A 70,327-nucleotide genomic window follows, 5' to 3' on the forward strand; every position below is an offset into this window, starting at 1 on the left:
AAAAAGACAGGCAAAGTATGTGCGATAATCAAAGAAACAGCGAAGATGCCAAAGCCATCATCATCACTGTCCCCACCTCTCCTCATTTTTCTTTATTTCCTCCTCATTTTCTTTTACATATATAAATATATATATATATATATATAATATTAAAAAAAAAAACGAAGACAGACGAGAGACAGAGAAGATGCCAAAATCATCATCGTCACTGTCCCCACCTCTCCTCATGTTTCTTCGTTTCCTCCTCATTTTCTTTACATATATAAATATATATATATATATATAATATAAAAAAAACGAAGACAGACGAGAGACAGAGAAGATGCCAAAATCGTCATCATCACTGTCCCCACCTCTCCTCGTTTTTCTTCATTTCCTCCGCATTTGTCTTCGTCGGCCAGGCCTTCTTTCATAAAGTCCAACCACGAAACAATAAAAAAATAAAAAAATCAACCCAAAACCCCCCAATAAAAAAAACCATTCAAGCACCTTCTTCTGGTCGCCAACCCTCTGGAGACAGAAGAGAAAAAAAAAAAGAAGAAACGAGAGTAGAAGAAAAACCAGAGGGGAGAGAGAGATCTGCAGAGAAAGAGAGAGAAAGGGAGAGAGAGAGAGAGAGATCTGTAGAGAGAGAGGTAGAGAGATAGAGAGGGAGAGAGAGAGGGAGATCTGCAGAGAGAGGGAGAGAGAGACAGAGATCTGCAGAGAGAGAGAGGAAGGGTCTTCTCCTCCGGCAACCCAACCGGATTCCGGCCACCTTCTCCGGCATCCTCCCAACCAACCACCGGAGCTCCACCGGCATCCCCATCTCCTCCACCCCACCTCCAGCGGGCCCCACATCAGCGGGCCCCACACAAGCACGACTCTGTCAACACCTTCCTGGATCTTTTGTGGCGTAAGTTCATTTTTTTTATTTTTTAATTATTCATTCTTTGCACTACACGGGTCCCACAGCGGGTCCCACATCAGTAGGACCTACAGCGGGTCCCATATCAGTGGGTCCCACAGCGGGTCCCACATCAGCGGGTCCCACATCCGCGGGTCCCACATCAGCGGGTCCCACAGCGGGTCCCACAAGCGGGTCCCACATCAGCGGGTCCCACATCAGTAGGTCCCACAGCGGGTCCCACAGCGGGTCCCACAACAGCGGGTCCCACAACAGCGGGTCCCACAGTGGGTCCCACATCAGTGGGTCCCACAGCGGGTCCCACATCAATGGGTCCCACATCGGCGGGTCCCACAGCGGGTCCCACATCGGCGGGTCCCACAGCAGGTCCCACAACAGCGGGTCCCACATCAGCGGGTCCTACTATGAATAGTAGTTTTTGAATAGTACTTATAAATAGTAATTATGAATAGTAGTTTTGAATAGTACTTATAAATAGTAATTATGAATAGTAGTTTTGAATAGTACCTATAAATAGTAATTATGAATAGTATTTTTGAATAGTAATCTTGTATAGTAATTATAAATAGTAATTATAACAGTCTTCAGCACAGGAGTCAGTCCTTCAGTCAGTCCAGGAATTTTTCCTGTCATCATAGGGGTTAGGATTCTGTCCATCCTCCCATCAAGTTGTGATCTTTACCCGCTCCTGCAAGGTATAGGATGCTGTCCAACCCTTGCCGAGTTATTTTCCTGTTCGTTCCCCCGCAAAGTATAGGATGATGTCCAACCTTTGCGGGATTCCAGAAGTCTCCCTACCCTTATGATGATAGGATTTTATTCTCTGGTGTCAAAAAACAATAAAAACATTTCAAAAACACTTGAAAACAACAAAAACATTCCAAAAAACACTTGAAAATTCAAAAACATCTCAAAAACAATTCAAAATCCAAAAACATTTTAAAAATCAAAATTTCAAAAAATCTTGAGTCATTTGCAGAGTAGTTAGGGATTCAGTCCGAACTACGGATGGCTTGATCCCTAGCTGAGGGGTACGTAGGCAGCTCAGGCGTGCTGCTGGCATCCTGAGTGCAGTCACCATTTTTAAATATTTCCACAATTTCCAAAAATTTCCAATATCCAAAAATATCTTTCAAGCTTTTCCCAAAAATACAAAAAAACAAAAAAAATGGGCAAGGATGGTGATTGCCAGGTCACTCGGAGCCCTCTTTTCATTCCATTTTCGGTTTTCATCGTGATTTTCCGGGTTTCCATCGGTTTTCTGACGTTTTATCGGGTTTTGGGACGGGCGATGACGTAGCGCGGCCCCTTTACAGGGATTGTCCTCGCTGAGCCCAACCATAGGTCATGACGATCGCGAGACTTATCCGATCTTCAGCAGATTAGGATCGCTGGGCTTGATTCCTTTGAATCGCCCTCTGAGCCTATCGTATGTCTCATTTTCTTTTACCTGGCATTTTGGGTTTGCGCATACCGTCTATTTTTCGATCCCTTCTTTCCTTGCATCTTTTAGTTTATCGTGTGTTTGTATTTGGTTCCTTGTGTGTTTATTTTCAGCTTGCTTATTCTTTGTGCGCTATTTACTGCTTTTTTTGCTTACCATATCTGATATTGCTTGTTTAGTTGTAGTTGTGCATGCGGATGTTACTGCTTTCCTAGATGTGATGGGTTAGGAGTAGATGCGGTGAGTTAGGATTTGGACGTCTATTTTCTTTTGCTCATCCCCGGGTCATGCATGCTTAGATAGACGTTTTCTCGGGGATGCTCGTTCCCATTTCACATGATTTTCGCCCAAAATTCTTCAAAGTTAATAATAAATGGCATAAGAGACCAGGTGCTCGCACTTGGGCGAATTGGGGGCGCCTAACCCCTTCCCCATTCGTCATCAGGCACGAACCCTTCGTATCTCTGGTTATCTGTTGCGACAGAGCACAGCATGGGATCCAGGGCCCACTTCCTTGGATGGCGACTCTTTCTTTGCTTAGGGTGCGTCTCGAATCCGGGCTAGTCCCCGAATCGAGAGGTATCTCACTTTACATCGCCGCTCATGCTGTGAGGGGCACTCTTTCGAGAGTTCCTTGGTGGGGCTCTCCTTCACGTGGACGATCTAGAGACTCGCGCGGGGGCCCGTCCCCTCACGCCCGTCCCGGATCTGGTTCCACAGACTGGCGACTCTGCTGGGGATTTCTTGAAACATTGCCTAACTCTGTAAAAATGCCATTGTTACTAATTTTGAGGAAATTTGGGCCAAAATCGAGTTAAATGGGAACTTTATCGTTAGAAATCCAGGGGCACCAAGTAGGTGCGTAAATAAAACAAGGGATTCACACACTGCACATCATGCATTGTCATATTCTTTATTTCTTTCATTATTTTCCTTATTGGCCTCAGGGAATAGATATGACGCGCACCAGATGGGAGCCGTTGTATCTATTTCCTAGCTATGCGCCGGAGCTGCAGCCGTAGACACTGGGTGTGCTGGTGTTCTACAGCAGCCGATGAGCAATGAACATACTCTGTATAATGCTGGGTGTGCTGGCGTTATACATCAAGGGTATGGTCATAGGCATAGTACCCTGCAGAAATGCCTGGGCCCTACTTTCATTTCATTATATTATGTATATATATTAGTTGCTCCCTTTAGAACCAAAATTAGGGAACCCTTGCTAGGACACTATATATATGTACTCATATAGGACGAACATATGTTGCTTACACATGTGAAGCCTAGAGTTAGGAGCCTTGTCCAATTTGTAGACTAGGGTAGCTCACCTTGCGTGGCTACAGCGCGGTCCTAGTACACTCATCAGTCTGTCACGAGTCGAGACCTCCTTGGCTCCGCTAGATTAGACTAGGGTTGGTGCCCCTGGTTAGGATGTATATATATATATATGTATATATATATATGTACATATTTGTTATTAGATTAGGGTTTACTTCCTAGTTAAGTTTTCCTTCATAATCTAATCAATTATTCCTCTCTCTCCATTCTATGGATTATCATCAGATGCTTGGCTCTTTTAGCCATGATCTATCTCCCATGTGCTTGATCATTTGATTGATCCTGATCAGATGTACTCCGCATGTCGATTGTGAGTCTATCTTGCCATTATCATTATCGGAGTGTGTGTTCTTGCTGAGAACCCTGCTTTATCTTGACCATGACGGCATACTCTTCATGTTTAGTTGCTGAGACCCTCCTAGTATAGCCGTCATGCTGCCAATTTTTTTTAGAACCCTTGAGCGTAATCATTATCCTTTTGGGTTCATTGACAAACCATGTGCTTACCTTACCACATCTCCTGGTATAGCCGTTATGCTGCCGAATTTTCTCTAAATACCTTGAGTGTGGTCATCATCCTTTTAGGCTTGTTGACAAACCATGTACTTGTCGTACTACATCTTCATGTACAACCGTTAAGCTGTCAGATTTTACCCAACGGAAGGATGTATTTGTGCTACCTTTTGTCTCAACTTGCGCATTGCATTGCCATGTGATTAATTCTCATTGAGCTTAGTGTTTGTGGTGTCCATGAAAGGAGTCTTAGTCACTCGTCTACCATCAACCCCAAAAAGCTTTCATCTCTAAACTCGCTTGGTCTAGCCCGCTATACCTTTTTCCTCTCACATTGCCCAGATGGCTGAGTATGCTGAAAGTCTCGTCTTGAGAGAAATGAGAGAGATGGTGATGACATCCATGACCTGATAGACGGCCAGGTTTGGCTGAACCAGCGTAAACTTTGGGGCACTTCTCTACTCAATCTCTCTTATTATTTACTTTGTGCATTAAGTTTATTTTCCTTGTTCTTAAATTCTTAACCTGTTCTCATTCTCTATTTTTTAAATGAAGGGTTCTGTTCTCATTCTTAATTAAAATATTTTTAAAGAGAACAGAAGTTTTCAAAATCCCAATTCCAACCACATGGGAACCATTCAACTCATTCAACCCTTCACAGATCTTACCACCTCTACCTATACCACCTCTGGGCTGGAAAATGATTAGGAAGGGAAAAGAAAAATGTCAGAGCTTGAACTCCTTGAAAACATTATACCAGAGAAAGCCTTGCCATTGTCAGGTGCTAAAGGACAATTTGAGCTGGATCAACAGAAACCAAAGAGGCCCTCTCTTCTGAGATTCTAACTCCAGGATTGCTCTCTCCAATCATTATCAATGAAAGCACGTTGTCCTTGAACTTTCAGCGCCAATCCGTTGCCTCCGATGAAGTGTCTCATCTTTGAAATTTGTTTGGAAGAGTGTATACCAACCCTCCTGTCAAAGTTGGTAAGCCTAACCATGTCAATATCAATTCTACGTACGTTGTGTTTATTGGTCTCTCTCATTGTGAACCAATGTCCAATCTTTTGTTGAATTTGATGGAAAGCCTATCGTGGCGCGTCAAAAATCAATGTATGTACTTCAAACATTCAATGCAACGAACATTTGATTCCAGTGTCGTCATTATTCTTATATATGTTCACTCTTGGATCTAATGTTAATAAACAAATTAAGACACCCTCCTCAGACGAGGATGCCGATGAAATTCTCCTCGAGATTTGAAAGCTGATCAAACGAGGGGAAGAGCGTCGAGCAAAGCCACTCGAAGATGAAATCGATACCGTGGATAGTGGTATCCAAATCCGAAACTCGGGAAATAAGGATTGGCAAAATCTCCCGAAGAGCGCAAAGAATCGATAAACCTATTTAGAGGGTTCAAATAAGTGTTGCTTGGTCCTATGAGGATAAACCAGAAGCGTGCCTTGGCATTGTTCAACGTAAGTCACCCTCAGCTTCAGACATCGGGTCGAAAAAGCAAAAATTTCAAACGAAGAATACCAGATATCAAGTGAAGTTAATGAAAAATTGAGAGAAGACTTTCGGACAACAAAGTCATGAGCATAGAACATGAACCCCAAAAAGAATACTTGGGCTATACATTACGATGGAATTCTAAGTCAAAGTAATCAAAGGGTAAGGGCATTCCCGCATTTCAAATGAACAAAAAAAGAAAGATAGAATCCAGAGACGAAAGGAGAAGGGAGCATGCCCCACGTCAACTCCTTAGAAATATCAGAATCCCGAGAATTTGAGTCGGTTTTAAAGCATCTTCAGCATATAGAGAAGACCCTGAGTCTTAGAATACTGAGCATCAGTGCAAGATCCCAAAGACAAAGTGGGAATTCAATCAGTCAAGTTTGCGCAGTACAGATGAAGTCTTGCCAGGAAATGCCGCCAGACTCCTAAAAAAAAAAAGAGAAAAAAGTTCAAAGCCATTGAACCTTAGCCATTCAAAAAGCTTGTATGCCAAAACACCAGAAGGCCATCCTTGGACGCCTGCGCTTTAAACGCCAAAAATCCCAAGTTTGAAAAATCCTTTTGCAAACACCTTTGAGCCTCAACAAAATCAAACATTCTTTTCAAACACCCACAAACCAGGGGTAGTTCGTTTCGAACTACGTCTGACCTGATCCCTTTCTATAGGGTACGTAGGCAACCTGATCAATTCAGGTTCGGTCAACCTTTGGAATAAAAGTCAAATTATTCCCTTTCAACCTTGGGAATAAAAGTCAAATTATTCCCTTTCAACCTTTGGAATAAAAGTCACATTATTCCCTTTCAACCTTTGAGCTTAAAGCCAAATCATTGTGTTCCAAACCCCAGCGAACTACGCGGACCTGATCCTCCATTTTTGGGATACTTTAGGCAACCTGGCCGATCAAGGTTCGGTCGAAACTTTGAAATCCAAAAGAAATACCCAACCCTTTTGAATCCAAGCCTACCTAGAAAAGTCCTTCTGGTGAACAAGCAGAGGTTCAAAGTCAAGAAGAAAAAGAGACGGAGTCTGAAGACCCGCTAGGCTGAAAACCCGAGAGGGCGGTCTAGGCAAAATTTAGGGTCATTCACCCGCTAAGTTGACAACTGAAAAGTCAGCTTAGGCAAAAGTTAGGGTATCAAGCCCGCTGGATTGAAAACCCGAAAGGGCGAACCAGGCAAAAGTTAGGGCAAGCGGTCCGTCAGATTGAAAACCTGAAAAGGCAATCTGGTCAATGGCAATGACTTCCAACGAAAAAGCGAATCATCGAGATGGAGAAACAGTCTTCAACCAGGGCAAAATCTCGGAGTCCAAGTAGTGCCAGCAAGATTACTTTAACATTCCTCTAAACTAGGGGCATTGAAACCGAGCAATTCGAAAGGGATAATAACCATGACGGAAACACCGAAAGAGGAGAGTAGTGCCTCTTGACATGGTCTTCGAAATACTCTAAGAGTGGCTAAGCCATACCCTTGAAAAATAACACATCAGATCCAAGAGTGAGTCGAAAGCGAGTCGAGTCCTTAAAGCAAAAAGAGTCTTCTTTGATTGAGTCCTTGGAAATCTGTTCCTCCATATTTGTGTTCCCTCTCCTTGCAAAGTCCAAACTGTCGGGTGCTGGAAGAATGGGAGCGTGTCCTCCAAAATGCAAAGAAAATTCAGAGTAAATCCTGGTTTAGGTATCAGAAGGGGCGAGAGACATCTTATTCAAACCTACCAGAGACCTTAAGCCTCCAAAAGTGAGCAATGCAAAAAAAAGGGATTCTCAGACCCAGCCATCATGGTGATTGTCCTACTCTCTCCATACAAAAAAAAACTGTGCAACCTCAAGCCTTCATGAAATGAAACATCTTTTCTTCAACCATCATTGTCCTGCCTCCTTAAAACTCCTGTCATGGAAACACAATATACTAGGGGCATCTTTTATGACTCGCGTCATAAAAGATGTCAAGCACACAAAGGCAATCAGTAATAAGGCCTCCAGCAAGTTAAGATAAGAGGGGTACGAGCACATCTCAAGCCAAACCTCTAAACTCCTCAGTTGATTCCACTCTTCAGAAGAGTCAATTCTCCAAGAAAATCAGTTTCCCTAGCGAAGTCTAGAATTTGCTCACGCAGCCTTCAATCTCCAGCAAAATTCAGTTCTCTCAGAAGAAATGATCAATACTCAGAACCTCAGCAGATCATGTGAGTCTGGTCCTCAGCAAAGAACTCGCAATCCCATTTTCTCGGCAAGAGACAAAGCAATTTTCAAATGAATCAATCTGAATCAATAAATCAATCAATCAAAATCAAAAGAAATATCCATCCCTTCTGTGTAAGACCCCTGAGGCATCCCATCCGTGTAAGACCCCTGAGGCATCCCATCTGTGTAAGACCCCTGAGGCATCATCTGTGTAAGACCCCTGAGGCATCCCATCCGTGTAAGACCCCTGAGGCATCCCATCTGTGTAAGACCCCTGAGGCATCATCTGTGTAAGACCCCTGAGACATCCTATCCGTGTAAGACCCCTGAGGCATCCCATCTGTGTAAGACCCCTGAGGCATCATCTATGTAAGACCCCTGAGGCATCCTATCTGTGTAAGACCCCTGAGGCATCCCATCTATGTAAGACCCCTGAGGCATCCCATCTATGTAAGACCCCTGAGGCATCATCCGTGTAAGTCTCCCTGAGAGCACCCAACCAAAGTCTCCCTGAGAGCACCCGCACTAAAGTCTCCCTGAGAGCACCTCACCAAAGTCTCCCTGAGAGCTCCTCACTAAAGTCTCCCTGAGAGCACCCACCCAAAGTCTCCCTGAGAGCATTCAACCAAAGTCTCCCTGAGAGCACCTCACTAAAGTCTCCCTGAGAGCACCCGCACTAAAGTCTCCCTGAGAGCACCCGCACTAAAGTCTCCCTGAGAGCACCTCACCAAAGTCTCCCTGAGAGCACCTCACTAAAGTCTCCCTGAGAGCACCCACCCAAAGTCTCCCTGAGAGCACCCCACCAAAGTCTCCCTGAGAGCACCTCACTAAAGTCTCCCTGAGAGCACCCAACCAAAGTCTCCCTGAGAGCACCCAACTAAAGTCTCCCTGAGAGCACCCAACCAAAGTCTCCCTGAGAGCACCCAACTAAAGTCTCCCTGAGAGCACCGCACTAAAGTCTCCCTGAGAGCATCCAACCAAAGTCTCCCTGAGAGCACCTCACTAAAGTCTCCCTGAGAGCACCTCACTAAAGTCTCCCTGAGAGCACCTCACCAAAGTCTCCCTGAGAGCACCTCACCAAAGTCTCCCTGAGAGCACCCAACCAAAGTCTCCCTGAGAGCACCTCACTAAAGTCTCCCTGAGAGCACCTCACTAAAGTCTCCCTGAGAGCACCTCACCAAAGTCTCCCTGAGAGCACCCAACCAAAGTCTCCCTGAGAGCACCCGCACTAAAGTCTCCCTGAGAGCACCTCACCAAAGTCTCCCTGAGAGCACCTCACTAAAGTCTCCCTGAGAGCACCCACCCAAAGTCTCCCTGAGAGCACCCACCCAAAGTCTCCCTGAGAGCATTCAACCAAAGTCTCCCTGAGAGCACCTCACTAAAGTCTCCCTGAGAGCACCTCACCAAAGTCTCCCTGAGAGCACCCAACCAAAGTCTCCCTGAGAGCACCTCACTAAAGTCTCCCTTAGAGCACCCATTCCGCTGTTGTCAATCTGTCAAGATGCTGTCTTTTCAGATCCCGATTCAGGTTTGATCATGATGCTGTCTAATCATTCCGCTGTGTTCATCTGTCAAGATGCTGTCTTTTCAGATCCCGATTCAGGTTTGATCATGATGCTGTCTAATCATTCCGCTATATTCATCTGTCAAGATGCTGTCTTCTCAGATCCCAATTCAGGTTTGATCATGATAACTGTCTAATCATTCCGCAACGTTCGTCTGTCAAGATGCTGTCTTCTCAGATCTCAATCCAGGTTTGATCATGATAACTGTCTAATCATTCCGCTTCGTTCATCTGTCGAGATGCTGTCTTCTCAGATCTCAATCCAGGTTTGATCATGATAACTGTCTAATCATTCCGCTGTGTTCATCTGTCAAGATGCTGTCTTCTCAGATCCCAATTTAGGTTTGATCATGATAACTGTCTAATCATTCCGCTGTGTTGATCTGTCAAGATGCTGTCTTCCCAGATCCCAATTTGGGTTTGATCATGATAACTGTCTAATCATTCCGCTTCGTTCATCTGTCAAGATGCTGTCTTCCCAGATCCCAATTTAGGTTTGATCATGATAACTGTCTAATCATTCCGCCATGTTGATCTGTCAAGATGCTATCTTCCCAGATCCCAATTTAGGTTTGATCATGATAACTGTCTAATCATTCCGCCCTGTTCATCTGTCAAGATGCTGTCTTCCCAGATCCCAATTTAGGTTTGATCATGATAACTGTCTAATCATTCCGCCATGTTGATCTGTCAAGATGCTATCTTCCCAGATCCCAATTTAGGTTTGATCATGATAACTGTCTAATCATTCCGCCATGTTGATCTGTCAAGATGCTGTCTTCCCAGATCCCAATTTAGGTTTGATCATGATAACTGTCTAATCATTCTGCCGTGTTGATCTGTCAAGATGCTATCTTCCCAGATCCCAATTTAGGTTTGATCATGATAACTGTCTAATCATTCCGCCCTGTTCATCTGTCAAGATGCCGTCTTCTCAGATTCCAATTCCGGTTTGATCATGATGCTGTCTAATCATTCCGCTGTGTTGATCTGTCAAGATGCCGTCTTCTCAGATCCCAATTTAGGTTTGATCATGATAACTGTCTAATCATTCCGCTTCGTTCATCTGTCAAGATGCTGTCTTCTCAGATCCCAATCCAGGTTTGATCATGATAACTGTCTAATCATTCCGCTTCGTTCATCTGTCAAGATGCTGTCTTCTCAGATCCCGATCCAGGTTTGATCATGATGCTGTCTAATCAATTCGCTGCGTTCATTTGTCAAGATGCCGTCTTCTCGGATCCCGAATCAGGTTTGATCATGATGCTGTCCAATCATTCCGCTTTACAATCTCCAAATCCCTGAGTGGCTTAATTAGATGTTGTCTAATCATTCCATTCTGCAATTGGTGAGAGTCTGTCTCTGTCTCACTATCCCTTGAGAGGCCATCTCATCCATATATCCATAATTGAGTTACGAGTTCAAGAGAGGCTATCTCACCAGCGTTTGTAGAGTCAGCGTCCGGGGAAAGGCTATTTCACCATGTTATCTTTGTGAGTATCATTTTCAAAAATCCAAAAAAAAAAAACAAAAAACAAAAAATCCAAAAAAAAAAAAAAAAAAAAAAAAAAAAAAAAAACCTCTGATTTTGGGCCAGTCAAAATGTGTTGTCTGTTCAGCTTTGACATTCGCGCGACAAGCACGCTCTGCCAAAGAGGGGCATCTGTAGACACCCCATTTTGACAAGGCCCTAAAGTCCCCAAAATTGAATATCCAATAAAATTCCCAAATTTCGAGTCCCAAGACATCCCAAAATTAATCTCCGCAAATTCCTGGGGACTGAGCCCAAAATGAGAAGAAGGTTTGAGTCTTGGAGCATCTTATTGTGCGTATTTGTGAGTACAAACTCCCCAAGAGGTTGTTAGTATTCTCGAGAGTCCCCCGGCAAAATTTCAGGGCAATCGGGCGAAAAATGAAGAAAAAGACAGGCAAAGTATGTGCGATAATCAAAGAAACAGCGAAGATGCCAAAGCCATCATCATCACTGTCCCCACCTCTCCTCATTTTTCTTTATTTCCTCCTCATTTTCTTTTACATATATAAATATATATATATATATATATATAATATTAAAAAAAAAAACGAAGACAGACGAGAGACAGAGAAGATGCCAAAATCATCATCGTCACTGTCCCCACCTCTCCTCATGTTTCTTCGTTTCCTCCTCATTTTCTTTACATATATAAATATATATATATATATATAATATAAAAAAAACGAAGACAGACGAGAGACAGAGAAGATGCCAAAATCGTCATCATCACTGTCCCCACCTCTCCTCGTTTTTCTTCATTTCCTCCGCATTTGTCTTCGTCGGCCAGGCCTTCTTTCATAAAGTCCAACCACGAAACAATAAAAAAATAAAAAAATCAACCCAAAACCCCCCAATAAAAAAAACCATTCAAGCACCTTCTTCTGGTCGCCAACCCTCTGGAGACAGAAGAGAAAAAAAAAAAGAAGAAACGAGAGTAGAAGAAAAACCAGAGGGGAGAGAGAGATCTGCAGAGAAAGAGAGAGAAAGGGAGAGAGAGAGAGAGAGATCTGTAGAGAGAGAGGTAGAGAGATAGAGAGGGAGAGAGAGAGGGAGATCTGCAGAGAGAGGGAGAGAGAGACAGAGATCTGCAGAGAGAGAGAGGAAGGGTCTTCTCCTCCGGCAACCCAACCGGATTCCGGCCACCTTCTCCGGCATCCTCCCAACCAACCACCGGAGCTCCACCGGCATCCCCATCTCCTCCACCCCACCTCCAGCGGGCCCCACATCAGCGGGCCCCACACAAGCACGACTCTGTCAACACCTTCCTGGATCTTTTGTGGCGTAAGTTCATTTTTTTTATTTTTTAATTATTCATTCTTTGCACTACACGGGTCCCACAGCGGGTCCCACATCAGTAGGACCTACAGCGGGTCCCATATCAGTGGGTCCCACAGCGGGTCCCACATCAGCGGGTCCCACATCCGCGGGTCCCACATCAGCGGGTCCCACAGCGGGTCCCACAAGCGGGTCCCACATCAGCGGGTCCCACATCAGTAGGTCCCACAGCGGGTCCCACAGCGGGTCCCACAACAGCGGGTCCCACAACAGCGGGTCCCACAGCGGGTCCCACAGCGGGTCCCACATCAATGGGTCCCACATCGGCGGGTCCCACAGCGGGTCCCACATCGGCGGGTCCCACAGCAGGTCCCACATCAGCGGGTCCCACAACAGCGGGTCCCACATCAGCGGGTCCTACTATGAATAGTAGTTTTTGAATAGTACTTATAAATAGTAATTATGAATAGTAGTTTTGAATAGTACTTATAAATAGTAATTATGAATAGTAGTTTTGAATAGTACCTATAAATAGTAATTATGAATAGTATTTTTGAATAGTAATCTTGTATAGTAATTATAAATAGTAATTATAACAGTCTTCAGCACAGGAGTCAGTCCTTCAGTCAGTCCAGGAATTTTTCCTGTCATCATAGGGGTTAGGATTCTGTCCATCCTCCCATCAAGTTGTGATCTTTACCCGCTCCTGCAAGGTATAGGATGCTGTCCAACCCTTGCCGAGTTATTTTCCTGTTCGTTCCCCCGCAAAGTATAGGATGATGTCCAACCTTTGCGGGATTCCAGAAGTCTCCCTACCCTTATGATGATAGGATTTTATTCTCTGGTGTCAAAAAACAATAAAAACATTTCAAAAACACTTGAAAACAACAAAAACATTCCAAAAAACACTTGAAAATTCAAAAACATCTCAAAAACAATTCAAAATCCAAAAACATTTTAAAAATCAAAATTTCAAAAAATCTTGAGTCATTTGCAGAGTAGTTAGGGATTCAGTCCGAACTACGGATGGCTTGATCCCTAGCTGAGGGGTACGTAGGCAGCTCAGGCGTGCTGCTGGCATCCTGAGTGCAGTCACCATTTTTAAATATTTCCACAATTTCCAAAAATTTCCAATATCCAAAAATATCTTTCAAGCTTTTCCCAAAAATACAAAAAAACAAAAAAAATGGGCAAGGATGGTGATTGCCAGGTCACTCGGAGCCCTCTTTTCATTCCATTTTCGGTTTTCATCGTGATTTTCCGGGTTTCCATCGGTTTTCTGACGTTTTATCGGGTTTTGGGACGGGCGATGACGTAGCGCGGCCCCTTTACAGGGATTGTCCTCGCTGAGCCCAACCATAGGTCATGACGATCGCGAGACTTATCCGATCTTCAGCAGATTAGGATCGCTGGGCTTGATTCCTTTGAATCGCCCTCTGAGCCTATCGTATGTCTCATTTTCTTTTACCTGGCATTTTGGGTTTGCGCATACCGTCTATTTTTCGATCCCTTCTTTCCTTGCATCTTTTAGTTTATCGTGTGTTTGTATTTGGTTCCTTGTGTGTTTATTTTCAGCTTGCTTATTCTTTGTGCGCTATTTACTGCTTTTTTTGCTTACCATATCTGATATTGCTTGTTTAGTTGTAGTTGTGCATGCGGATGTTACTGCTTTCCTAGATGTGATGGGTTAGGAGTAGATGCGGTGAGTTAGGATTTGGACGTCTATTTTCTTTTGCTCATCCCCGGGTCATGCATGCTTAGATAGACGTTTTCTCGGGGATGCTCGTTCCCATTTCACATGATTTTCGCCCAAAATTCTTCAAAGTTAATAATAAATGGCATAAGAGACCAGGTGCTCGCACTTGGGCGAATTGGGGGCGCCTAACCCCTTCCCCATTCGTCATCAGGCACGAACCCTTCGTATCTCTGGTTATCTGTTGCGACAGAGCACAGCATGGGATCCAGGGCCCACTTCCTTGGATGGCGACTCTTTCTTTGCTTAGGGTGCGTCTCGAATCCGGGCTAGTCCCCGAATCGAGAGGTATCTCACTTTACATCGCCGCTCATGCTGTGAGGGGCACTCTTTCGAGAGTTCCTTGGTGGGGCTCTCCTTCACGTGGACGATCTAGAGACTCGCGCGGGGGCCCGTCCCCTCACGCCCGTCCCGGATCTGGTTCCACAGGAGGGTGCCCAAGTCTTTGTAAGACCTACCACATCGCTTTACTTTCCTGGATTGTTGCTTTCACGTGGAACCCCCTAGGCTTTGTTTGGATGCTTAAGCATTTTTTGGGCAAGTAAAGTCCATGGAGGGGGCAGGAATTTAAAACCATGGTAAAGCCAAGTAAAGTCCAAGTAAAGTCCCTATTTGGATGAAAAGCTAGGCGGAAGAGGGAGAGAGATAGGAGGGGAGTATTACCGATGAATTTTTTTCCTTTTTGCAGATATTTAATATGTAAAGATGTGTGATAATCATGTCACTAGACGTGCAATTTGTCACACGCCGATCCCAATGTGGAAATATTGTCTGGTTCTAGGTCTACTACCCCTCTCCGATTTTGTTTTTCAGCGGCACTAACAGTGCCCCACCCACCCCGCAGGGCCCACCCTTTGAGACGCTGAAAATGCATCCACACTGGAAGAAGGAGAGTTCACGTAATATAGCCCAGGACCTTTCTTTCCCTTTCCGATACGGTATTTTACACAATTATTACACCCGTCTTGTCTACTAGATTTTAGGGATTTACACAATTGTTACATAAAGTTGTTGAAAAGTGATTTTCTTGCTTGGAAATTGCCTGAGAATGCCTTGCACGTGGCATCCAAACATAGCTACGTGGCATCATCTGCCAAGTGCACGGCCCAGAATCTTAGAAGAGAGGAAATGGGCCCCCCTTTTAAAAATCTAGAAAATGCAATCTTTCCAGATATTTAATATTTAAAGATGTGTGATAATCATGTCACTAGACGTGCAATTTGTCATGCGCCGATCCCAATGTGTAAATATTGTCTGGTTCTAAGTCTTCTACCCCTCTCTGATTTTGCTTTTCAGCCGCACTAACAGTGCCTCCACCCACGCCGCAGGGCCCACCCCTTTGAGTTGCTGAAAATGCATCCACACTAGGAGAAGGAGAGTTCACGTAATATAGCCCAGGACCTTTCTTTTCCTTTCCGATACGGCATTTTACACAATAATTACACCCGTCTTGTCTACTTAGATTTTAGGGATTTACGCAATTATTGCATAAAGTTGTTGAAATTGCCTGAGAATGCCTTGCATGTGGGCATCCAAACATAGCTACGTTAAAAGAAAATAAAAAATAAAAAATAAAAAAAAATCCTTGACCATTTAATCTAGCTTTAGAAAACTTCATAAAAAGTAGTTTTTGACCGTTCATTTCTCCTATCCTTGATCGAGCTGATACGATCCAATTTGGCCCGGAACAAAGATTCACTGTATGGATTGATGGCGGATTAGCAGATCAATGGCTCCAAATCAATGCATAAATGTGTCATCTGCCAAGTGCACGGCCCAGAATCTTAGAAGAGAGGAAATGGGCCCCCCTTTAAAAATCTAGAAAATGGAATCTTTCCAGATATTATTGCAACCCATGAAAGCTCCAGCACTTGCCTCCACTGTCAACACCACATGTGTAAGCAGCAACCCCCACTATCCTCACTCCCAACAAAATTTCAAAACCAGTAGAACTCTCAAACCCCAGAAATGGAAAACCCAGGTAAAGAAAAAAGAAACTCAGATCAATTCATCCTCCACTTACCCGAAACCCCTGAGAATTCACCCGATCGCATCGACGAAGTAAAACCCGTCAACTTACCAAGACACCGCCCCCTCCGTCAACCCACCTTCAAACCCAAATCTCGATTCCTCGAACTCAATTTCCCCCTCCCCCTAAAACCCACCTCAGACCACCCCTCAGATAGCTCAAAAGACAACAACACCAAATTCTCCGACGATGAAGCCGAAGAAGAGCTCTTCAAAGAAGGAAAAGAAAAAGAAGAAGAAGAAGAAGAAGATAAGCAATCCAAAAACCAGAGGAATAAAAAGAAAATTGGATGGAGAGGCATGTTTGAATGGATAGCATTTTTATCTATCATGGCATGTTTGGTCTGGAGCCTTGCTGTGGCCTCCGTAAAGGAAAGAAGGTTATGGGGGCTGGAACTTTGGAAATGGTGTCTAATGATTCTAGTAATTTTTTGTGGGCGACTCGTATCGGGTTCGGTCGTATGGTTTTTGGTTTTTCTAATCGAACGTAATTTCACACTCCGTGAGAAGGTCGTTTATTTCGTGTACGGTCTCCGTCGGAGCGTACAAAAATGCGTGTGGTTAGCATTGGTTTTAATGGTTTGGACCCTAATGTTCAAATCTGAGATCGAACAGTCGACTTTAAAGCACAAACGGCTGCTTTCTATGTTCTCGCGCGCGCTCCTCGCGATCTTGATCGGGGCCATTATTTGGCTCGTTAAGATTTTAATGGTCAAGATTCTCTCATCGTCCTTCCATGTGGCAACCTTCTTTGATCGGATGAAGGAGAGTGTTTTTCATCATTACATTCTCGAGGCGCTGTCGGGTCCGGCTCTGGGCGAGTTGACTCGGTCTCCGAGTGAGTGGAAGCGGTCTGCGTCGATGGCTGCGAGGCCACCGTTGGATTGGAGGCTGTCGATGAAGGAAGGGAGTACTAGTGGGGGGGCCGGGTCGAGGCGGATTGACGTGGCAAGGTTGAAGAGACTGAGTCAGGCTAGCGCGTCGGCCTTGGGTGTGAAGAAGCTGGTGAGTCATGTTATGAAATCGGGGCTTTCCACAATAACGCACACGGTGGACAATACGATGGAGCGATTCAAGGAGACCGAGTCGGAGATCACGAACGAGTTCGAAGCTAGGCTTGCGGCTCAGCGCATCTTCAAGAACGTTGCCAAACCCGGTGTGAAGTGAGTTTTCTTGGTTTTCTCAATTCGGTAAAAAGTAAGGCCCATGATCCAAACCGTCCATTTGTTCGGCCAAAATGTAAATAGGGAAAATCATTTCCACAGGATGATCGTAACCCTCCAATCGATCTATAGAATTTTCCATAACGTGCAGTCCTTCTACAGATCGGAGGAGAAGGATCGTTCTATGGAAATGATTTTTAGTGCTATTTACGTTGTGGCCCCACAAACGAACAAGTTTGATCATCTTATGATGGGGGGCCGTACCATACATTTTTAATTTAATCTTTTTTGAAACCCAACCCAACCCGACCCGGGTTGGACCCCTACTAGTGGTGTTGCCGACAGTATTTTTAAGGGGTTTTTGCAAAAGAAGTCTTCTACTTCCCTTTATTGCAAGAAGAGTCTTCTAGTTTGACAATTTGCAAATAGGGTCATCACATTTGAGTGAATTTCCCAAAAAAGGTAATGCCATAAATTTCTGACCCAATTACTCATGGTAGATTTTTTTACTGGTTAAAATATCTGCAGAATTGTCTGTTTTTTTATTGCCGTGTGCAGAATTGTCTGACCCAAGTCAACCTAGGCATTCTGTTTCTGGTATTAAAAATCTAAATCTAGAAAAGCTATTGATATTGGCACTTGTTATGATAATGGGAAGAACTCACTTTGTCTTTTATGAGATCTAATATGCTGTGTGTGTGAGAAGTCCAGTATTTTCAAAAAGTACAGTGGGGCCCACTATAGATTGGAGGGTTAGGATCATCCTACGTAGATGATAAATTTACGGGATTAACCTATTTAGCTGTGGCCCCACACATCATATATTCCATGCCAAACATGCCCAAAGTATACTATAATTGAAGGAGCATGTTTTGTTATATATAGTTGTTGATTTTCTAGTTTTGAAGTAGTTATAATGTGTGATATTTATCATGTAGGTACATTGAAGATGACGACCTGTTGAGGTTCTTAAATAAGGACGAGGTTAACACCATATTCCCTCTCTTTGAAGGAGCTGTTGAGACTGCCAAAATCAGAAAGTCCTCTTTGAGGAACTGGGTGGTAAGCTATTACATAAAACTCTTATACATACTTCAAGGAACAAGGGCAGTAACAGAGTGCCGGCCATAATAACGAAATGAGTCAACTCAGAACTCAATTAAGTCAAGTTAACTGGACAATTATTTGAGTCCCTTGGGTTGATGTCTTGTATTCTGGCAGTGATCTATCACCTGGTCGGATTAATGTGTGAGGCACAAACACTGATCGAGATATTAAAACACTCTTATTCCGCGGGCATAAGCACACTACTGAACCATGTTTTTTTGTTGTGTGTTTGTGTTTCTTGCATCTCATCTTGTCAGTGGTTTGGATAGACATCGGCTTTGATTCTATTTTTGAGACTAGATAGGTAATTAATTTTCTAAAAAAAAAATTGGAAAATATACTTTGAAAAAATATAATGAAAATACTTGTCATGGGGCTTTACTTCTTGCAGGTGAGAGCTTATATTGAGCGAAAAGCTCTTGCTCACGCCTTGAATGACACAAAGACGGCAGTGCAACAGCTTCATAAACTGGCGGGCACAATCGTATTTGTCATTATAATATTTGTATCACTTATGGTAATGGGATTAGCCACAAGCAAAGTCCTAGTTGTTATCACTTCCCAATCACTGCTCCTTGGATTCATGTTCCAAAACACTTGCAAGACCCTCTTCGAATCCGTCATCTTTGTCTTTGTCATGCACCCTTTCGATGTTGGTGATCGTTGCGTCATTGATGGTGTCCATGTAAGTTTTCATATGAGTCAAGCTTCTCTATTATCACATAGGAATGAAAAAAGAAAATGTTTTCAAAGAAAATGTTTTCCATTTTGTTTCCTACTCCTTTGATTTGAACTGAGATTGCTGATTTTGTGTAGATGATTGTGGAGGAGATGAATATTTTGACAACGGTATTTCTTAGATATGACAATGAGAAGATTTACTACCCCAACTCGAATCTGAGCACAAAGCCCATCAGTAATTTCTATAGAAGTCCAGAAATGGGAGACAATATTGACTTCTCGATAGACGTTTGGACTTCAGTCGAGACTATCACTGCCCTAAAGAAATCTATACAATCGTAAGCAATGCTCTCACACATCCTTTCCTTACAAGTTTTCAAGATTAATTGACTTGAGAGAAAATGGGGTTGATATTGACGCAATGACACCCATAAATTTGTGCACTTCCACCTATGTCTATTTGTCCTATTTGATATGCTTTTACTGTCTACAAGTAGGACAAACAACGTGACATTGATTGAAGTGTCTAAATTTATAAATTTATCCGTGATAATGCAAGCCCCTTATTGGTTGGATGGGATTGTTCAAAAGGAGAGGTTTTGGGGAGATGATCCATCCATTGTGGGTCCCATCAGATGAATAATTTGGATCATCAAACGATGTTCCCAATCTTTCATGAGCCCAAAACTTTTTTGCTTGGGTTGAGCCAAGTTTAATGCTCTTTATCATTTGTCCAACTAGGATATTAAATGAGGCATATGTGTGATGGAGGGAAAAAGAACAAGAGGTAAAAAAAACAAAGAACTTGAGGAAGAATGACCAAATAGGAGCAATGCTCCGCCACAAAAGAGTTTCTTTATTTCATCCCAATATTTTCTTCAATTGTTCCAACATACATTCATCACCTCTTTTAAGCAAATTTTTACACTACATAAACCATTTACTCATTGTTAACCTAAGAATTTGACCCAGCTTGGAAACTACAACAATAACAACTTTCAAAATATCTTGTAACTCTTAAATCCTATATTCCAAGATAACAACTTTAAAAAATGCCATAACTACATGCAAAACTTGAGTTCCAAAGCTTCCTAATACTTTTACCACCATTATAACACCAAAATCAAGCCCCGTCAAGCTAGGCACATATGTATGCCACCACATGTGCTCCATCAATGTGGCTTCAATTTCTTTACTTATTTCTTTTTCTGATTTTATTTTTCGGGTGGAACAAGATTAAATTTTTCCTCACAATATTAGTAGTCAATTTTAAATAATATCCATTTAGTACTTTGAATATATATTTTATTGATTAAACCAAACTAAAAAAAAAAAAAAAAAACTTCATTAGAAAAAAAAAAAAAATTCGTGTTGAAAACGAAATGGATATAGTCACCCTGATACCATGTGAAACAGCCAACTACTACAAAAGCTTAAGCTGTTAGAGTTGGTGTTATTAAATCTCTATTTTGAGTGGAGTTTTTCATTTTTCTTGTTTTTAAGCTACTTTGGACCCTCCCCTCACTCATGCCCTCTCAGTTCCCTTCCTCCCCCACTTGCGAGGCCCCTCTCCCACCACTTGATTAACTAGTATTCCGTGGAAAAAACTTTCATGGTTCCCAAACATGGCCTTAGTAAATTAACACAAACCCACACTATCATAAAAAAAAAGAAGGGAAAATGATAAAAAAAAAAAGCCTTTTCTTGCACGAATATTAAAAAGGTAGTGGTGTTTTGAAAAGGACAAAAAAAGAGTGCTTTATACTGTTCATATATTTGGGAGGACAAAAATGCCCCTCCTGCCCATTCCACTGACAGGTTTCTTGGCAGTCACAAATCCTAGGTTAAAAGTAAGACTTTATCATTTTTACCTTTGGGGAATGATATTTTCACCCCCTTTGACGGATAAAATCCTCCCTCCTCTTAATGTTTTCCAAGAGAATGGTTCACTACTTGAGGATAAATTCACCCCCTTTAACGTTTTCTTTCCTCTGAAAGTTAACAAATAACATTTAAAGGGGGATTTTATCTGTCAAGGGGGAGGGGTGAATATCATTTCCCTTACCTTTGTCTCCTCATTTTCAGCTTTCATGTTCAACCTTTTACCTCATACCTTTTTCAATAGTGGTTCAGGAGTGTTGGAATAGTGGTTAATAGTATTTGAATAGTGGTTCATGTGTTACATAGTGTTTCCTAAGTGTAAATAGTGGTTAAAACTATGAAAATAGTAGTTTAGAGGGTATAAATAGCGGTTCCAACTCTACCATCAGTGGTTCATGGGTGTACGTAGTGGTTAAAACAATATTAATAGTAGTTTAGGGTTGTAAAAAGTGATTCATTGGATCCGATTCCATCTAGTTTAAATTGGTTCATTGGATTTGATTCTATTTACTTGAATAGTGGTTCAGGAGTGTTGGAATAGTGGTTCATAGTGTTCGAATGGTGATTCATGTGTTTGTATAATATTTCCTAAGTGTAAATAGTGGTTCAGAGGGTACAAATAGTGGTTCCAACTCTACCATCAGTGGTTTATGGGTGTACATAGTGGTTAAAACAATATAAATAGTAGTTCAGGGTTGTAAAAAGTGTTTTATTGGATTCAATTCCTTCTAGTTTAAATTGGTTCATTGGATTGAATTTCACCTACTTGAATAGTGGTTCAGGAGTGTTGGAATAGTGGTTCATAGTGTTAGAATAGTGGTTCATGTGTTGGAATAGTATTTCCTAAGTGAAAATAGTGGTTTAGAGGGTATAAATAGTGGTTCCTACTCTAGCAATAGTAGTTTATGGGTGTAAGTAGTTGTTAAAAAAATAACAACCGAGAGTTGATTCAAGCTTTGACTTTGAAACTTCTGTTTTCTTTAAAAATTGAATAGAAATGTTGCAAAGCGCCTCAAGAGTCGACTTCAAAAGAAAATGAACATAAGTCAACTTTGAAACTACTGTTTTGCTTAAAATCGACTAAAGTCTGACTCCGAACCTTATGTTGCATATCATAATAAGCAGAAGCTTTTTGAGTCGTCCAAATCATGCAGAGCTTTATATTGACACGCCCAAATCTTGAACATATAAGAAAACAATGAACTTTTCTTTCTACGTATATTCAATTACAGAGAACAATTACAGAAATTAAAGTGGTCATTCATCTGTTCCTTCCATGTAGATTCAATTACAGAGAACAATTACAGAAATTAAAGTGGTCATTCATCTGTTCCTTCCATGTACATTCAATTACAGAAAACAATCAACGACATTCAAATTTTCCTTCCATGTACAATGTTGGCAAAATCGTATATATTGACACGCCCATACACATCCTCTTATAATTCATCGGGTAGAGTTTTTCTTATAGCAGTAATATCAGCGTGCACGAAGTTAAAACTTTCATATCTGCTCAGGCATTCCATTTCCTTAATAACAAATAGCCTACAATCAAACTACAAGAAATGAAGACTAAATGAAGTTAGAACTGAAGAGATTTCAAAGTTGTAGGGACCAATTGAAATCAATTTACATCACCGGTTTTTTTAAATGGGCTGTTGAGCAGGTCCATCCGCTTAAAATGCACTTATATCTACATCTTTCGCCTACCATACTTAACCCGAAAATTTGTGCTGCATCCCTAACTTCGAACCACTAGTATCACACTACCTATTCTAAACGCCCTAAGTTGTTTTTGCCAACACAGCACTAAAGCAATCATAAGTTTTTTGTGTAGTTCGACACCATATAGTTTGACCAAATATCCAAATGGGCTACTTTTTATTAAATCTTCATGCTCTTCCCAAAGTTTTAAGGACTGTATGCAGTCGTGAAAACCGGAAGGACAATATCTAGATGAAACATAAATAGCCTGCATAGAAATGCATTATCGTAAAAGCGTAAACACTTACAAAAAATCGCTAATGAATGAATAAATGTACTAGCTGAAGTCATAGTTACTCACCATAGTGTCAGCGTAGCCTTACTTACTCCGCCCTTCTCTGCAGAACAAAACCATTGTAGTATGTGAACAGATGTTATACCGGAATAGATGCATACTAAAGACAATAAAATATAGACACTTGCAACCACTAATTACATATTTCAACCAATAAACCACTACTACACCACTTTCAACCACTAATTACAGATTCCAACCACTAATTTCTCATTATATACAGTTTGCACAAGTATTTCGACACTTCGGACCACTACATTGACACTTTCAACAACTAATTACATATTTCAACTACTAATTTATCACTATAAACCACTATTACACCTATTTGGACCACTATAGTAACTCTTAGCTAATTACAAACAATAATTACAGAGTTCAACCACTAGTTGGACACTTTCGGCCACTAAATAGAAGATTTCAACCACTATTACACCTGGTTGTGAATTATCATCCACTATTTACAAACTATAGAAGCACTAAAAAGACACTTTTAACAAGTAATTATAGATTTCAACCATATTTCAAATAATAATTACAGAGTTCAACCACTATTTGGTCACTTTGAAGCACTAAAATATATTTCAACCACCTAATTTCACATTTTAACCACTATTTTACACACTATAGACAATTTGAATAACTAAAAAGACACTTTCAACTAATTATAGAATTCAACCAAATTTCAAACAATAATTACTGAGTTCAAGAACTATCTAAACACTTTCAACCACTAAACATACACTTTCAACTACTAAATACAGACTTTCAACCACTAAATATAGAGTTTCAACCACTATATAGACACTTGTAACCACTAACTTGTAACTGTTAACCACAATATTACACCTGCTTTCTCATTTTCAACCACTACTTGGACACTATAAATCTTTGAACCAGTAATTACATATTAGTGGTTCTAACAGACACTTACACCCACTAATCACATTTTCAACCACTAAATAGATACGTTCAACCACTAATTATATATTTCAACCAGTAATTTATCACTATTACACCTATTCCGACCACTATGGACACACACTTGAACCAATTTCAACCAATAATTCAAGATTTCAACCACTAACTCCTCACTGGAAACCACTATTTCAATACTATAAACCACTATTTTATAAATTGAACCACTATTTATGAACTTTCAACCTCTATTTGAACACTCTAAACTACTAGGGTTCTCAAACACAGAAAAACCCTAACAGAACCCTAAATAGTGGTTGAAATTGGTTTTGCAAAACCCTAACAAAATCCTAAATAGTGGTTCATATTTGCAAAACAATAACAAAACCCCCACATAGTTGTTGAAATTGGTTTTGCAAAACCCATAATAGCGGTTGAAATTTGTTTTGCAAAAAGTAATAATAAAATAATGGATGTGATTGAAAAGGAAGAGAGATGTAAAGGAGGAGAGGTAAGTTTCAAAAAGTAATAATAAAATAATAGATGTGATTGAAAAAAGATGAAGGGCATTTTCGTCCTCCAAAATTCATGAACAATGAAAAGCACTCTTCTTTGGTCCTTTTCAAATCACCCTGCTTTCATAATATTCGTGCAAAAGAGGGCTTTTTTTTTGTCACGTGGGAGCGCTTGAGTTTGCAAAGCGTTTCTAGTGCTTTGGTGGGACTTTGGATTTAAGCCCTCGGTCGCTCAAGGTCATTCAGTCACTCCAGTTTGGTGTCGCTGCGTTTGCCTTTAGGCAGTTGGATTTTCCAAAAAAAAAAAAGTTGACCATTTATTCCATATTCAAATTATTATTTTTAACGCATAATTTATCTAGGAACCCGAGGTCCCTATTCAAGTTATTTAATTTTCAGTACTGTATCCTTAAAACCGAGATGTTTGTTGTGAATGCAGATACATAGAGAGCAAGCCTAAGCATTGGCAATCAAAGCACTCAGTGGTGGTGAAAGAGATCGAGAAAATGAACAATATGAAAATGTCTCTCAACGTACTACACACCATCAACTATCAAAACTTCCCAGAGAGGAACAACCGTAGATCGGATCTTGTCTTTGAGTTGAAGAAGATATTTGAAAATCTTAGCATAAGATACCACCTTCTCCCTCAAGAGGTTCATCTCAAACATGTTAGTGGGATCAATTAATGCCATTGGAGGGGGTTATCGACTCTAATCCCGTTGTTGTAATGATGAGTTGGGTTAAATCATCACCCGTAATTAACATTTTATTTTTTGAATTGGACGAAGGGCTTGTAATTTGATGATGTTGGTGCTCTCAAGTTGAGAGAGGGAGAGAGGGAGAGAGGGAGAGAGAGTTGGTATTTTACATAGTTAAAAGGTAGTTTTATCATTTTAAATAATTTTTGAAACGGATATGATTTTAGCACTCAACTCTATTGATATGTGGCGAAAGCTTCTTGTCTTTTAGTGTTAAAAGGGCTGTCAAAGGGTTATTTGCAGTTCCCAAAAGCTGTGACAATACCAATTAAAAATAAAACGACGAGAAGCTTTCGCGACATATCAAATGAGTGGGTGGAAACAAACATTAATTTTTAGACGTGGATCTATTCAAGGACCCTTCTTTAGCCCTTGAGTAAAGAGGGCCCTTGCATCTATCATTCATCTTATAATTTTATAAAGCATTAATTTTTAGAGCCCCAACCATTTCCCCCCCACACCAATGGTTGTAAACAAACAGGCACCACTCGCATATCATATCGATCCATAGCGACAAATACGTGTGCATTTAACTTTTTTTTTTTATGGGTATACATGTGCATTTAACGAATCAATGGAAAATGGAGCATACCAACAACTTGAGGCTACATTTCACTTGTTGCATTCGAATTGTCCTTGTCTCTCAACATTCACTGAGTATAAATGCTTCTAATTCATTTTTCTTCTTCCCTTTCACACCTAAAAATTTTCAAGTGGTTGAGAGCTCCGACTTGGGTATTCAACCCGACTCCACACATCATTTCAAAATGTCCAAATTTCACACGAAACTTCAAGGCATCTTTACCATTCTAAAGGTTGTCATTTTAAATCTCAAGTGATTTGAGATTCGGATATAATAATAAAGAAATAATGCACGCTATGTGTGCAAACATGATTCATGCAATAGATGTGATTTTATGACTACTAGTTTATGGGGTAAAAAAAGTGTGGGAGCCAAAGGCTTATGTTTAATGGTCAAGCCATCATCGCTAAGTTATGGCCTACCAACGTACATGTTTGGTCGAGATTTTGCTAAAAAATAAATTGGAATCAAGTGGAACCTGTCTCGATTTTACGGTAAAAGATCAACTAAAAATCGTAAAAGTTAAATCAACCCAAGTTGCAACACCCCCCCCCCCCCCCCCCTAAATTTTTACCCACTTCTCACACTTTCCTCATCCACGCCTTCTCAAGTCTCTCCTTCTCCCACCCACCTTACCCTTCTCTCACCACTTGATAAGCTAATATTCCATGGAAAAAATTTCATGATTGCCAAACATGGCCTAAATGATTATAATGAATTTACTAGCTATTGGATCTGCATATCTGGATAGAATGGCTATAGGAAGATGAACTTAATCTCTCATATCTTGTTTACTAGCCAGTAATTAATGCTCAAAAAATGTAGAGTCTCTTATATCTTATTGCTAATACCAAGAAATAACATTGTTCTTATGGTGTTAGTTTATATTCTCTTATTTCTAATTGTTAATATAAAAATTCAATAATAAAGAGAGTACTTTTTTCTTAAGTGAAATGAGAGAGTGCTTTCTTAGGAAATGTTGTTCAAAGTACATGTAGGTAACATTTTAATGTTTCTCAAAAGTACATATTATATGTCAGTAAATATGAAACGTCCTTAAAGTGGCACCAACCGAATATGCATGCATGAGTCTTCATGCCTGGCAATAACAGTGGGAGGCTGTTGAGTTTTCTTCTTGTCAACTAGAAATACCAGCTCTAGGCAAGGATAGAGTTGGACCGAGGAAGCACCACATGACGAAAGATAAAGGACATGAGTAATGAACATTACCTAATATAAAATGCTACCACCAACAATATTAATTATTAGAGCTCCAATTGTAACATGAAATTGTTACTTGAGATAAACTGATTGGACCTCAACTTGTCTTTAAGCTTATCAATTCATTGACACATTATTAACTTCATATGTTCTTGGGATTGAGCCTTTTGACCTCATTGAGAGACATGCTCCCATACTATGTAATAGCACTCAAAAATTGCCTTTTATCATTTGCAGCTAAAGTGACATATTCTCTAGGTACATACATGATAAATGACTAGAATTTATACGGTGGATGGCCGTGCATTCACGTGGATCCCAAAAATATAAACAGGTGTGCCTAGGAAATCTTCATGGACATAGAAACCTCCATGGATCAAAGTGTTAGGATCATCCTATGGAGAAAATTTTTGAGCGCACCCTATTTATGTACAAATGAATGGTTTGGATCACCCAAACAATGTGGCCCCACTGCATGTTGGGGCTTCACGTGCATGCACGGCCGTCCACCATATAAATTTCTCAGGCAAAAGGATGGAGTGCCATTATTGAAAAAAGGAACGGGGATACTAATTCCCCATCACATTCACATATCCACTCATCGACCGTCTTCTCCCGGTTACAAGTAAAACAACAAATTCCTCGAATAGGTAGATGATTATTATTTCGCCCCTGTGGAGGATTATGCGCCCCACTGAATATCCAGATTCCTATGTTAGCCCTTCCGCCCCTTCATATTTATACCCACGCGCCTCGTTTTTCTTCTCTCCATCGTTTCGCATCTCGGTTTTGGTGGAGAGAGAGAGAGAGAGAGAGCTCTGGAGTTTTATCGAGGCGGGGGAGGTTATGCCGCAAGACCTACAGGTATTCTTTTATTCCCAATCTTTTTAGGTCTCTATATCGATTTTAGGGTTTTCTGATAAACCTAGGGTTCTGATTCGAGGTATTTGTGTCTGATTTGTAATATATGAAACGATTATTTCTTTATTCTTTGTTGTCTGTTGTTGCTTGTGTTTGAGGGATCTTTGTTATGTGGTGAGTGATTCTTTTTTGTACGGTAGCAGTGGGGTTTTTTTTTTTTTTTTTTTATTGAGGAATTTTTTTATCGTACCAATGAGTGATTTGTCTGTGACACGGAGAATTTTTGTGTCGTAAGGATTGTGTTTCTAGGTTTTTGGATTGGAGGAATCGTGTTCTTGTATATTGATGATTCGCCTATCGGTAGATAAGGTTTGAAGGTTCTGGTATTTTTTGCTGTGTAAGTCTCTGATTTCATTTTTGGTACTAAGGTTTTGGGAACACGAGGCTTTTGATACTGGGATGTGATTAATTTTTTAGAATATTGTTTTTGCATTTTTTAGGGTTCTGGTTTCACGATTTGTGCTCGTGTCGAGGGATGATTCTTGTTTATTTCCTGCAGTTTCATCTTTAGGGTTTCTTTCAGGGATATGTGATCCTTTTTCTGTATGATTTCTATGTCTTTGTTGATTCGAGGGTCTTTTTAACTGTTTAGGAGTATTTCTTGCATGGATACCAATGCTTGGGATTTCTTAGTGCTTGCATTATTCAATTTTGATTGTCTTTGTTTTTGTTTTATTGGATGGATCCTCTATAGATGCTGAACTTTGGGAGTTTTTTGCTGTTACGAGGCATATTTATGTTCCTCCCCTTATTGATCCCAGGGGACTGGCTCCCATTGGGTGCCAGGTGCTTGTCTAGATACCCATCAAGCATGCAGCAACAAAGGCATTTGGCCATTTTTCTGTTCATGAAAATCAATTTTATACATGGATGAAAAATTGAAAGAGTACATGCATGTTATTAGTCCTTGTATGGAAGGAAATTGATGCTTTTAACCTACTAGGGATCTACTTATCATCCCTAATTGAAGACAGCCACCCCACCGTCGCATAGCTAGTTGTCTGACACCTTGAAACATGGCTGGTCACCAATTTGATATTTTCCAACTGAAATGTGTTAAGTTGGGCATCTTGAATTCAACTCGGTTGGGGTCTGAAATATTGTGTATGACCCGGAAGCGGCCTGTTGTTTTGCCCGGCCCGTTTTAAGTCATTTCAGCCCTACTCGAGTAAGTTCTGGCCTGCTTTATTTGAAGGGATTTAGGGATTATTTTCATGAGCTCGTTCTTTCGAGAAGAGGGTTGAGAGTAAAAGGGGAAAAAGGGTGCACTAGGGTTTCTTGGTGGGTTGGTGAGAGACACTGATCTTCTCTTGTAATCTCCTGTTTCTATAGTGGATTTTCTGGTTGCCTCTGCCGTGGATGTAGGCTTTACGCCGAACCATGTAAATCTTTGTGTCTTCATGTGTTTGCTTGTGTGTCCTTGTTTCGTTTTGAATTGCCTTTGAAATTGCAGACTGCTATTGTGGTGGTTTTTCACAAGAAAATGGGATATTGCTTCCAAAATTGTATTGTACATCTAGGACAGATATTTTAAGCTCTTCTGTTCGTCTTTCTGATCTGGTGATGCAGTGTTATTAGTGTTAAGAGCTGGTTACTTGGCATCTGTCCTGATCATAGTGTGTTATTGTCTGCATTTTTTGCCAGATTGCGCCCTACTGTGTTCCCAAGTGCTTAGCTATCTTACTTAAGGTATGGAGCAGGCACGCCTTTGGTCAGATTGCTACCAGTACCGGGTGTTTTCATTCCAGGAGGTTCTCGACTGGCGGTTTTTCAACTTTGGAGAATCCCTTCTCATTTTGTTTGTCAACTGTACTTAGTGGCCTGCTACTCTTACATGACCATCACCGAAGGGCAGATGCCAATTTGTTCTGAAACCGGTGTTGGATCTATATTGCACCTTCACAAGTAAACCATTTATCAATGTCTTTACTTCAACAAGTATTTCTTACTTTCAACTTGGTGAAATATTATTTATATCCTTCCCCACAGTGCATTACCGACACAAATTTCACTGGAAATTGGTTTGAAGTATAACGAGCTTGACATTGTGGGAGTATCTTGTGGGGTATGGCTCAGATTATGGATTCCATGGAATGTTTGCATGTTCAAATATTATTATTCTCACAAAATATTAACTTTGCTTTCTTTCTCTGTTTCTTTATTTCCAGGGTTAAAGGCTGCAAGTCGGTAATGAAGGTTTTTTGCATTGCCTAGCTAGGAGTATTGTTTCCATTCAATGCAGTCTTAGAAGCTTTTGCCTCCTTTTTATCACTGTTCCTGGGTTATTATTATGAGTTTTCAGGGAACGTAAATTTCTGTCCTGAATTTCTATGTATGACAAATAGAATTGGTGCTTTTGAAATCCTGATCACTCGATTCAAGTGATCTTTGAGCGACATTCATTCCACTTGGCCAGATTAATCTTTCTATTTTGGCAACCGCAAAATTGGCGGAACAATGCATTGCAGTTTGACACCTTTTTTTAGCGCTTAAAGTGGATTGCGGTTCTGGAGCTGTTTTCGGAGAGTTGTTGGTAAATGAGGCCATGAAGACCATCGATCAGCAGAATATGGGTTTTGTGGTGAGGCATGTTGTGAGTTCAAATTAATACTGTATTTGACCATACAATTTGTCTATATTCTGTAGTGCATTCAGAAGCTTCTCCTTTGAAGCAAGGCATATCGTGTGAAATGTCAGATATTTCATTATTACATTTCACATTTTTTACTTGAATAAGTAAGAGCAACAAGCTTTCGGCAGCTGCTTTGGTTCCCCCTACCGCTCATGGATCGGTGAGTTCGTTTTCTATAAACCTATCTTATAGGTCACATTAATTGTGGGTATGAAATTTTCTGAGAGATATTTTGCTGTTACAGGTACAATATAATCAAGGAAGTTGGTGATGGAACTTTTGGAAGTGTCTGGCGAGCTATAAATAAGCATACTGGTGAAGTTGTAAGTGTCCTTTGTGTGGAGATTTAAGTGCTTGTTCACGTGTTTTAACTTATCCATATTGCCGTCAAGTTTTTGTTATGATCTATTTTCTATTTTTTTTTTCATTTGCTTGACGACAGGTTGCAATTAAGAAAATGAAGAGAAAGTATTATTCTTGGGAGGAGTGCATGAATCTTAGAGAAGTAAAGGTAGCTCTTATGATATTTTGTCATTGATTATTGAAATCTTTTCTCCATGCTCATCTCTGAATAAAGTTTATTATTTTGGCAGTCCTTGCGAAAAATGAACCATCCAAATATTGTGAAGCTCAAAGAGGTTATTAGGGAAAACAATGTCTTGTACTTCATATTTGAATATATGGTATGTTTATGAGGAACACAGATACTTTTCCTTGTTTCCTGATATGAATGTATTTTAATGTTAATTTTGAATCCTTACTTTGTGTGTTTATTTCAGGAATGCAACCTATTCCAGCTTATGAAAGACCGGGGGAAGCTTTTTTCAGAGGCGGAAGTTAGAAACTGGTGCTTTCAAGTCTTTCAAGCCCTTGCTTATATGCATCAGCGTGGATATTTCCATCGTGACCTTAAGCCTGGTGAGCAAATAGTGTTCTATATGCCACTTATTATCACCTTTGGGATGTTATTAACTTGGGAATTACTCTGTTGCTATCACTTTAAAATTAGATTTGACTGATTGATCAGTTGTCACGTGTCTCTCTGGTAACAATATGAAGTAATATTGTAATAGAATACAAAAGATGTTATCATGACATATGCTGATGTAGAAACAATAGCATATGGTAATGTATGCAAGGTTGCACATGGACATTTGATTGGCTCCACTATGCTGACATGCTTATACATCCATATCCTGAATGCTTATGTGCTAACTTGGATGTGCATCAGTTGGAGAGACATTTTCTTTCTTGATGTACCATCATTGTAATTGCTACTCTCGTTATTTTTCATAGATAGTTTTTGAAATACCAACTAGTGCCCCAAAATGGGGATACATCTCTTATGTCGTATAGAGTTGACTACTCTATAGTGGCCTTACTCTTACCCGGCAATGGTATCCATGCAAATATGAGTAATTCAGACATAAACAGATGGATTAATATTAGGTGCATCTCATACATTTTAAGGCTCATACCTAGGTGCCTGCTGCGTGCTCAATTACTTCTTTCAGGGCTTCAATTTTACAGTATATCTGAATGTTTTGTATCATCCTTAGGGAGAATCTAGAGCCGTCCTGTATTTGCACGTCATTAACTTGTTTTAGCTAATAACCTGTAGATCATTATAGTTGTATTTTGAATTGTTGAAGTGAATTTTGAGCATTTTTTGAAGTGAATTTTGAGTATATATTTCTCTTATATTGATTATTAATGTACTATGTCTCTTCTTGAAGAATAGTCCAAACAAATATATTTCTAGTACTGTGTACATGCTGCTGATAATAAAAGAACATAGCATGTTTTATTTAATAGCTACCAACCCACCAGAAAAATTTTGTATCCAATAAATTTATTTGCTATAAATATTTTATCGCACATCTTCTGTGATTATTATAATATTACTCCTTCAGGATTGTCAGTTATACCCGTTCATCTTTTTCAGAGAATCTACTGATTGCAAAAGACATCATCAAAGTCGCTGATTTTGGTCTTGCTCGAGAAGTTAGCTCCCAGCCGCCATACACAGAATATGTTTCAACTCGCTGGTAAGTGCCGACTTGTTCAGGTCATTCTACCCTTTGTACCTCTCATCAAGATCATCATTCTACATGTGAACTTTAAAAAAAAAGGACAATCATTATACATGTGGCTGTGGCAGGTACCGAGCACCGGAAGTTTTGCTCCAGTCATTCGTATATGATTCTGCAGTTGGTGAGTGGGCCTCAGAAAGGAATTGGGAAGCGTTTTTCATTAATATTGCATTGACCAATTTACACATTTCTCCATCGTTCTATTTCACCTTCAGATTTGTATGCAATGAGTTCCATCATGTCTGAGTTGTTTACCCTTCGTCCATTTTCCCTGCATTGACCAATTCAATTATTTTTGCATCTCTATTTTACATCCTGACATTTTTCATCAATATTGCATTGACCAATTCAGTCATTTCTGCATCTTTTTATTTCACCTCCAGATATGTGGGCAATGGGTGCCATCATGGCTGAGTTGTTTACTCTTCGTCCTCTTTTTCCTGGGTCAAGGTACTTGTCAAGCTATTTTCTGCAGTTACCCACACCTTTAAATAAATGTCCTATTATTTAGTGAACAGTTTAGAGGAACTTTCTTTTCAAATTGATCTCATGATACTTGTGAGTTGTCACAAGTTCTCAGTGATGAGAGAGATACGCAGAGCTAGTAATACTTCCGAAAAAAGTAGGGATGCCAACAGGGGGAACTAAGTAAAAAAATCTTGTGGTTAATACTTCTGAAGAATTTTCAACTTCTGATGACTATTTGATCTTGTTGTAGATGTACAGCTTTCCTACTTCGATATTTTATTATTTTTCTGGTATTGTCATTTGTTATTGAATTTATTGTTGCTTTTGTTTTCGCTCTAATAAAACTTATGTGGCTTATATATTTCCTTTCTGATGCAGTGAAGTAGATGAGATCTACAAAATCTGCAGTGTGATTGGGAGTCCCAATCATAATTCTTGGGCTGATGGACTGCAGCTTGCAAATGTGATTAAGTATCAATTTCCACAGGTTAGACAAGATTTCTTTGACTTTTATATACATTTTCTGTAGGCCTGTACATGAATGCAGACCTATAGGCAATGTTTTCAAGTTCGGTTTTGGGGGTAATTTCGGTCCTCGCCGAAATCCCGAAATTTGGTAGACGTGTTCGAAATGTCTGTATTTTGGGCTGAAATTACCGTAATTTTGTAAAGAAATTACCGAATTTCGGTAATTTCGGCTGAAATTTTGTAAAGAAATAAAAATTAATATTTTATAAAAAATTTCGCCGAAATTTCCAAAATTTCGGCAATTTTGGTTTCGGTCCTGACCAAAATCCGAAATTTCGGCCGAAATTTAAAACTATAGGTGCTTCAAAACCAAAAAATTGAGAAGGAATGATGACTTTTGGAGAAAGATTGTTTTATGAATTATGGTGATTTTATTTCAATTTTCGGAGTAATTTTGTTGGGTCCATGTTATGGAAGAAAATGGGGTTGTTTGAAGCTTCTAGAGTTTCTATTTCTAGTTGTGGAAGTTGAAGTGGTAAGGCCAAACTAGGACTAATTTATTATTAGAAATAGTTTAGGAAAAATTACCATTCCAAAAAAAAATAGAAATAGTTTAGGATGTATGGTTACATTGTTCAAGGTGACTCGGGTTAGGTTTCTTTGGGAAGTAACTATTTTAGTTACATTGTTCAAGGTGACTCGGGTTAGGTTTCTTTGGGAAGTAACTATTTTAGTTACATTGTTCAAGGTGACTCGGGTTAGGTTTCTTTGGGAAGTAACTATTTTAGTTCAAAAAGAATTCTAGCTTGTTTTAGAAGTGTTTTGAAGTTGGAAAGTGTCTAGGATTAGGAATCCTTGGAGTCATAGAGGCAAGCATATGTTATATATAAGGGATCTTTTAACTTGTTCTGTACCCATCAAGAGAACTTACGTTTATTAAATTACTTATCTATTCTTTGTTGTTTTCTATTTGAGGCGGCATCATATTCTGCTTTCTTCTCGTCTTTTATTGAAGTTTCGATGTCAGAGCAAGTATGATTTTATGACTTGCATTTAGTAACTTTTTTACAAGGAATCATTGCTGTGAAAATTTTAATGGGGGCCAGGGAATATCAATTATTGGTTTGAAACTGTTTATGTCATGAAGTAAATACTTTCGATGAGACAGATGGATCGGGTTATGTGCGAGATTTAACTTGACGATGGTCGACAACCACTTATTAGTTTGTGCCACTCTGACGATGGTCGACAGCCAGTTATAGAGTTTCATTAATCAATTGGAAGGTGTCCAAGGTAAAACTCAATCCCCAACTGAACTGGGAGTTAGAACCATGGTTCAGTTTGGTAGAAATCAGCATGGAATTGGGAAACCAATCTTTACATGCTGAAATAGAGTGTGAAGCCTAGGGTGAAGAAGAGCAGTTTGACTTCATCCATTTGTTCAAAATTGACGATATGGTAGAGGTGATTAACCTCCGAAGTAGAATTTTCTCCAACCGAGTCGTGGGAATTGATTTGTGCAAATTCATGGGTCCTTAAACCAGAAATTGGAAGGGATACCTTTTGAAGAAAGATATTTTTATGAATTCTGGCGATTTTATTTGAATTTTCAGAATCTTTTGTTGGGTTCTAGAAAGTCTTTTGGAGGGAAAGATGGGTATTTTGAAGCTTCTAGACTTCCTTTAAAAAAAAAAAAAGGAAGTCTAGAAGTGGTTGAGGCTGAAGTAGGAAGGTTGGATTTGGGCCATTGTATAATTAGAAATAGTTTTAGATATTAGTTATATTTTTAGAGATGATTTCGGTTAGGTTTCTTTGAAAATTTTCTATTTTTGCTCCAAAAGAATTCCAGTTTCGGAATGTGCTTCGGTCGGTACCGAAACCGAAATTTCGGCAATTTCCGTCGAAATTTCGGGATACTGTTAAATAATTAAAAAACGAGTTTTTGATAGATTTTCCTTAAATTTCGAAAGTTTTCGAGGAGATTTTTGGTAGATTTACCGTCTTGCACCTTCCCAACTCACGTGTCAAACCTCCCTCTCCAGTTTACCCACGCGTCTCTATTTTTTAGCAAAAGATGATTCTATTAAAAATAGAAAAGATCATTATTACCCACGTCTCTCTCTCTCTCTCTCTCTCTCTCACACACACACACACACACACACACACACACACACACACAAGGAGCCATTTTCATGTCGTCTTCAACCGGCGAAGCTCGAGGAGGCGTCGATCTTGACCATTCGTCTTCCAACACGAGATTTACGCTCTTCCAGCCCTCTCTCCAACTCTTCCTCTCTAATCTCAAACCAATTCTCCAACTTTCTTTTTCTTTCGGACAAAATTTTCGGTCCGAAATTTTGAAATTTTGGTCGAAATAATGTAACGTTTCAAGTATCCCCGATTTCGGTTTCGGGGTTGTCTAAAATTTCGAATTTCGGTCGAAATTAAAACCGCCTTGCCTATAATGCGCACATACGCTGACATAGCCACTTCCCACGCTCATCTCGATCGTGTCCTCTCAAATCTCTCTCCTTCTCCCACTGCCCTACCCCTATCTCACCACTTGGAGATACCAATTTATCATGAAAATAAATTCCTGGCCGGTAGACATGGACTAAATATTTTCTTTTGCATACCTCATGCAGAACCCAATTCACAAGTCTTGATAGAAGATATGTTTATCATATTATGAAATTAATGGAGAAGGTGCTCATTGAAATTAATGGAGAACATGCTCATTGGCTGACAAAGACGGGTGTTTTCCATTAAAGAATTTATAATGGCAATGAAATAAAAATCATTTGCTCATCATACATCTAGATAGACAGACTGGCTTTGTAGGCTATTTCCTCTTCCCCCTTCCTACTCTTCCTCTTTCTGCAGAAAGGGTAATTGAGGGTGATTGAACAAGTCACAGTCCCTCCTCTTCCTGCAAAATGTGTGTTAACATTGTTATCATGAGCTTTGATGCTCTTACATGTTCTAGTATTACAGTCCGTCCCCCTCCCCCTCCCCCGCCCCCCCCCCCCCTCTCTCCCTCTCTCTCTCTCTCTCTATATATATATATATAGAGAGAGAGAGAGAGAGAGACTTCGCACTAAGAAATCAGCAAAGCCAAAAATTGATGAGAACTTAATGCAGTTTTTGGGTTTTCTCATTTTGATTTAATCTCTCTACCCTTTATTCACTTCCGTTCGAATTTTTGTTGAGTTTGCCGGAAGAGGAGTGATTGTGACTTGCTCAATCACCCTCAATTACCCTTTTTGCAGGAAGAGGAAGAGTAGGGCTCATTTGTAGAAGGAGAGGGGAAGAGGAAATAGCATAAAGCCAATCTATCCGGATGTATGATGGGCATATGCTTTTTATTTCCTTGCTTTTGTAAATTCTTTAATGGAAAACACCAGAATCTTTGTCAGTCAATGAGCATCTTCTCCATTAATTTCAGAATATGATAAACATATATTCTATCAAAATTTGTGAATTGGGTTCTGTATGAGGTATGCAAAATAAAATATTTAGGCCATATCTACCAGCCAGGAATTTATTTTAATGATAAATCAAAGGCGTAGGGCAGTGAGAGAAGGAGAGAGATTTGAGAGGACACGATCGAGATGAGCGTGGGAAGTGCCGTGGTCTGTTTTGTAGTTCGAAATTGTCCATGATTAAGAGTTGCTACTTTGGGAAGGTTTTGGAGTCATAAAAGGGAAAATATATGGTCTATATCAGTGTTTAAAAACTCGTTGACTCGGCACGGAACTCGGCCGAGTCGACTCGGTTTCGTGAAGACCGCATTTTGGAGTCGCAGATTCGGCGAGTCCGGGCCTAGTCAAACATGAATATCACTTTTCTCTTGGATGGGATGGACTAGCATGCGAATCTTCGCAATCCGTGACTCCGACCGATTCATCTTCCCAAAACATATTTTCGAATCTAAAACATGAAAAAGAAGACAAAAAAAAGAGAAGATCTGTGCTTGATTTATTCAACAAAAAATATCCCATTTTTACCTATAAATCGATGTTCAATGCCTCCATTTTCATCCACTCCCAATCGCCCTTAGTTTCTTTGCAAAACCCTTTTCCCTAGTTCCAAAACCATTTCAGCGGAAGAAAACAAATTTCTTCTGGTTAGTAGGTTTCTTTGCCAAGAGGAAGAAGAAAGGTTTTTTTTCCCCTAGTTTTCTTATCTGCTAAGGTAAGTCAAACGAAGCCCTAGGCATAAAGCTTTTATGATATTTATTTAATATAAATTGGGATATGATACATCCGGCTCTTTTCTTACTTGGGACAATCCCATCTATGTAAAAGAACTGATATCAATAATCGAAGGTGGCTGTCTCAAGAAACAAAACTGGGTGTAGCATATTAAATGACACTTTCGGTCCTTTTTCTTACTTGGGACAGCCCACTTTAAGTAAAAGAAATGCAACAAGGTGGCTGTCCCAAGTAAAAAAACTGGGCGCATATAATACAACACTTCTATTGTTAAGAAAAAGAAAGTCTCTTTTCCAAATTGCTTTGAAATTGTAAATGCCATTTATATCACACTGCCAGCTGCCAGCCACCAAAATTATAAATGGTGATGGATTTTGATGTTCAAAAGTCAAAAAAATTTGGGCGGTATGCATAGGCGGCAACTGAAATGTTTTGTGGGATTAATTTAAGGGATAACTAGTAGAAACCCCTAGATAAAATCATATCTACGGGAATCCCCCTAGATAAAATCATAGCTTTTAAGTTTTTTCGAATTTTTTCATTTATTTTTATAAAAAAATACTACTCATCTGACTTGGCCGCGTCAACCGCGTTCTTAACCGCGTCCGCGTCGATTCGACAAGGATTTTCTTCGGCCGCATTCCGCGTCGAAACCGCGTTTTTAAACACTGGTCTATATAAGGGGGCTTGGGACTGTTTTTTGTATGCATTAGGAAAACTATTCGAGGATTTCTAGTCTTTCTTTTATTGTTTTATCCTCGAGGCTGCATCATATCTTGACATTCTTGTCTTTCATTGAGCTAATTGCTTGATTTTGTTTCAGGTTGAATTGAAGTTTGATGCTTGTGATTATCATTCAATTCTTACACACCACTGCATGAACCTAGAGCTTGCCAATATTTCTTATGTCTGCTATTTGAGAACCAATCTGGACATGCTCAATTGGATCTTACTTGGTCTTGCTAAATTCCATAGTATCTTTTAATTGATATAGCTCGATAAAGTATTCGTGAGCTAGTGACAAGTTTTGGTTTTAACCAGTGATCAACAAGAAAAATGGACATAGTTGATCTTTCAAATACACACTCATTAGAATCCATAAGTGTGTCAATGGGTTTAGTTCCTAACATGTCTCCTCTGAGAGGTAAGTTGCATACTTCCTTTGAGAGAGGCTTACACCTTCTTAGGGTCTAACAACGTCAATACATAAGGACTAAAGAGTCCCTTAGACAACTAAGGTCGTGTTTGAAAGTGCTTTGACAAATGACACTTCAGATCAACAATACCACCCTGATCTCTCCACGGGACATTGATGTTATCCACATACACCATTTTAAATCAGCAATACTTCCCCGATTCTTGCAGTAGCGACAATGATGCCGTCCACATATACCATTGGAATTGTCACGCCTTACTTTTGGCGACGAATAAACACGGAATGATTGGATAGGCTCTTTTTAACCCATATATGACAATATCCTCACTGAATTTATCCTTCAAAAAAAACACATTGTTTTTTCAGCTTGCACACCTTATCTGACTCCCCCCTAAGCAACGATATCCGGTGGTTGCCCTATATAAACCTCTTCTTATAATTCACCATGCAAGAGGACATTCTTTATATCAAGCTGATAAAGAGACTACTTATGAAACCCAACTACCCGAATGAGAACCTGACTGGGGTAAGACGGGCAACTAGAGAGAAAGTCTCAAAATAATCCACACCAAAAAGGAACACTGATGTTTAACATCCTTTAAAGCTTCATTAAGGTCAGGGCACACACAAGCTAGATGGATGTGTGCTTTTTATTTTAACATGTCTTTGCATATAGTTATTGGATATTGCTTAGAGGTCCTTGGAATTCTGATTGAGATTTTGGTGTTGGAAATTGCAGTTGGCAAACGTCCATCTTTCAGTGCTTATACCATCAGCTAGTGACGATGCTATTAGCCTTATCTCAGTAAGTACAATGCAGACTCATTGCTGTTGAAATTAACTCTGTACCTGATTTGACATGTTATGGCTAAGCATGTCATCAGGAATTTTGGCTTTTGACTGTGGAAGTCCAAATCTACATTCTAATAGGGTAGCTTATGATTCTTGTAATAGTGTAGGTCAATTTTTTAGGATTTTGAATGAACTATGTGCCATTATGCAAATTTTGTGTTGGTATTTGCAGTCACTTTGTTCATGGGATCCCAGCAAAAGGCCAACAGCAGCGGAGGCTCTTCAGCATTCTTTCTTCCAGGTGACCAGTTCTTTCTTTGTCACAATAGCATGAAAATTTACTATTGGTAAGTTTTTTTTGTTTAATTTTAATTGATTCTGTTCCCTCTTGGTCTTAAGCAGCCCTGTTTCTACATCCCACCATCGCTTCGCTTGAGAGCAGCAGTCCCTAGAACTGGTACACCCCCATCTGGTATGTTCAAATTTTTTTTTTCCTTTTTTCTTTTTGGGGATTTTTCAGTTGGGCTCTTTGGGCTTTCATTGTTGCTTGATACTGTTTTTCCAAATTTACAGCTGGTATGAAAGGGGCTTTGGAGCAGAAGGGTATTAAAAGATACTCTGCAACTTTATCTAATCCCAAGCCTGCAGACAACTTCTCTTCTGCACGAATGCATGCTTCTTTAAGCACAGGTGATTTTATGTTTGAAATTTGGGCACTGCCTGGCCAGGTACCTGGACCATGAAATGAGGATCTTCCTCTAGTTTATTAGATAAGGAAAACGACGATACTGGTTTTTTCTTGTAAAGAAATTTGAGGGGTACATCATCTCAGTGATGTATTCTATCAGAGTGGTTTCTGCATTTTCCCCTTTATAGAGGATTGATTTTTAGGGATTTTCGTAAAATTGTGCAGTCTGATAAGGCTTTTTTTTTTTTTTTTTCCTTTTTTTCCTTGAATGGCTATTTTGATAAGGTTCTTATAATCTTATCATCCTAAATTTGTTACAGGTGTGCAAAGAAAGCTGGAAATGGACTGCCAGGTGAGTGAGAGGAAATGTCTCAATTTTATTTCGAATTATGGATCATCGTGTTTAATTTGTTTGCATTATCTCACTTTGCTTCTCTCATTCAAATCTAGGAGGGCAATAAAAATGAGAAATCTGTTAAGAGCTATGCCAAGCAACCGAAATATCAAGCACAGGCAAGAACTAGCCCATGTGAGTGTATCAATGGTACTTATGTACCGGGTTAGAATTTGTATTGTTGGGATTCTTTTGAATGTTTACCCTTTCACATTTCATTGGCTAGTAGAATTGATGTCTGGTTGAAATGCTGTCGATGTTACTCTTGTTTTGGTGTATAGAATTTTTAACATACTAGCTATTTCCTCATTTCCATCCCTGAATGTGTTATTCTGCCAACATGATTGTTGGTGGCTCATCTTTGTTTGGCAGCATCTGTTTATTCGGGCAAAAACTCGCGGGCAGTTTCTGATACGACTGAAAAGATTGCGCTCATGAGGGTTAGCTCTAAACGACAGCCAGTGAAGCCATCACCGATGAAGGCGGGAGGATGGAACCGTCACTCCAACTCCCTTGGTCGATCTCAAGAAATGTCTGCTCGAAATTATCCCAGGAAAATTGTGGGCTGAAGCAGCCTGAGGTTGAATCCGCGTGGTAGATACCTTAGCTTTTTGTGTGCATAGATATGTTTCTTTCGTGTCTGGCTATATAAGCAGAAAAGGAAACGTTGTTATTGTTTGCTCTCTCTTTTTTCCTTGCCTAAACACTGGCTACAAACATAATCATCTATATAGTCTGTTTTGCTTTCCGCAGTTCTTTCTTTAGGTTTTACTCTTAAAAAATCATTGATACCTATCCTTAAACAACCCTAGAATTATCACAAGCCCTCCCAACCACAAGGGGAAAGTATTGATGGGAAAGTTTTGTTGTGCAATCCAAATAGACCCACAATGCAAGTGAGTTGAATACCCAAACTCAGCTCAAATCTGCCCAGTTTAATACCCGAAGTCAAATCTATCTGTTGGTATTAGAGTCGATGGCTTAGGCATTACCAATGTACGCAAGTGAGTTGAATACCCAAACTCAACTCAAATCTGCTCAGTTTAATACCAAAAGTCAAATCTATCTGTTGGTACAAGAGCCGATGACTTAGGCATTACCATGGTACGCAAGTGAGTTGAATACCCAAACTCAACTCAAATCTGCTCAGTTTAATACCCAAAGTCAAATCTATCTGTTGGTATTAGAGCCGATGACTTAGGCATTACCATGGTATGACTTTTTTCTGAAGCAACTTTTCGGAGCACTAGCAAAATACTGTCATTTTGTGGTTCTTTGCTTGGATTTTACTTGCACTTTACTGGTATGCCACCTCAGGAGACAAGGTGAGTAGTCTCGTGGTACTTTGAAAGCCAAACAGGGTATTTGTTTGATGTGGCAGCCAGAAACAACACAAAACCGATTGAAGGTGTTATGATAAACATCAAAAGAGATTGGCAATGGCGGAAAAGAGCTCATCTAGATGGTCGGAGGATTGGCAGTGCCCCTATTGCCTTTACCACAACTTCATATGGCGGGTAACGATGTGGTTGTACGGATGGATACCCTAAAAACCTGTCTGATAGGGAAAAAGAAAGACCATAATGGGACCCGAAACGATCTTTGGCTTTGGGCACAAAAATCTTGGGACATTCCATCTTTACAATGCCCTTCTATCTTGGCGGAGAACGAGATCCTTTTTATGTTCGAAACAAAAATGCAGGCATCACGGATTCTCGCTAAGGGATCTGAGGCTTTGGGTAATCACTTGGTCTCTCTTCTCTCTCTCTCTCTCTCTCTCTCTCACATACACACACACACACACACACACACACACACCGTGGAAAAGGGAGTTTCTTCAAAGTGAGGAAGCCCATTGGGTTAATTTTTAAGGTATCCCCATTTACATGCGTGGACCGTATCAATGGTGGAGGCTATAGGAAGTCTCTTTGGTAAGGTTATGGAAACCAAGATGGAAGGCAATCATGAGCATTGTATGAGTTTTGTCTCGGCCAAAATCCTAGCTCCCTTGTTGGCACTTTCCCATTTTCTGTGTTAGAATCAGGATTTTAGTTCAGATCTATACCATCGGGGTTGATCTTCTTAGTGAGTTTTCGGCTCCCTTGATGAATTCAAATTTCAAATTTAACCAATCAAATCTTTCGGTCGTGCTGCCCAAGGATGGACCTATGATAGGACTCGAGAAAGGTGTGGTGGGACTTGAAAATAGGAACTTAGGTCAACCATGTCTGTCCTTGGCGGGGCCAGAGTTAGTTAAGTCTAAACTTTCTGCCCCTAGGCGGAAAGTTGACTGGCTGGACCTGTCCACCAAGAAAAGCATAGATGCCTTCAATTCAAAAGTAAGGAATACCTTCGATTATCGAGCCACGTTGATTCATGGAAATCTTGGTATTAGAAAAAATCCTTAAGAGGATGAGATTGATTATTTGTGATGAAGAGAGGGCTTCCATCAAGCATAAGCAATGGAAACTACTCAAGCTAGAGTCTCAAGACAGACCACTCACATTGTATAGCCTTTGTGGGTTTGCCACGGTCAAAGACACCCATTCGCCGATGTACAAACACTCTTTCTTCAAACTACTGTTGCATGAAGAAAGGGCTGTGAGGAGGCAAATCTGTGAAGCTAATAAGGCGGTGGGTATTTGGCTGATGGAAGAAAGGATTGTGAGCAGAAAAAGTCCTGGATTTTTGGACTGGGTCTTGGAGGATCTCCTCCTTGATATGCCGGATTTCCAAATCCAGCATATTTTGGAAGAGTTGGAAAAGTGGTTGGCATAAGAGTGTCGTCTAAAAGTACAAACTGAATGACTATCTCGATGGTGATGACAAGTCTGTTGTGATGAATGCCATGCTTTTCTCCCGATTTGAAAATATGGGAGTGGGATCTCAAGAAATAAAGGATCTTGATGAGGCTTCTAAAGACTTAAGAAGGGGTGCGATGCTAGGAGAAGACAATCTTTCTAAGGGTTTTGAAAGGGAATTGAGTTTTTGGTTTGGGTGTAGTGCAAGGTCTACCCATTGCTTGGTGTAGGAAGAAAGGGTCTTAATTTCTGTTGTTTTTGTTCGACTTTCTGGCTCGGGGTATATCCTGGCCAGCTTTGTCTGTTACTATGTAATGGGAGGAGAGACTCCTGATCCCCAATGTAATTCTTAGAATATTAATGAAATTTCATCATCTTTCAGAAAAAAAAAAAAACACAACACAAAACCCTTACAAAACTCCTGATATATTATGCAACCAAATGATTTAGGGTACAAGCTAAAAATCTTCTGAACAAGTGCAAGACTAGGGGTGCGACTGGGGTCAGGTTGGGTCGGGTTGAGGTCAACCTTAACCCAACCCATGATAGCAATCTCTCGACCCTAACCCAACCCAACCCAACCAGAGCCTCGGGTTGAGGATGGTCAACCTGACCCAATCCGCCTCCAAATCGGGTCAGGTTGGGTTTGGGTTGAGTTCGGGTTCATCTAGGGCCAAATAGAAAAATACACAAAAAAGCATAATCCTAGAAAATCACGAGAAAATTAGACGGGTTCGGGTCGGGTTGCCAAGGCTAAACCCTAACCCAACCCAAAATTAAATCGGGTTGGCATTTCCCAACCCAACCCAACCCGAGAAAATGCCAACCCAACCCAAGCCAAAATCGGGTTCGGGTTGAGCTTGAACCAAGTTGCACCCCTATGCAAGACCACACACTGGTTGGTGGTTATTATTTTGCTTGGAGGCTTGCAAATGACTAATCTCTAGGTTAACTACTCTTCCAAGGTTATATTGGCATGGTTTTAAATTTCGGCTGAAATCCGAAATTTCGGATTTGATTTCGGACCGAAACCGAAATTTGCCGAAATTTCCAAGAAATTTCAAGAAAATGGCTTTTTTAAAAGAAAAAAAAAATTTACAAATTTTCGGTTCGAAATTTCAGAAATTTGGTCTGAAATTTCGAACTCAAGTACTAAATTTCGGCCTGAAATTTTGGGTGGGGTCCAAAATTTAAAACCTCGTATATTGGTTAGGCAAATTCGAAAGATTTTCTTAATTGGTTATAACTCTGCAGATTTTGAACTTTAACTTCAGCCTTGTACAAGAAAAGGCATATGCAACTACACATTGATTAATCTACAATATAAAAGTTCCTAATTGCAACATGAAAGGTAAAAGGTTCAAACGAGTTTTTTGCTAGGGGTTCAACTCGGGTTGGGTCGGGTTGAGGCTAACCCGAATCCGACCTGATTCCCAACCTGACGAGGTTCAACCCAACCCGAGGAAACCTTTTTTCCAACCTGAACCCGACCCAAGTTCAACCTGACCTAACCGGTTTTAAAGGTTAGAAAAAAAAATTGATAAAAAATGTGGGGTTTCACTCGGGTCAGGATGCCCAAGCCCTCAACCCTCGCCAAACTCAACCCGGATGAAAACTCAACCCGAACCTGAGCTGAATTCAACCCAACCCGACCTGACTTTTTTTTCGGGTTGAACTCGACCCGAGTTGCACCCACTTTTTGCCTAGCGTATGTGACGGACAGATCGCGCCCTCTAGACCTTCTGGGCAGAGTCCTAGCCAAGTCATGGATAAGATTCCAAGGGACTATAAGACTAGGGACCTACTACGCCACGTCATGGATAAGATAAGATCCAAGGGACTATAAGACTAGGGACCTACTACGCCACGTCACCTACACGTCATTTGTCTACTGCATTGCGTCAGAGGATGACATGGCACCTGTCAGTCGGGGCATGTGATTCCTGACATCGAAAGCTGTCTCAGACTCCACGCAGTGACATCATCATACGGGGTTTGATTTTCCAAGGCGCACATTGGCCCACATGTTCTCCATTTTTGGAATCCCAGAAATTGCAGCAATTCCCCAAAAGGGCCCACTTTGGACACGTCAGAATGTCCGGAGTGCAACGGATCTTGAGAGAGACGACAAGAATGGACAATTGATATTCGCCAAAGAAACTTCTGGGTGCCACGTCACATTTTCTTTCCGAGTGGGTCCGTTCGGATGCAACAAAATTTTTGGAAAATCCAAGCAACAGGACAACGCTACACATTTATCATTTCCTACCATTGCTGGGTTGAATGATGAATATAGCTTGTCATATATTATTAGAAGAAGAAAAAAAAAACTCTGAGAAGATAATAATCATCTAAATAAAAGCATCCTCTTAATTACTCTTAATTACTAGAATAGGAAAAGGTTTCTGAGCTCGAGCTCGGCCTGTGCTAGAGCTCAGAAACCACATCTCCGACTGTTGTTTGAGTCATCCAACCCATTAGTTCTATATAGGATTATAGGTGTTATGGTTAGGGTTATGATTTGTGGATGTTTAAAATAGATGGCTAGAAGTTATGATCTTATAGATCGGATGGTTAGGAATATAGTATGGAGCCGGTTCGTTAGGAACACCCTATCTATTTGAGGTACTATAAAATGAATGGGTTGGATGAGTCAAACTACTACGGGAGATGGTCTATTCTAAGCTCTAGCTCAGCCTCTGAAAACACGCCCTCTTACTAGGAAGCATATAGAAATCGCATCTCTCTCAAATTTAAGCCAGAAAAATTAAGCATTAATCTCAGCTTTGTAAAAGCAGCACAGATAATCTCAGTGTTGTAGGCAACTACGGAACAAAAAGCACAGCTATCTTACCATAAATCATGCATGTTATAAAATCAAAAAATGTGTTATATGGGTTTGGGGAAATGATATCAACACTCCCTTGTTTCAACTTTCATTTATCCCTAGGATTGAGAGTCAACGGCTTCAAATTTTCTGATATTTACGCAACATAGGTTAAGGGATTTAAACTGCAGCTTGCAGTTGAAAATCATGAAATGCTAGTAATATGTAATTCTCATTTGCAATGCAACTAACGTAACATGAACTATTTTACCTGGAATGGGCTTTCTGATGCGTTGCTACCAGCAGAAGCACAACAGTAACTGCTGCTTTCAGTGTTCCAAACACTTGGACAAACTATCAAACAATTGAAAACCTGCCAATAGTTATTTTATTCCAAAAGAAAATCTTAAGCTCGCATTGCTAATTTGGCTTAGGAGAAAACACACCAATTGTAGCGTAGAAACGATATAGATTAACATCACATGATAAAACCAACACCAAATTAAGTTTAGCAAGCATTCCTCAAATGCAAGTTCTGGTGAAGCACAACAAGAGAATCAAGATGAAAAACCAAGCAGAAACTACTATATAGTATTTGAGGCATGAGCAAACACGATCCTGTCTAGAACCACCAAGAGAAATCAGTGTAATACACTTCTCCTAGTTATCTGCAACAATAAAGAAAGAGAGAGTGAGGAGGGCAAGAGGTAGTAAGAGGATTGGGAAAGAGAAATGGGACAATTTGCTCTAGTTAGTCCTCACCATTGGGGGAGCGGCTACTTGTTGCAGAGAGGTCTGAGGAAGCCATTGGTATGGAAATTGAGAGCTGGGTTGTCGAGAATGAAGTTCTATTAGATCTTTCATCTTCCAAATCCGACCACGAATCTCTGGTTTTAGGCCACTCATCAAAAAAAGGTCGAAGGGATTGACATTCCTGTTTCACAGGCTCTGGCGAACCAAACTCGCGACCAAAGAAACAATGCTGCTGCTTAGTTAGTGCAGAGTTCATGGTTGTATGCTCGAGATCCTGCAGTACCTGCATCTGCGGGTAATTATCCTGCACAATGGAGCCGTTCCTTTGTTTTGATGGTGGGAATGATGAAACCCTAGATGGCATCAGACGCCACGTGCTGTCGAGGGAAGGGTCCATTTCAAGGCCCCTCACACTTCCAGAAGATTCGGAAAAGAAACTATGCTCATCTACCTCTCCTTTCAGTCCATTGAGATACCTGCACGGTCAGGTAAGGGAAGCAATAGGGTTCAGCCGTTCAGCAATAAAATTATTTCTTCTCAAGATTAAAACTTAAAAGCATTTGAAAATGCATGATCTGAAGAACTCCAAAAAGTACAGCTCCAATCTACAATTTGTTTAAACTAACAGTGAAATGTAGAATACATTAATATTAGATTTATGAGAGGTTAAATATGAGGAAGATGAAGGTTTTTGTTTTTAAACTGACTGTTTATTAATAAGGAAACCGAAATACCATGAAAGGGGACAAGTCGTCCCCCACTAAGATTACATTGCTACCCCCCCTGCAAAAAAGGCAATCAACAGTGACTTTAGAAGGTAATCAACAGTGAGCTTTCAAGCATAGCGAAGGCAGAAAAAAAATATTCATGCAAACTGTAGGTGCTGTAGGTGCATTGCACAGTCCAGAGTCCAGACATCGCTCATCAATCCATCATACATAACAAAGTTTAAAGGCCTCAAAGCTACCTATAAAAATAATTTGCACAATCTAATATGAAACATGGTTTAGAAGTTAAATATGATTGTTTTCAAATAGTGGTTACAACAGTTTTCCCTTTTAGAATGATAAAGTAAATGGCTTCCAAAGAGGTCCCCTTAGGTCCCACTTGCAAGAAAGATTAACTTGAAATAACTTTATTTGCAAATAAAGATCGATATTGGTTGCATCCAAAGAGGCCCTAAGCTTACAGAAGCACCAGAAGACTCCACATGAGATTGGAAAGACATGGACTCAGTGGTAATGGTTATAATGTTATATGCAATTATGCAAATTCTGGGCAGATAAATTGCAAGCGAGTCAAAATGTGAAAGCAATGGATTAAGAACCTTGGCGGAGGTTATAATTACACAAGTCCAAGGTGATAATATCCATGTTCCAATCCAGAGCAAGTTCTTAGTCACCTCCTGTGAACTCTTTCAGAACTTTGAAGCACATTGAAATAAGGGGCATCAAGTTATGTTGTACAAGTTATGATTTCAAGACATTGACTTACTGTTGTTTCCGAGAAGAGGATGTCTAATTGCCCCTTACCAAAGTGGAATCTGGCGCCTGATGGGTGGTTCAAATTTAATTTTGATCGGAGCTCTAAGGAAATCAGGGTAAGGCAGGGGATAGGTGGGGTGATACGGGATCATACTGGGAAGAAATTTATGCCTTTTCGGGACCGGTTGGGGTCTGTGATGCAAATGAAGCTGGAATCATGACGCTCTTGTTTGGCTTGAAATGGTATGAACAACACAACCTCGTTCCCCTCGTCGTGGAAGGAGATTCGGCAAATGCCATTGCGTGGGCAAATAACAAAATATGCTGTCCATGGTGGCTTCAAACAAAATTGACGAGGTAGGGGATCTCATCTCTCACATTCGGCCTGAAATTTCACATATGCGTAGACCGGCGAATGGCATGGCGGATGATTTGGCAAAGGCAGGGGTTGAACTTGAATCGATGAATTGTGTGCACTCTGACTGTTATGGTACCTGAACCGGGATAACTTCTATTATTTTGGTTATGTGTGTAATTGAACTGCTTGTGTAACGGGGAGATCATGTTCCCTGTCCTTATTTGGCTTAATGGAATATATTGGTTACCTTTTCAAAAAAAAGAAACTATGTTGTACAAGTCAAACGAAGAATGTATTAAACTAAATATTTCACACATGAACCACTCAGTTTACACTCCTATAGCAAAGAAGATAGAAAATACCAATCCAGATTAAAAAACCGAATGAACAGGGCTTGATATTGGGTCCAGAAGGCATAGCAAAGATCAGAATAAATTATTTATTGTGGTTTCATGCCTTTGATAGTCCAGTAACTACACAATACTTTCAAATGAGAAAACTGTGGTGTTTCGGGAGAAAACTAGGCTATATATAATAGGATTAAGAAAGTTGCAAAAGCAAAAAAGGTATTCATTGGAGCATCATTTTAGGAACACATTGCTGATGGGAGATTGCAAAATCCAGCACGCTTCAGTGTGTTTGATCCAGTTTTAGTCATTACATCCATAACCAGCATCCAAAGGAGCTTCCGACAGAGGATGAACCTCCACATGTTTACAGGAGGGACGATATCTAAGCGCACATGCTCACGGCAAAATTCACAAGCTTTAGCCTGCATGCCCAATCAATCATTTGCTGTAATTCCTAAAAAAATCTCATCTGCTCCTACACTAAGAAAAACTCTTCTAGAGGAAATTAGATCGACTCTCAAATGCTGAATACAAGGTGCAACCCATGAATAGAGAATCCTGGACAGTGAACCAATCCCACACTGTGGCCCACTAGCACCAAAACAGATCTCATCAGCAAAACAAAACTCCCCACAGGCACTTTATTAGATACCAGAGTACCCAATGACATAGGGGTCCCTATGAAGCAGAAAGAGGAATTTTGACAGTTAAAACATTTCTCTGCAAGGGCAGGCAACTCAGGAAGATACAATAACCAAAGGACCACTGGCAACTACTAAAAGTCAAAACAAGATATTGTCAGATTCCTTACCAGCAACTAATTTCAAAGAAAAATGGCAATCCCCACAGTCAAAAAGCCTCCCCGTTCTTCTCTTTTCTGACAGACTGCTACAGAAATCAACTAATCTAGAATTAACCACCACCAACCCCCCAGAATTTTTTTCCCAAAGGTAGTCAGAAAACCAATGACCAGCACTACAGTAGACTGCCATGACCAAAACGTTTCTCAGCAACGAAACTATATAATTCAGCAAAAAATCAATAGATCCTCGAGACACCAAACAACCTGTGGGTCCATAAAAGTAGACAAACTTTCTCATAACAAAAAAATTGCAGTTTTTTGTTCAGCCAGGGGAAACTCTGGTCATCTTCAACTAACCACAAATGCTTGTTCTTTACAAACTTTATGCATATGAACAAAAAATTCATATTAGCTCTGGACTCTTTTATTCAAAAACCAAAGAAAGATACAAAGCAGATTTCAAGGGATACAAATTGCATAAACTAATTTACAATTCCCATACCTGTACTCTTTGTTACCCATTCCATAAGAGACATTATCCGCCTGGAATTGGGAAGGATTGTCCCCGGCAAGCTGCCCCTGAGGATTACCCATGGGGTGTAGAGGCAGGTTCTGGAAGCTGCCGCTGGTGGTCCCGCCGGTAGGAGTGAGTGAGGACGCAGTCGATGGCGACTGAGAGATGGTTTGAGTTTCCACAGGCTTTCTTGAACGGTTGCGGCCGCGATGCATATGCCGCTCACAGTACTTGGAGTCTGGATAAGCGTCCTTGGCGCACCTCCACTTCTTCCCGTCAGTTCTCCTGCACCTCCCCGGCTCCGGATCCACCTTCTTCCCATAAAAGGAAGAGTAACCCACTGCAGAAAAGGGACTCCTTAGAACATAAGCTTCTTGATTCAAGAAAAAAAGGTAAATGAATCATAAAACAAATGACACTGTAGAATCTCAAATTAAGAAAGCAGCCAGGAACAGAAAAAAATTACTGATGGTGATGTGAAGTAGCCAAATGTAATCCTTTTCATGACAAAATGATACAAAACAGTGAAAAATCTCAGCTTTCTTCCATTGAAATGAACATCAAAACTTTCTAAAATGATGCTGATGCATTTGTAAAAACACATATTAAAATCCGATTTAATCGGATATAAAATTCCCAAAATTCCAATGACAATAATAAATAGTACTAAAAATCTGATACTTCCCATAAATATAGTATGAACCCAGCAATATTTTAGCTACCATCATTAACCCATACTCACAAGAAAAATTAACATAATAAAAATCCAAAAATAACAATACCTCCACCACCAACAAATAAAAAGAGAGAAAAAAAAAAAGTAAAAAACCCCAACAGAAAGGAAAAAAAATCACAATACAAAAACACAAACCTCACAAATCAATATCGAATACTGCAAAACAAAATCATAATGACAGCATCCATCAAAGAAACCCCAACCAATCATCCCAAACTTTACAATAAGCATCCAACAAGCATTACAAAAAAAAATAAAAAAAAATCCCCTAAATACCACAAAACCAAAACGAAAACCAGCAACCGACTTCAAAACCCTGCTGAAAACTTCGAAAAAAACACATTATGAAATGAGAAGAGATAAAAATCTTAACCGGCCGTTCGGATACATGGCTTTTATAATCTAGGATTGTAAGATTCTGGATTTTACAAGCTAAACCCTAGATTTGACAATCATGAAATTGTGCGATCCAGATTTTAGCTTATAAAAAATCCAAGCTTTAGCTTATAAAATCCAGAATTTTACAATCCTAGATTATAAAATCCTAGCATCCAAACAGCACTTAAAAAGCTCGAGAGTAGTTCCTTGCTTACTGGTAGGATGGTGGAAAAACCTAGCCGAAACGGAATCCAAGCTGTTACGTATCGGAATGAGGAGATCGGGAGGTACCGGTATTCCGGCCACCATATGCTTAAAGATCAGAGCCTGGTGTTCAAGCTCTTGCCACTGCGATGCCGTAAACGGTGGCCGGATCTCCATAACTCCGGCCGCCGCCGGTACCGTGCTGTTCATCTTATTCTGGTCCTAGGGTTTCTAACCGAGAAAAAAGCTGCAAAAAACAAGAAAAGGACTAGTCCCTCTCTCAGACATACCCTAACCCTCAGAAAAAGCGATGCTGAGAGGAAATGTAGGGTTTTGTCATATTTAGGTCGAGAGGTTTTTGTATGGAAAAGGGAAATGAGCTCAATGAGTCAGTCCTAAGTCGTAATAAATACGCTCTCTCTCTCTCTCTCTACTTTTTTTCTTTACATTTATTACAAACCCTAAAAATCGATCGTTGCCGCCATTAATGCAGGCAGATTAACAGAGCATTCTGCTAAGTTTAGAGAGAGAGAGAGAGAGATTGAATAGGGGGGTTGCTTTCTGTCTAAAACTATGGCGGTTTGTGTGTGTTGGGAAAGGTGATATTATCTGTAATGGAGAGAGAACTTTAAAAGGCAAATCTACTAAAATTCTTCTCCTTATTTTTTCACCTCCTGTAGGATTATGCGACCCACTTGTAACAGAATTGTCGGCACTTTTTAACGTTTTTTGACGTCAAATCACGTTCAAGGGGGGCGCATAATCCTACAATGGGGTGAAACAATTGTCTCCCTTTATTAAATTAAGAATTTTTAGTAAACATTGGTCCCACCGACATAACATCTGTGAAATCTAAATCTTTCATTTGGTGGGCCCTTATGGAGATGACAAAACCAGATTTTTACAGTCATCAGATGATCTACACCGTTCGATCGATTCCTTTCAAATTGACGGTTAAGAAAAAAAGAAAAACTAGCGGGCCATGGTCAAGCTTCTAAAGTACTTCATGAATTAATGGCTGAGAATTTCCGGATCTCCGCGTTTGTTATCTGCTGAGATTTTATATGGGTCCACGGGTACAGGGGCCCACATTGCTTGATGATAGAAACCATTCATTTTTTTTCGCCCCAACATAAATAGGCCGTGGCCCGATAATCATCTCTATATGATGTTATAACCGTTGATCAGTTATAGAAACCTCTACGGAGGGTTGGGATCATCCAATGGAGGGATTGAGCTAATTGGGCCCAACAAATGAATGGTTTGTATGATGGAGACCTAGTTATCTAGGCTGTGTTTGGCATTCTGCAATTTGGAAACATTCTTAACCCCATTCTTCAATGAGGCAAATGGGTCCGATCCACCCGTGTATTTATGACTATTCCTTTACAGTAGGGGGCTGTCCCAAGTAAAGAAACAGGGCGAATATCTCTTTTCCATGCTTTTAAGCTGCAAAAAAATGCCAGATTGTACGATCTATTTATGTTGAAAGAAGTTCAATTCAAAATCCAAATAATTGGCCCTCAGAAGATGGTATAAAGGGGGAGAATATTTCACTTTACAACATTTTTGAGCTTCTGCTCTCTGGCAAAACTCTCTTCAACAGCACTTCTGCCCTTCCTTAGAACCATCAGAGTTTTAATCACGGCGGCCGAACGGAGACACCACAAGATATCTGCCTGTATCAATTGAAAAACTAAACAAATTGGGTGATAAGATATCGGACGGTTTGTATCAATCACATCCAAGAGTATTAAGCAGTATTAACTATTAGAGGTTAAGTGTTCAGTTTTTGGATCTCTCCCTCTCATGTATTCTTAACCCCAGTAGGGGTCCCCGCCAACCCCCAGCTTTGCCGGTAATAAAATTGGGTCGGGTTCGAATTCGTTTCATTTTTTAATAAAAGCTCAACTCAACCCAGCACACGTTGTACCCCCTATTTGAGACCATGGTTTTAAATTTCGACCGAAATCCGAAATTTCAGTGAGGACCGAAACCGAAACGTACCGAAATTCCCAAAATTTGGTAGTTCGAAATTTAGGAAATTTTGTCGAAATTGATAATAAAATATTAATATTTTATTACGTTAAAGATTTTCGATCGAAATTACTAAAATTTCGGGAAAATTTTCGACCTAAAATTCCGGGATTTCGTGCGCGTCTACCAAATTTGGCCCGAAATTTCTTGATTTCAGCTGAAATTTTGGTTTCGGATAAGTTCGAAATTTTAACCGAAACCAAAATTTAAAACCATGTTTGAGATACAAGCATTTTATTTTATTAACTTACATTTCTCTCACTGAGTTGATGGGGCTTTCTTTGTGTTGGTTCTGATTTTCCATTTGTTTGTTGTACTACTTTTGGCTTAGACTATCTCGGTTCCGTGCCTTCTCTTTTCTCTTTTAATAAATTTCCATCATTTAGAAAGAAAAAAATCTTACATTTCCTTCAGAAAAATTCCTATACATTAGCAAGACATTGGCCGAAATATTGTGATATGTACTGGGTTTTATAGATTCAAATTATTCTTTCGTTAATAAAAATTTTGAAATATTAGATATCTCAGCTGATTAAAAAATAAGTACAAGATTTACTAGGAAATTTCATGGAAAGCCATTTCGCAGCTCACTTTTGCAGGAGAGAACAGCCACCCCAGATTAATTAAATGAATATGACAAAACCTGCTACAAATTGAGCATGTGTGGCTGTTCTCTCATGCAAAAGTGAGCCATATGTAATTTAAAACATTTTTAAAAACTAAACTCTAATCCGAAGCTAGATAATGACAAACAAAACACGTGCAATCCTCCTTACCCTTTTCAATCACAAAAGACCCATTTATTTTAATTTTTTATTAAGCTATTTAAACACGATTACGTTATAAAATGCCCTAATCAAATCTCCAAACATGACACATTAGTTGATTTTTAATTTTTAATTTTTTTGGATTCTATTATAAAGAAAAGTATCCAATGTTAGATTTTATTTTAATCATTTTCTTTTTCTTTTTGGTGTTGGTGATACACGTGGCACATCTGTGAGACCATTCACTTGTTAGGCCAAGTCATGGACGGTCAAAAGCCCAAAAATATCACAATTGAGTGATTCCTAACCACCTCATCGAGTGACTTTTGTGGATTTCAGTTGGAGCAGAAATAAGTTAACTTATGGTTCACATTTACAAGTTGTATAAAAAAACTCCTTAATTGGTGGGTTAGGATTGTCCATCCTGATGCTACTCAAATCTTTGCATGAACGTGAACAGCCTAGATGGGCTGGTTCCGCCTTCTATATGGCTCTGACGGGAGGAAGGTTGGCTCGACTTGTGACTTGCACTCACATGCAAAAGATTAAGGACCATACATAGTCGAAACTCCAGGGGAACCCTTAACTCAAGTCCGACCGAGGCTCCATGAAATTAGAACTGAACAGGAAAGGGGTGAGGGATCGTCGTATGCTGGGGTGGGATACAGGCACCTGAGGGGATTGTTTACAGGAGAGAGATAGCTTGGTTGGTATGTAGACTTGTTCGGTGGATTCTCTTGGAGAGATTGGAGAGATCTGGTGGTCACTTTTCTTTCTGAGTGTGGGGCTCACTTAATATAGAGGTTCCGAGTTCCTTGGCATGATGTGACAATGAGGTGGCATTGTGTAAATCACTGGAGACACCCCACTTCTTCGTCGTGCACCTGTTTCATCAGATCAGTTGATCCAAACGGAATTCATGAGTCGTCGTGATCATTAAGCTTCATTTATGCTCTGTTGGATTGCAGGAATCTCATGAAAAAAGTTTGAAAAGATTTTTAAAAGTTCCAACATCTTTTACACACGAAAAAAGAAAACTTGATCCAACCCTATTCAATTTTTATTTAGAGGAAAAGTCCCTTTGAACAGTTGGTCCTATTTCACAAGCCTGCCACCCTTAGGACCCAAAAATATAATTTTACCATTGATCATGAAAGTGATTTTTCCGAGTAAGCTACAACTTCACCAGCTAACATCGGAAAGGGAAATAGAAACGTATTATTTTAATTGGATTTTACTTTTGAGAGATGATAAATTCGCACACACTGTAGGATAATTCGCACCCAATTAAAGTGAATTATGTTGCAGACTTAAAAACGTTTTTTTCACGTTCAAGGGATGCGAATTATCCGACAGGGAGTGTTTTACGTGATTTGAGAAAGGTTTGGGAAAAGCCGAAACGTATTTTCGTAGGTTGAGTGTGGTCATTAACATGGAACAATCATTTGTGGGGTTTCTCTTGCTCCTTTGAAACGCAGACACCACCAGGAATGAGCGAATGGCTTAGCTGACACTCTTGTTACAGTGGGGCCCACTCTCACCTTTGCTTCCAAACACGCCACACCAATAACATAACAACTGGCCCCACACTGTCAACCCTCTACCTGACACCAATCACTCGTGATGGGCTGGATTGAGACAGCTCCAAAACCACCTCTAAACCCGGTTTCTCTTCACTATTCAACCCGGAAAGCGGTTTTCAGGCGACTGAAGTTCGGTCGAAACCGGGACCATAGCTAGGCTTAGGTTGTTAGATTATGTGAGATCCACTGTTGGATTAGGTGTAGATCTCACCGTTAGATCTTCTTGTGGGAGATTAGGCAAGTTGGTTAATGAGGCAACCCACTAGAATAGGCAGCTAGATTTAATTAGTAAGTAGATTAGATTAGAATATTCTATCATTATCTCTTTCCATAGTCTGCTTGATCTCTTTCTATGTTTATCATGTATGTGCTCATATAAGCACACCTTGAGCTCTATTGTAAATAATCCAAGAATTAGTGAAATCTTCTCCTAATTTTACATAGGTAAAGAAGATAATTGTCAGATTCCCACTTCTCAAATAGCTTCGCTGGAAAAAGTCAAATAATGATAGGGAGTTGACATTTACAGTCTTTTTTTGATACATACACGCCTCTTTATTGCTTTGAAAGTTTTTTCATCTATCAAACAAAATAAGAATGTGCAAGGATCAGTTTGATTGCACGTAGTTGCCCTGAATCAGAATTGTGAGGTGAGTGAGTAGCATATGGTTGTCAGCTAAAATAGTTTCATGGTGCAAGAGTCTCATTGCTGAAATAAAGGGAAGTAAGGGCGTCATTACCCATAGAGAGCAAAGAGAAGAGAGTTAAATCCCAAGGCTCTACTAGGAAAAAAACCACCTATTTCAAAAGGTTATGTAAAAACCACCTTTTGCACTGAGGATTGCCATCATCTGCTTAACCATGGTATAGCCCCGACAAAGAAGGAATGGAGACAAGTCCAAAAGCCAGTCCTCTTCCAGAAAGGAGAATCAATAGATCCCAAAGCCTCGCCTACCCAGAAATCCCCTTTGGCCCAAGTTGAACCTCCAAAAGCTCACTCTTTTCGCAGCAGCACCTTTGCCATTGGGGAATCCTCTGGATCCCGCATCCATCCCTCTCTTGGTAGAGCAAACAGATTCTCATCTCTTGAAGATTTAAATGGCATTTTTCCTAATTCTGAAGATCCAGATGGTAATTGGCAATTGGTTAACCGAAAAAAGTAAAAAATTCACCCCTCCTTCTTAGGCCCCTAACAAATTGTGTCCTACCCGCCATTTCCAAGCCTCCCAAAGCCGGCTGATCTGGTTGTTTGTGTTCAATTTTAGTTGGATTGTGCCTTTGGTTGATTATTATCTTCGTTTTGGAGTTCTTTGCTTGGGTGTTCTTGGATTCCGCGGCCTCTCCATTTTGATTTGCTCTCGGCTCCTGGTGCTGCCCCTATTTGGTCTTCTGTTTTGGCCTCCTTGTTTTCTTTTCTTTTGTTCTTCTTTTGTAGTGCCCTCTCCGCCTGTGGAAGGGTTTGTTTTCTCCCAGCCTCTGGTTGGGTTGGGTTGGTTTGCCTCTATGCTTCTTGTATTCCTTCTCTTTATATATATATATATATATATATATATATATATATATATATATATATCTGGTCAGAGTCCTGCCTATCCCCAGCTTACCAATAAAAAAAAAAGAAGACCCCACCATAATCCAAAATAGTTTCATATGGACGGCATATCTAATTGTCACTAATGCTACAAATAGTTATCCGTCCTAGTATATTTTACAGAAAATGGGTTCATTGAATTATTCAGTAACTATAGCGGCGACAGTGTTACCGTTACTCGTCGTTATGCGGTTTATTTTGATCCCTTGCTAAAGATGAAGCATTAGCCACGAAAAATGAGGCTGTCCTATATGGCATTTTTTGTACTGAAGATCAATGCATATGCAATATTGTCACTTTGAGATTCTTGCTTGTAAACAATTTGGACTGCTTTGATCGATATCACGTTCTACCTGTTGGGGTTCCATGCAAAATTAAAGATCCCACATGGAAAAGTGAAGAGATGTGGATGGGCATATAAGGACTTGGGCACCCTCCCCTTAACGGTTAGCTTAGCTTTTAAAGGGTGAGTTAAGGGGAGGGCAAACATCACTAGAAAGAGAAATTGTGTCTCGTTAGTAAGATTTTTTTATCATCTATCTATAACATATACCAAACATGTGTCTTTCCTTTGTCATTGGTTTTCTTCTCATGGAAATTTTTTTCTATAAACTTATTTTCAGAATAATTTTAGGGCGATGATATTGTCACCCCCCCCTGCGTACGCATTCGCTCCCCTTATTAATGCTTTTTGACGTCAAATCAAGCTAAAAGGGGAGCGAATGCGTAATGTAGGGGGGGTGACAATATCATCGCCCTAATTTTATTGGAATTTTGATTTTGATGGATATTTTACACCTCCTGCATAACATGGGTGGGGCTCATCATTTTTACAACACATGTTCTGACGAGGTAAGGACCCGGGGGCACTATATTACACCTCATGTTTTCATATGGTAGGGCCCACCATCTCTACCAAGCCCATACATATACTGGGGCCCACTATTTTACACCAATGAGTGGGCCACCAACTCCTTCCAAATACATTCGTTCATAAGGCATGACCCATCATTTTACACTATGTTTTGACAATGTACATCCCATCCAATCAAAACCCACATATCCGGTGGGGCCATAATTTTACTCTAATGCCTCATGGCCCAAGAATGCTAGTCTTATAAAAATAAGTTTCGGGGCACAACCTATAGGTAAGGTGCAAAAAATGGATGGTTTAGATGAGGCGTACACCGTTAAAAGTAGGGCTGCAACTCGAGCCGGGTTTTACCCGACCCGCATCGACCCGACCCGAAAATAACTTGGGTCGGGTTCAGGTTTCATGGGTTTTGGGTCGAGCCGGGTTTGAAGGGGCCCGACCCGACCCGACCCGAGTTACATAAGTTATAGTATGTACATTTTTTTCTATTGTTAGTTACAAGTTAAAAGTGAAAACCCACACACCCACTGTTATTGTATGTGAGTGTAATTTCTGCTTCTATGAGTTGAGTTGATTCAAGTGTTTGATTTAGCATTGTTTGATTGTAATTACAACATTGTTTGATTACGGCATTGTTTGATTCAAGTGTAATGTGAGTGTAATTACATAATTGTTTGATTCAAGTGTAATGTGAGTGTAATTTCTACTTCTATGAGTTGAGTTGCCTTGCCAAACAAGAATTTTCCTTAAAAAATTGCGTCAACGTGAAAAAACCCGACCCGACCCGACCCGACCCGAGATTTATCATGAGTAGGGCCGGGTTTGGGAATCGTGGGTTTTCCGAAAAAAAACCCGACCCGACCCGCCCGACCCGAGTTGCAGCCCTAGTTAAAAGGCTCCCAAAGAGGGCCTCCATTTTTTTTTATGAATTGTTTGATTCCTCGTGTTCAGCACAAGCCCAATTCAAGTCTCAAGATTCAAATTCGGGCTGGGCCGGGCTTGGCCCAGAATCATGGGCTTGCGTTGTGTTTTGTAACCCAACCCGATCCGAATAGCAGCACAACACCCTCCTAGGCGTATTTTTGAGAATTAGAAGAAGAATACTTATTTTTGTCGTAGGGTTTTGAAAAATCTCAATTTCTCATCGGAAAACCATAGTCCCTCGGTATTGATCGATTTGTAGTCCTAATTCCTTTTAGGATCCGAGAACATTTACTCAATTCTCAAAAATCTGTCAAAACGGTGCGCTTTCCTTTGAATCGAGATATAAGAGAATCACAGTTTTATGCATTCTAGGGTTCTTGATTTTGGATCTTTCGTCTTTCAATTTTGGCTGGAAATAGGCGATTGAAGGAGAGTTGCGAGAAGTCCTTAGCAGATGCGTAAAACACTAGGTCTGATTTTCATTCATTTATTCTTCTTCATATAAAAATTGCAAATTTATCTAATCATTTATGTAATTTGAATTGATTGTATCTGTTTTTGCTTGTTCCTGATTTTAAATATTTCTGGCAATGATGTGATGAAGCAAATGTCATCATTCTACTGTTATATGAGCTTCTGTAGTTCTCTGGCACTACTCATGCTCTGATTTAGGGTTATGTTGTGTTGTTTCTTCATGTGTTATAGGAATCTAAGCAGTATCAGTCCCCCACTTTTGTGACATATGAATTGAACAATTCTCCAACATGTAAGCTTATGCAAATGTTTTAATTTTTATCCTTTGATTTTTGTATTTTTTGTCATTTTTCAAATCACTGTTTTTTTTTTTATCTTGTAATTTCTCTCTTTTGTTGATGCCTAAAGCTAGATTTTATTATCAGAAACCATCATGGAAAACACCACAAATTGTGATAAGGTATTGCTAGAATGCAATGTGGGTTCTCAAGTTGATAGGACAGAGTCTATTATGGGACTGGATTCTGAACATTATGTGGGTGGGGATCATGAAATGATGGGTAGTTCTGAACAAGGTGAAGATCTCGAACCGTACGTCGGTATGGTGTTTGAATCCGAGGAGTCTGCAAGGATATTCTACAATGCATATGCTAGGCGTGTTGGTTTTGGGAGCCGTGTTAGTAGGAACCGCCGTTCAAGGAAAGATGGAACTAATATCGCTCGGAGATTTGTTTGTTGCAAAGAGGGTTATCGCTCGAAAAAACATCAACATAATGAAAACAGAGTTAAACGTCCACGGGCAATTACAAGGGAAGGTTGTGAGGCAATGATTCTGGTGAAGAAAAATGATACTGGGAAGTGGGTTGTTACAAGATTTGTGAAGGATCATAATCATCCGTTACTTGATCCAATCCAAGTGCTTTCCCTAAGATCGCATAGGAATGTGACCGATATTTCAAGAAACTTGGCTAACACATTTGATGGGGCAAGAATAGGCATGAGTAAAATGTCATCTGTGTTTGGTGCTGACAGTAATGGAATGAGCAATTTTGCCTTCATTGAAGATGGTAGAAGTCATATTCAGACTGTTAGAAAGAGAAAGACGAGCCTTGGAAGAGATGCTCAAAATGTCCTAGACTATTTCAGGCTTTTGAAATCTGAGAATCCTGCATTTTTTTATGGAATACAAATTGACGAGGATCAGTCTTTGTGCAGTGTATTTTGGGCTGATGTAAAGTCGAGGATGGCTTGCAATTATTTTGGTGATGTGGTGTATTTTGACACAACATATAAGACAAATCGATATGAAATGCCATTTGTACTATTCACGGGAGTGAACCATCACCAACAGTCTACGTTATTTGGTTGCGCACTACTCCTTGATGAAACGGAATCATCATATGTTTGGCTATTTAAGACATGGCTTGAAGCTATGTCTGAACGCCATCCAGTCTTAATAATCACTGATCAAGATGCTGCTATTGAAGCAGCAGTTGGTCGGGTATTCCCGAAAACCCGGCACAGTTTTTGCAAGTGGCGCATCTTAAATAAAGCTTCAAAGCAATTGCCTCATGTGTATCATGTACATCCCACTTTCCAAGGGGAATTCCAGAAATGCATTGATCTGACAGAGACAGTTTATGAGTTTGAATCATGGTGGGAATCACTCATCAATAGGTATGAGCTTAGGGAGGATGGGTGGCTTCAGTCTTTATATAACGCTCGTCAAAAATGGGTCCCGGTGTACTTGCGGGCCACATTTTTTGCTCAAATATATACAACACAGCAAAATGGAAGTATAAACTCATTTTTTGATGGGTATGTGAATGCAAACACCACTTTGCAAGAATTAGTTACGCAGTATGAAAGAGCCCTAGATCGATTGCATGCAAAGGAACTTGAAGAGGATGTTCTAACAATGCACACCAAGCCGAACTTGAAGACAAAATTTCCTATTGAAAAACAAGCGGGAGACATCTTTACAAGAGCAATGTTCATGAGATTTCAAGAGGAAATATTTGAGAGCCTTGGTTATGTTGCAAATAAAGTCAAGGAGGATGGTGGAATTCACACGTATAGCGTGGTAAAATATGAGGAACATCAGAAGGCACAAGCTGTTACATTTGACATCGCTGAGAACATAGCAAGTTGTAGCTGCCAGATGTTTGAGGTTTCGGGAATTCTTTGTAGACATATATTTAAGGTCTTTGCTGTATCAAATGTTATGATCCTCCCATCTCATTACATCCTAAAACGATGGACACGAAATGCTAAAAGTGGGGCTGTGTTGGATGAAAGAGGAATTGCAATGCAAGCAAATTGTCGAGAATCTTTGACCTTGCGATTCAATAATTTATGCAAGCAAGCCATTAGATGTGTGGAGGAAGGGGCGACCTCTGTAGAGAGTTACGGTGTGGCAGCTCATGTTCTAAGAGAGGCTTGGGAAAAAATTGTTAATAAAAAAGCTGCGAGAGCCTCACATATTGTCACCTCAGCATGTGCTAGTAGCCAGGGAGATATTATCAGTGTGCAGAGTGAACCAGATATTACAATGAATCATGTAACTCCAGAGAACCCTCCACAATGGCACTCTTGGCTTCCCTAGTTTCGGCCTAAAAATTGTCACAAGGTATAATTTTTGACAATTAGTTACTTCTTGCTTTTTCTAATCATTCTTGTCAATTATCATAATTTGACCCACATTTTCTGATCCAGATAAGGTTGCAAATTCTTCTTAGCACCGAGGAGGTATGTGTTAATGATGTTTCTCAATATCACCCTTAGTTTTCTTGAGAACTTTTATCTCTGTATCCTGTTCTAACTTCTAATTTTAATGTGTTATTGAATCTGTTTGTAGGATTCTCAGTGGCTTGGGAGCAGCCTTCTTTTGGACCTTGAGCACTTTTTGAAGTGATGTTCTTGAATGCTTACTTCTTTACTTCTTTTACATAGCCTACTTATGAGGTTTCTCCTCTTATAGATGTGTAAGAATCCAAATGGAAATATTGAAAAAGAAACATGGTCCTCTTTTTTCTTGGTCATGCCATTTTGGGCATCTTGGATGTTGTTTTAGCTTTGTAGATGTGTATTTAGGTGTCTAGTCATGTTGACGTTTGTGTAATCAAATGTCGCTAATTTAGTTTTTATTCTTCAAGTACAAGTGATTTGAATGCAGTGAGGCTATTTTTGTCATTCCATTTCTTTCTTTATCCTTCTCTTGTATTTTGAAAGGTTTCATTTGAGAGATAAGTCAAACTAAGTCATGCTTGGATCAACTGCTGTGATAATTGGTGACTCATTTACCTTTTAACAGGTATCCTAGTCTATATTTTATATTTTAGGTGTTGGATTTAACCTTCTAAATTTATTTTGGTTCTCAAATGATTCACTTCATTACCACACATTTGCTCTACTGCCATTTTAACAGACTTAGTTTACTTCTGTTAGTGGAATGTATTTTGGTTAATTTCATAGACATGCTAGAAATGCACTTTTTGCTTGGAAGCAGTTCTCCAAGTACAATCAACGTTTCAAAACTCGGGCTTGGACAAGAACTCAGCCATGGTAAAATGGACTTGACTGGGCCAAGTCAATCATTGACGTGGTCAAAGTTTCATTAACTCGAGCGAGTCCAAGGAGTTTTGATTGACTTGGTAGGACAAAATTTGGACTCGAACGAGACCACGACCACAATAAAAGGAAGTTGACTCCAGTCAGTCAAAGATTGATGTGGGGAAGTTTTTTAACAGTTGTATACAATGCTTATCAAAATAATTGGTTTATTTATCGATGTTAACAGAAGTGTTTATTTCCCATTTTTACTAGGGTGCATGACAGATTGACAGTGTGTTTTCCGGTGATGATAAGTGGCCCCATACTACTAAAACCACTTGAATGGGAGCATTCCTAGTAAATAAAGGGGTGCTTTATCATCGTTTTAATTTTTGGGCTCTCTTTGTTCTGAACCTTTACTACTAATAAAGTATTCCTGTAGAACATTTCTGGGTAGGAATTTATTATTTCCTTTTCCTTTTGTTGGAGAAACTCACCTACTCATTGCTTTCCATTTTTTTTACCACCGTTACGTATATCTGTGTGTAGAATAGGAATATGTCCAGGCCCTATTATTTGCCACCAACTCCACACGTTAGGATAATCACATAACCAAGGTTTTAAATTTCGGTTTTGGTTTCGATTTCGTTTACCACGAAAATGGAAGAGTGAAGTTTTCAGTTGAAAATTTAGTGGAAATCCTGTAAAATCACGAAAATTGTATGAAGAGGGAAGAGCTTGAGGATTTTGGATCTAAAAGGAGCAGAATTGCTGACAGCTGTCTGACACCCGCTAATGTCAGCAGGTGGACCCAGGCACATCAGATGGGACTGAAACTGAGGGAAAACATTCCATTTTTCAGGGAAGGGGAGAATAATGGGTGTTCTTGAATTTTTGGAAGTTATTAAATAGGGTTTTGAAGAGTTCTCATTAAGGATCACTGTATGGCCTGCAAAACTCCTGAAACTGCTGTAACTATAGCAAAAGCGGTGTTTGAACAAGGATGGAAACCTATCTTGCTTGGGATAGGATGACAGTACCTAGAGTTCAAGTTAAATTATTAGTTTGAGACTTTGAACATACTCGGGTAGGAATTTAGAACTTTTAACGGATTAGGACTTGATTTTCAGCTGGTACATTACAATTGCTGGGTTTAATGATTAGCTGGAATGGGACTTTTCGATACAACTTCAGAGTGGTAGTAATTAGATTGAAGTAGGAAAAAAAGGGCTGGGCATGCGTGGTTAAATTGCCCTATTGTACAGACCCTTGGAATGGGTAGCCAAGGACATGACTTTTTGAAGCTTCATTTTGTTTTTATGCTGCTGAATTCTTTGAGCTTAGTAAAATTCTTTTCTGCTGATTTGTTCCTCCCAGTTATTTCTGTGCCTTGGCTGCTAGAGGTGGAATTGCTGTGCTCCTCAGCTTGTTTCCTTGAAGCTGGAATTTGTCCCAGGTTAGTTAACTCCAGCTGGTTACGGATCCAGATTCACAGCAGACAAGTATCTACAACATTTTCCAGGTTTTGATTGGACAGTGGGCATGTTGAATCTCATTTTCACTCAATATTTTTTGAAGACATGTCTACGATCCTGTTGCTATTGATTTGTTGATCTCTTTAGGACATGCTCTAGCTCGAGCTAATTATTAGAAACACAAGACAGCAATCACCTCAATGTAATTCATAGGTAATGGTCAAAAATAATATCAACCACATTCTTGATAGCATTGTTGTTGATGTGGCACAAATCCATAGGTCCTTAATATAAAAATTGGAAAAGAATGGATGACCTTTGAAGGAAGATTTTTCATATGAGTTCTGATTTTATTTGGATTTTTACAGTATTTTTGTTTGCTTTTAGAAAGTCTATTTTTTTGGGGAGAAGATGTGGTTGTTTTCTAGCTTCGAGATTTCTATTTGGAATTGAGGAGGTTGAATTAGAGATTGTTTATAGTTACAGACAATTAAGGATAGAACATAATATTCTTAGTTTACCAAAACAGTCTCTGCAAAGTCATAACACCATGTATGGGGGTTGATGCTTGCCCAGTGCTGGAAGGTCAAGCAAGTTGGTGACCTGATGATAAGGAAGCAGGCAACTTATGATAAGGGAGCCAACAACTGAAGCACTGGTGAACGGCGGCTGTAACTCTTACAGCACTAAGGTAGCAAAATTCCTTGTTGGGTTAGTTCCGACCCACATGAAAGACACAATGATCTCGGCAGTGTCTTGGAGTGAGGCTCGGTGAAATATACATGTCAATGAAGATGTGAACATATATTTGGCAGCATAACTATGAGGAATTACTTTCATGGAACTTTTGGAGGCCGAAGGAATATCAACAAGCATTTTGGGACGGTTAATGTCCTGATACGACAAGACTGATGGATTGAGCTCTGCATAATATTCAACTCTTGTAGAAAGGATTGATTGGGGCCACACGGACGGAGATCAATTATCCCACCAATCAAGAGGTCTCCAAATGCAAAACTCAATTCTAAGCCAACTGGGAGGTGGAAATGGGGTTTGATCGAGCGGAGATTAGAATAGAGGAGCGTTCGGGAACCAAAACACAATATGCCTAAGTGGAGGATGAGCTTACAAGGAAGAAGAATTCAACTTCATCAATCGCAGCACCAAAGATGAAAAAGTTATGATGAATGGTTGAAGGAATTCATGATCACGACTACGACAAGTACTTGGATGAGGTGAATGATTCGATAGTCTGATTCTGATGAATATTACAAGGAACTAGAGGATGTACTGGAAAATTTCTATGAGCTGATTTATGATGAAGACATTGATGAATCCATGAAATTTTTTTAAGGGTACACGATTGTGGAGTCTCAGTGTTAATTCTGTTAGTTACAGCCAATCTGAATAATTTAGTGTTACAAAGAAGATAAGGCTATTCTAGTCATATTGTTTCCAACAATCCTTTGAAATTTCAACAAGAAGATGATATGCTCTTTCTAAAAATACGCGTACAAGAATTTTTTAGTTATATGTGATGGCAGGACAGGGGTGCAACTCGGGTTGGGTTGGGTCGAGTTGAGGCCGACCCGACCCGACCCAAAGGAACCCATTTTTTCAACCCGAACCCATCGACCCGACTTTTTTTTCAGGTTGAACCTGACCCGAGTTGCACCCTAAATGGCACAGAAACCCAGCTTTGAAATCACCCACGAACAAAACTCCAATTTCCCAGATTGGATTTCACATACCAAAAACCAAAATGTGCAGAGAGAGAGAGGACACTCTCTCTACCTCTCTCGAGATGAATAGCTATGATTGTATAATTCATGGAATTCTAGTGGGCCTACCTAAAATCTGTGCCTGTGTGTAACTGTGATATATGAAGATGTTTCAGTGGGGCACTGCCTCATTGTAATACAATGTAGCACGTCCACCACAGTGTAGTGGGTCCATTCGCGATTAATATGAACCGTCCAATTGATGGTTAGTTTCTTTGGATCTCTTAAGGCCCAAAAAAGCTTCTGTTTTTTAAGTAAGTACCCAAATGCGGAAGCTTTCATTGTCTGTGTGGGTATGAGGGAAAGAGAGATTGTTGCCAAAATAATTGCAGGCTAAATATGGTAAGTAGATATTAATGGTGCAATTAGAAACGAAAACCAAACCCTTAATAAATGAAAGGAAGAATCGACATTTCCAAGTTTACCAGTTGCCAAATATGACTGGAGCAATGAAAGGCAGGTTCTGATGTTGTGTTTTTGGCAACAACAAAAGAATGGCAATTCGGTTGTATATGTGGAAATCATATGCTCTATTGCTCTTTGGGCTAAATGGAAACAGCCCACAATAGGAATATAGGATACGAAAAAACTACATAAATTAGAAGACATGAAAATTTTAATGTAAGTCGAATGAAGAAGAACTGAAGAAGCACAGGAAACAAAGCAGTGGAAGAAGAGAAAGATGGTCCTAAAGATATGCTTTCTGTTAATCTTGTTAGAAATACTTTCATCCACTGTTTTAACAACAAGCTTTAATCTTCCACATCCGGATCCTGAATCCGTCGTTAAAGAAGTTCAAAGGTATAATAATCTGAACCAGAATCCTAGCAGTTTAGTAGGATTTTATACTTAATTTTTGTTTTTGTTCTGGTTGAACAGGAGATTGAACGAATCTATGTTCCAAAGGAATATGGTATTGGAGAGTGCCAAATATGGGTTGACAGGAAACCCCATTGATGATTGTTGGAGGTCCAACCTGAATTGGAAAAACAACCGTAAGCAATTAGCGAACTGCGGAATTGGATTCGGTAATGTAAACCAACCAATTACTCAAAAAGCTTAAGCTTTTAGAGTTGGTGTTACTTAATCATTTATACTTCAGCACTCCCCTCACGTGTGGCCCCTTTTTTTTTGGGTTGGCCTTATATGTGAATTTTTAATATCAAAAAGTTTTTGGGTTTTGAAACTAGACCTACCGTGAGGCGTGCAATAGCTCTATACCATGTGAAACAACCTGTTACTCCCAAAGCTTAAGCTATTAGAGTTGGTTTTATTTAATCATTTATATTTCAACAGGTAAAAACGCCTTAGGAGGAAAGGATGGGAAAATCTACGTAGTCACTGACTCGTCCGACGAGGACGCCGCCAACCCAACTCCGGGGACTCTCCGGTACGGGGTAATTCAGAAAGAGCCGCTCTGGATCGTATTCTCGGCGGATATGGGAATAAAATTAAAGTATGACATGGTTTTGAACAGCTTCAAGACCATTGATGGTAGGGGTGCCAACGTCCACATTACCGGCGGTGGTTGCATAACAGTGCAAAACGTGACCAATGTGATCATCCACAATATCCACATCCACAACTGTGTTCAATCGGAGGAAGGGAATGTCCGGTTGAGCCCCACTTTTTCCGAGTGGAGGTCGAGATCGGACGGCGATGGGATCAGTATTTCTGGAGCTCGGGATATTTGGATCGACCATTGTTCGTTGTCTTACTGTACAGACGGTCTGATCGACGTGATATTGGGGTCGACGCGGATTACTATATCGAACAATTATTTCTCTAACCACGACAAGGTGATGCTTCTGGGTAATAGTGATGATTATTTGCCGGATTCCGGGATGCAGGTCACCGTAGCTTTTAACCATTTTGGGAAGAACCTCGTTGAGAGGATGCCCCGGTGTCGACGTGGCTACTTCCACGTCGTGAACAACGATTACACGCAGTGGGGGATGTACGCGGTCGGCGGCAGCGGGGGTCCCACGATCAATAGCCAGGGTAATCGTTACACTGCGCCCTCAAATGGAAATGCAAAGGAGGTACTATTTACTCTTCTGTTGTTGATATCGTTCAGATCGACAAACTCAATCCTTTGGGTTGTGGTGGAAGAACAAGAAGTAAATTTCTTGTCAAATAATCTGAAAACCTTTTCTTGGTAAAAAAAAATTCCTTTTACAGATGGTTGCTAACACTTTAAATGGAAGACTCTTTGAATAAAAACGACCAAACTTTTCCACTAACTAGCTTAGGGACTAAAAGACACATATAACTAGCTTAGGCTCAACAAAATATATCATAACTCTTCAACCACTTATCCAATTTACGAGTTCTTATACTTGTTGGAGAGCACAAATTAAAAACTTTTTTATGACTTTTCGAGATTCTGCCATTTTGAAGTCCAAAATTCATGTTTAAAAAATGTACGGTGCACAGGTGACGAAGAGGGTTGATGCGGAGGAGAATGTGTGGAGAGGGTGGAATTGGAGATCAGAAGGAGATATAATGGTGAACGGAGCTTTCTTCGTTTCCTCCGGTGAAGGATCGGATGCAAACTACTACAAGGCATCCAGTATGAAGCCCAAATCAGCAAATCTCATCGACCAGCTAACCATGAATGCCGGTGTCTTGGCTGTGCCCGGGTATTCATCTCCATTTTCTTTCTCCCACCCTTTCTTTTTTGTATCAAAACATCAATTATAAAATGATGGGCACCACCTATTCCATGCATGGGTGTAAAATGGTGGGCAACACACATGCTATGGAATGAGGTGTAAAAAAATTCCATTGAAAAAAAATCTCAACTTATTAGGTTTGCAATTTTTGTTAAAAAAAGGGTAAAATTTTTCCTTTTGGAAAATAATTTTCGTGGGCTTGAAAGTTAATTTTCTATGGCCCAATAAAAATTTTCATGGAAAAAAGTGATTAGCATGTGATTGAATGATTGATGACTAGAATTTTTGGTTTGGTGGGTGGTGTAGGGACAGCAGAGGGAGCACCAATTCCCTTGGTTTCAACCCTGGTGGGACCAGTACCGGCAAGGGCTTGAGCCGCGGTGGATACCATGGAATGACATATATGGGTGCGGCCGACCCCGGCCATCTTCCATCTTTTTGTTTCTTATCATTATTTATTTTTATGTTTTCCTTGATCATTTTTTAAATATTATTATTATTATTTCTAGAGCAATTATAAAGAAAATCAATTCTATGATCAATAGAAATAAACAATTTTGGGTCCTACGTGGGTGTACTTGCATGTGAAATCAAAAGGGTTAAGCATGTTGAATG

The 70,327-nt window shown here is 40.0% G+C and overlaps 5 protein-coding genes across 8 annotated transcripts; 4 read left to right on the top strand and 1 right to left on the bottom strand.

Annotated features, from left to right (window-relative positions):
• The first annotated feature begins 15,902 nt into the window (after nucleotides 1–15,902).
• Nucleotides 15,903–25,189, top strand: LOC143879616 (mechanosensitive ion channel protein 10-like). Its single transcript, XM_077382094.1, has 5 exons — nucleotides 15,903–17,220; nucleotides 18,159–18,282; nucleotides 18,719–19,012; nucleotides 19,144–19,346; nucleotides 24,821–25,189. The coding sequence occupies exons 1-5, from the start codon at nucleotides 15,998–16,000 to the stop codon at nucleotides 25,068–25,070; spliced, it is 2,094 nt and encodes a 697-aa protein (XP_077238209.1). The 5' UTR covers nucleotides 15,903–15,997; the 3' UTR covers nucleotides 25,071–25,189.
• Nucleotides 25,190–27,674: 2,485 nt separating this feature from the next.
• LOC143879624 (cyclin-dependent kinase F-4-like) lies at nucleotides 27,675–41,524 on the top strand. Its single transcript, XM_077382106.1, has 19 exons — nucleotides 27,675–27,810; nucleotides 29,512–29,772; nucleotides 29,857–29,932; nucleotides 30,036–30,659; nucleotides 30,744–30,822; nucleotides 30,942–31,010; nucleotides 31,093–31,182; nucleotides 31,279–31,417; nucleotides 32,445–32,547; nucleotides 32,661–32,713; nucleotides 32,976–33,042; nucleotides 33,439–33,547; nucleotides 39,638–39,703; nucleotides 39,923–39,991; nucleotides 40,093–40,162; nucleotides 40,264–40,380; nucleotides 40,699–40,730; nucleotides 40,829–40,907; nucleotides 41,145–41,524. The coding sequence occupies exons 4-19, from the start codon at nucleotides 30,652–30,654 to the stop codon at nucleotides 41,339–41,341; spliced, it is 1,347 nt and encodes a 448-aa protein (XP_077238221.1). The 5' UTR covers nucleotides 27,675–27,810; nucleotides 29,512–29,772; nucleotides 29,857–29,932; nucleotides 30,036–30,651; the 3' UTR covers nucleotides 41,342–41,524.
• A 5,236-nt stretch (nucleotides 41,525–46,760) lies between these two features.
• LOC143879633 (growth-regulating factor 4-like) lies at nucleotides 46,761–52,577 on the bottom strand. 2 transcript variants are annotated; one of them, XM_077382118.1, is made up of 4 exons: nucleotides 51,991–52,577; nucleotides 50,650–51,001; nucleotides 47,163–47,629; nucleotides 46,761–47,068 (listed from the first exon to the last, which is right to left on the bottom strand). In XM_077382118.1, the coding sequence occupies exons 1-4, from the start codon at nucleotides 52,187–52,189 to the stop codon at nucleotides 47,061–47,063; spliced, it is 1,026 nt and encodes a 341-aa protein (XP_077238233.1). In that variant the 5' UTR covers nucleotides 52,190–52,577; the 3' UTR covers nucleotides 46,761–47,060. The 2 variants fall into 2 exon arrangements, with proteins under 2 accessions (XP_077238233.1, XP_077238241.1); XM_077382126.1 differs by lacking the exon at nucleotides 51,991–52,577 and adding an exon at nucleotides 51,128–51,413.
• Nucleotides 52,578–59,802: 7,225 nt separating this feature from the next.
• LOC143879647 (protein FAR1-RELATED SEQUENCE 5-like) lies at nucleotides 59,803–63,421 on the top strand. Of its 3 annotated transcripts, none has more exons than XM_077382146.1 (5): nucleotides 59,803–60,225; nucleotides 60,461–60,521; nucleotides 60,642–62,858; nucleotides 62,945–62,977; nucleotides 63,087–63,421. In XM_077382146.1, exon 3 carries the CDS (start codon nucleotides 60,663–60,665, stop codon nucleotides 62,832–62,834), a length of 2,172 nt encoding a protein of 723 aa, XP_077238261.1. In that variant the 5' UTR covers nucleotides 59,803–60,225; nucleotides 60,461–60,521; nucleotides 60,642–60,662; the 3' UTR covers nucleotides 62,835–62,858; nucleotides 62,945–62,977; nucleotides 63,087–63,421. The 3 variants fall into 3 exon arrangements, with proteins under 3 accessions (XP_077238261.1, XP_077238252.1, XP_077238269.1); XM_077382137.1 differs by having other exon boundaries at nucleotides 59,804–60,225; nucleotides 60,638–62,858; XM_077382154.1 differs by having other exon boundaries at nucleotides 59,804–60,225; nucleotides 60,655–62,858.
• Nucleotides 63,422–67,818: 4,397 nt separating this feature from the next.
• Nucleotides 67,819–70,267, top strand: LOC143887262 (putative pectate lyase 12). The gene is made up of 4 exons (XM_077391377.1): nucleotides 67,819–68,065; nucleotides 68,334–69,079; nucleotides 69,474–69,679; nucleotides 70,019–70,267. Exons 1-4 carry the CDS (start codon nucleotides 67,933–67,935, stop codon nucleotides 70,197–70,199), a joined length of 1,266 nt encoding a protein of 421 aa, XP_077247492.1. The 5' UTR covers nucleotides 67,819–67,932; the 3' UTR covers nucleotides 70,200–70,267.
• Nucleotides 70,268–70,327: the final 60 nt, after the last annotated feature.

This window comes from Tasmannia lanceolata, unplaced genomic scaffold (assembly GCF_043159265.1).
Source record: "Tasmannia lanceolata isolate RefF3 unplaced genomic scaffold, GAP_Taslan_0.1 ptg000002l, whole genome shotgun sequence".
Lineage (NCBI taxonomy): Eukaryota > Viridiplantae > Streptophyta > Magnoliopsida > Canellales > Winteraceae > Tasmannia > Tasmannia lanceolata.

What these genes read in the sequence shown, in the direction of transcription:
- LOC143879624 (XM_077382106.1), top strand. An exon ending in TGAATCTTAGAGAAGTAAAG is followed by an intron (nt 31,011 to 31,092) that starts GTAGCTCTTATG and finishes TTATTTTGGCAG; the next exon opens with TCCTTGCGAAAAATGAACCA. An exon ending in TTCAGCATTCTTTCTTCCAG is followed by an intron (nt 39,992 to 40,092) that starts GTGACCAGTTCT and finishes GGTCTTAAGCAG; the next exon opens with CCCTGTTTCTACATCCCACC.
- LOC143879633 (XM_077382118.1), bottom strand. Translation starts at nt 52,189, where the DNA reads ATGAACAGCACGGTACCGGCGGCGGCCGGAGTTATGGAGATCCGGCCA. An exon ending in GTTTTTCCACCATCCTACCA is followed by an intron (nt 51,002 to 51,990) that starts GTAAGCAAGGAA and finishes CCTTTTCTGCAG; the next exon opens with TGGGTTACTCTTCCTTTTAT. An exon ending in ATGGGTAACAAAGAGTACAG is followed by an intron (nt 47,630 to 50,649) that starts GTATGGGAATTG and finishes CTGACCGTGCAG; the next exon opens with GTATCTCAATGGACTGAAAG.
- LOC143879647 (XM_077382146.1), top strand. Translation starts at nt 60,663, where the DNA reads ATGGAAAACACCACAAATTGTGATAAGGTATTGCTAGAATGCAATGTG.
- LOC143879616 (XM_077382094.1), top strand. Translation starts at nt 15,998, where the DNA reads ATGGAAAACCCAGGTAAAGAAAAAAGAAACTCAGATCAATTCATCCTC. An exon ending in GTTGCCAAACCCGGTGTGAA is followed by an intron (nt 17,221 to 18,158) that starts GTGAGTTTTCTT and finishes TTTATCATGTAG; the next exon opens with GTACATTGAAGATGACGACC. An exon ending in CCTCTTTGAGGAACTGGGTG is followed by an intron (nt 18,283 to 18,718) that starts GTAAGCTATTAC and finishes TACTTCTTGCAG; the next exon opens with GTGAGAGCTTATATTGAGCG.
- LOC143887262 (XM_077391377.1), top strand. Translation starts at nt 67,933, where the DNA reads ATGTTCCAAAGGAATATGGTATTGGAGAGTGCCAAATATGGGTTGACA. An exon ending in GAACTGCGGAATTGGATTCG is followed by an intron (nt 68,066 to 68,333) that starts GTAATGTAAACC and finishes ATATTTCAACAG; the next exon opens with GTAAAAACGCCTTAGGAGGA. An exon ending in CAAATGGAAATGCAAAGGAG is followed by an intron (nt 69,080 to 69,473) that starts GTACTATTTACT and finishes TACGGTGCACAG; the next exon opens with GTGACGAAGAGGGTTGATGC.